Source organism: Bombyx mori, chromosome 27 (assembly GCF_030269925.1).
Source record: "Bombyx mori chromosome 27, ASM3026992v2".
Classification (NCBI taxonomy): Eukaryota; Metazoa; Arthropoda; class Insecta; order Lepidoptera; family Bombycidae; genus Bombyx; species Bombyx mori.
The window spans coordinates 10,120,264-10,181,211 of NC_085133.1; the positions used below are offsets into that span (position 1 = coordinate 10,120,264).

The 60,948-nt window shown below is 39.9% G+C and overlaps 3 protein-coding genes and 1 non-coding gene across 10 annotated transcripts in view; 1 reads left to right on the top strand and 3 right to left on the bottom strand.

Annotated features, from left to right (window-relative positions):
• Nucleotides 1–6,045, bottom strand: part of LOC101744319 (plasma membrane calcium-transporting ATPase 2) — a 194,151-nt gene extending 188,106 nt beyond the window's left edge. For 3 of the 7 annotated variants that reach the window (XM_062676659.1, XM_062676654.1, XM_062676644.1), the window contains exon 1: nucleotides 5,569–5,782. The gene's annotated coding sequence lies outside the window, so the exon portion shown is untranslated. Of the gene's footprint in view, nucleotides 1–5,568; nucleotides 5,783–5,878 lie in introns of those variants that run through there. The other 4 variants (XM_062676646.1, XM_062676649.1, XM_062676648.1 and 1 more) reach the window with 4 other exon arrangements.
• Nucleotides 6,046–12,890: 6,845 nt separating this feature from the next.
• On the bottom strand, nucleotides 12,891–34,183 carry LOC101744198 (solute carrier family 41 member 1). The gene is made up of 11 exons (XM_038020967.2): nucleotides 34,016–34,183; nucleotides 33,326–33,453; nucleotides 27,447–27,551; nucleotides 26,997–27,063; nucleotides 23,465–23,577; nucleotides 22,778–22,922; nucleotides 18,333–18,479; nucleotides 16,650–16,797; nucleotides 15,465–15,670; nucleotides 14,974–15,122; nucleotides 12,891–13,853 (listed from the first exon to the last, which is right to left on the bottom strand). Exons 1-11 carry the CDS (start codon nucleotides 34,017–34,019, stop codon nucleotides 13,668–13,670), a joined length of 1,398 nt encoding a protein of 465 aa, XP_037876895.2. The 5' UTR covers nucleotides 34,020–34,183; the 3' UTR covers nucleotides 12,891–13,667.
• Nucleotides 34,184–47,082: 12,899 nt separating this feature from the next.
• On the top strand, nucleotides 47,083–47,155 carry Mir2774a-2 (microRNA mir-2774a-2). Its single transcript, NR_107359.1, has one exon. It is a non-coding gene; the product is annotated as a microRNA mir-2774a-2 (primary transcript).
• Nucleotides 47,156–53,901: 6,746 nt separating this feature from the next.
• Nucleotides 53,902–57,536, bottom strand: LOC119630671 (52 kDa repressor of the inhibitor of the protein kinase). Its single transcript, XM_038020765.2, has 2 exons — nucleotides 55,197–57,536; nucleotides 53,902–55,005 (listed from the first exon to the last, which is right to left on the bottom strand). The coding sequence occupies exons 1-2, from the start codon at nucleotides 56,992–56,994 to the stop codon at nucleotides 54,320–54,322; spliced, it is 2,484 nt and encodes an 827-aa protein (XP_037876693.2). The 5' UTR covers nucleotides 56,995–57,536; the 3' UTR covers nucleotides 53,902–54,319.
• Nucleotides 57,537–60,948: the final 3,412 nt, after the last annotated feature.

Genomic DNA, 60,948 nt, shown 5'->3' on the forward strand with positions numbered 1-60,948 from the left:
ACAGATAGAATACGGAATGAATATATTAGAGGAAGTCTGAAAGTGGCACCTGTGACAGAGAAGCTGAGGAGTGCGCGTTTGGGATGGTATGGACATGTGATGAGACGAAATGAAAATGAGGTTGGTAAGAGAGTGTTAACTATGAATGTGGAAGGATATAAAGGAAAAGGTAGACCTAAGAAGAAATGGATGGATTGCGTGAAAGACGATATGTGTAAGAGGGGAGTGAGCGAAGAAATGGTATATGATAGAGGAGTATGGAAGGAGAAAACATGATGCGCCGACCCCAGGTGACTGGGAGAAGGACAGGATAATGATGAATGATGATTTATCTTCTAGTTTTCAACTTAAGCTTGCAAATTTGCAAAATTGTTTTTTTTTGCCCTTGTAGGACGAGCATGCGGCCCACCTGATGATAAGTCTTTACCGTCGCCCGTGCACTTCAACAATGCCAGGGGCAGAGCCAAGCCGCTGCCTACCGTTAAGTAGCCTCGTTTGAAGAAGGACCAATGTCCTGAAATTTCTGAGGTGTATTATTTTATGTCGAAATTAAGTACCGTTGTTACTGGCTCTTCGAGAAAGGTTCTCGTTGTAGTGTTATCAAAGGGCGAAAGGTAAAGCCTGAGTTTGTTTTAACAAAATATCAAGATTGTTTTTCACATAAAATGCTTATATTACATATTGACGGCGAAATTGTGCTTCGCTGTCACAATAAGAAATACTTTTATGGCTTGATCTACCGTTAAATATTTTCGTTTAGATTCATACTAAATATTTTGAATACTTCACACTTTTCGTCGGTACGGACAACAGCTATCAATAAAATTAGATACAATTTATTTGCGATACGCGAAAACCGAAGTAAATAGTTACTTACAATTTCATAAAACATTAAAAAATTGTATTATAATAACTAATTTTCCACGGAAAGCGTATATTCGTGCTATCATACATCAAAATTTAATATAATTACGCGAATAATTCTTACAAAAATACACAGAGCTATTATTTTTAATGTGAAATCGTTAATAGAATTCAACACGCGAAACTAAATTGAAACAATGTAATACTAGCGCCATCTCTTGTTGATTTTCACGAACTATTGTAAAATTTTAAATTTGTCACATGTGTCGCTTTCATACATGAAAATCAACCTTGTTTTATTTAGTATTAAGTCTATTTGAGGTTTGTCTGTTATTAATGTATATGTGACTGTGATTATGTATATATGTATATATATTTAAACTTTTTTGTGTATGTATTCGTAACTTAATATAAATTTCATTGCACCTACCACTATTTACTCTTCACTACCTTTGGTTAACTGGTAGAGAATGCCTTATGCATTAAGTCCGCCAATGTAAATTTTACATGAAGTGTATTAAATAAATAGACCTCAATTTCAGTTTATGAGGCGCTGTCGCTTAATTTTCGATTTCATTAAATTTCAAAGTTTCTCCTTTAACACCGAGGTCACATACGAATAGCTTTAAGCTTTCGTTGATGGATTAGACACGAATAATATCTATATATTAATACGTCAAGCAAAAACTTTGTATCCCTTTTTACGAAATTTGCGGGGACGGAGGAGTATGAAATTTTCCACACTTATAGAGAGTATAGAGAAGAAGTGCACAATGCTAATTTTTTTTTTTTAAATAATGCATAACAGCCTGGCCACGGGACATTCGCCGATGCGAATATTCGCGCGGTGCGAACGGCGAAGCGTCTAGCGACTAAAACAAGCGCATAGAAATGTACCTAACAAGCCACGCGCACCGGCGACCGGCGAAGCGACCGGCGAAATGTACCGAGCGAATCGCGCGATGCGGCGGGCGAGCAAAACAAATGCATGAATACGGACGGCGCGAGCCACGGAGTCGAGCGGTAGTCGCGGCGAATAGTACAGTGATTAAATGAGTTTAGTTGTTTTCGCCGCGAAAAATTAACGCCGAAATTTTTATATTTTTTATTTATTTTTTATTTTATATTTTTAAAGTCGTCGTGGCCTAACGGACGTCCGGTGCAATCGTGTTGAGCGATGCACCGGTGTTCGAATATCAGGCGGGTACCAATTTTTGTAATGAAATACGTACTCAACAACACTCAACGTTCACGATTGATTTCCACGGTGAAGGAATAACATCGTGTGATAAAAATGAAATCTTCAAAATAATAATTTGCGTAATTACGGGTGGTAGGACCTCTTGTGAGTCTACACGGGTGGGTACTACCACCCTGCCTATTTCTGCCGTGAAGTAGTAATGCGTTTCGGTTTGAAGGGTGAGGCAGCCATTATAACTATACTTGAGACCTTAGAACTTATATCTCAAGGTGGGTGGCGCATTTACGTTGTGGATGTCTATGGGCTCCAGTAACCACTTAACACAAGGTGGGCTGTGAGCTCGTCCACCCATCTAAGCAATAAAAAAAATAAAATAGCTGAAATACTAGCTAGACCAGCTATTTGGAAGTCTAGCCACCCAAAGTATTTCTCGTACTTCTTGTGGAATTCTCCATCTATAGGTATACTCCGATTCTTATTCAAATCATGTACTTCACAATCTTTTCCAAATAATAGGTCCTGAACCAAAAAACTATTAATTTGTAAGCAATATCGAGATAATTTCGATATAGACATTTCGCTGTCGGACTTCCTTACTAGTCGCGGCGGCGAACGTGAGTACCCGTGGCCTGCAAACGGTGCTGCGCGAATGGTCGCCTCGCCCACCGCTTCGCTGTTCGCACCGCCGATCCCCGTGGCCAGGCCGTAAAAGATACATTAAGTCAATAAAGAAAACATTACACACACTACATACCATGTATTTGACGCACACACGCATACATACTATTTATTGTCAAACTTTTTAGTTCTTGACGTCTGTTGTCTAATTGAGATTAAATATTGTTTGTCTTTATTAATATTTTTCATAGTGTATGTAGCCTTGGCGAAATTTATGATTAAAGAAGTATAAAATACAATCATAATAGTGTACAAACTTACAATTCCAATTAATTATAGTCGAATTTCGACTACTGCGGGACCTCTAGTAGTATTTAAACTTTGAGTTTTGAAAACTTTTTAATTTAGTTACACTGATAAGAATGGTCAGGCGGTATAATGATTTGGCTAAATGTCACGGTAACCTTGATATCTTTGAACCTAGACTCAGGGGATTTGTCAGATGTGCGAAGGATATCCTATTTAACAATGGCTAGTTATCAATATTTGTAATTTCAATTGTGTTTTCAATAGCCAAAGCTATGCACATTAATATGGTTTTGCTGAGTGCACATACTATTTAGATTGCAATACAGATTAGATCTAGGTACTACTTGTACGATTTAGCTAATATGTACTGTAATGATTGTAATTTCAAGAACAATTGTTCAATATTTTGTATTGATGATCACTTTGTGGATGCAACTTAATAAATAAAAAAAATTGTTTTGTGCATCAATAAAGTATAAAAAAAACATCTTTGACCGTCCATCAATGAGTCTGTTTGAATTGTATAACAGTAAGAAGACATAGGGCATTAGTAACAAAATAAATTTATTAATAAATTTAAACCTTATCTTTGGTGTATAGTATAAGGGGTTATTGGAGCCCATAAATAAACCCACAAGCCCATAACGTGAATTCGGCCACACACCTTCGGGGTTGAGTCCTACCTGTCAATTTTAAAGAGTTGTCCCATTGAACCATAAAAATAGTAGAAATGGTTTGGTGGGAGCTTATGCAATACGTCCTACCGCAATTAATTACGGATGTTAAAGTATTTGCGGATTTGATTTTTACTACACGATGACGGTCCTTCATCGTAGATTTTGTGAATGTTAAAGATGTATGGAATAATTAGGTACCTATTTGTACAACGCGAAAAACGACATGGTCGCCCGATATGAGTACAACGGAGGTTTACACAAAAAAATCTATCACTATATATATGAAATATTAATAATTTGGCTATTGATTTACTAAATAAGATTCAACATCTATACTAATATATAAATCTACAGTGGTTTTTACGGATTTTTTTCTTATAACTACTGAACCATGCATCCGATTGACTTGAAACTTGGTATCCATGTAGAAAATGCATGTACTTAATGGATGGAATATTGATATTAGTATTGGACTCCCTAATAATAATGACAATAAGCAATAATGTTAATTTTAAATGCCAAGCGAAGCGGGCGAGTACGGCTAGTAATTAATATTTTTCTTGTCAATCTAATCACGAGGCGTGATGTCACATGCAGCCGTCAAGTATCTATGGTAAACGTTTAGCCCCAAATGACGTCACGCGTAATGAGGTTGCGGTCGGCCGTGCTTCAAAAACTTTGCGTGGCCATTATAAAAAAAAATACTCGCCGTTCTGTATTGTCGAAATATGCGAGTTGAATGCAATCGTGTTCCAGTAGTAAATATTTTTAATCACGTTATCGACTTTGAAACAGTTAGTACATACGGGCGGGCAAAATTACATAAAGCAATAATGTACACTAGGGGTCCCGCAGTAGTCGAAATTCGACTATAATTAATTGGAATTGTAAGTTTGTATAATCGCAAATTTTTGACAATAAATAGTATGCATGCGTGTGTGCGTCAAATACATGGTATGTAGTGTGTGTAATGATTTCTTTATTGATTTAATGTATCTTTTATGCATTATTTAAAAAAAAAATTAGCATTGTGCACTTCTTGTCTATATTCTCTATAAGTGTGGAAAATTTCATACTCCTCCGTCTGCGCAATTTTCGTAAAAAGGGATAAAAAGTTTTTGCTTCACGTATTAATATATAGATAAATGAAAGAATTAAAATATGAAAATCGACTTTAGTGATACGTAGTCGAAAATTGTTTATTTAAGCCTGAAAATTCACTATATTTAGTTAGTTATATCGTGTTCTTGTAGGATCGCTCGGGTTGCTACCGCTATCCTGCCTATTTCTTCCGCAAGGCAGTCGTACGTGACGGGTTTGAATGGGCTTAAGAAATGCCTTTCTGACCTCATGTCTCAAGGCGGGGGTGGTTATTCTAATTGTTATTTCTGTAAGCCCCTATTTAAAGAAAAAAAAAACTGAATTGGTCATTTATCTTTGATTAATAAACGGTAAAAATTATTTAAGTAATTTGTAATAACCGTGAAATGGAGATTTAAAATAAATAAGTAAAAATGTTACACATGAAATGTACTAGCGTTTAATGATATTGTATATTAAAATGAATTTAAAATCTAATTTAAAATGAATCTTACATCACGAACCGTTCTAGTACATATTTTAAAAATTATTTTAATGTAAGAGAAAAGTTTACGAAAAATTATATTATACTTATTGCGAACGAGGTTTTTTACAGTTCTCTCAATTTTCTGTATACAGCATAATTTAAGTACAGTAAATTATATCACATTCCCTTTTTATTTTTGATTAAAATTCCGTGTTATTTCTGCATTGTATAATAGACGAATGAGATTAGAGTGTGTGTGCGGTGTGTCGGACCTCGTGCTGAGCGGAAAGCTCGATTTATATTTATCTTACACTCGTTCTTCACATACGTACTTACTGACCGCAGCCCGGATGGTTCCAAGATAATATTTATGAACAAAAGACACACATCGCTACATCAGTATCGATCCCACATCGTACGCAATCTATACAATGTATACGGACACTCGAGAATCGCATTTTCTCATTTAAAACAACAACGGGCGACTCTTACATAATTCCCGTCCGCCATTACCGCGGGCGGCGCGAGCGAAATTCGCCCTTAATAACAACGAACGTTGAGTAGGTTTTTTTCATTTTCCTTGCGCGTACCGCTCTATTTCGGAGCTGCGCCGGCGGTTACAACCTTGAATTCGGAACGCACCTTTAATTTTAGCCGGTTAACCTAGATACCGGCTCCGTTCAATGTGCGGTGGATCGATATTCGCATGCGCGCTGTCTCGGGCTGTTTTAAAATAGTACGGGTGTGGTGGGTACCTGGCGCGGTCTGGCGGGGAAGGTATGCCGTGGACCGGTGCTCGCGGCCGACTGGCGCGGCGGGCGGGCGGACGCGGGGCGCACGCGCGCTGCCGCCGCCGACGTAACGATCGCCACAACGCGCGGAGCCTCCGGGACGCCACCACCTGATCCTCGCCTACACTACAGCCTCCGCAGCCCTGTGTGCTTAGTGCGAGTTTTTTAACGTTCTGGATACCGTAAAAGTTTAGTCAAATTTGTATGGAGCTGGAACAGTGCCCCTAGCGGCAAACATAGCCAAAAGTACTCCATACAAATTTGACTAAACTTTTACGTTATCGAGAGCGTTTAAAAACTCGCACTAAGTACACTGCACTGGGCCTTACGTAATACCCTAGCTTCTCTCTGCCATCGGCTATGTGTGATGTGACATTGGAATTTACAGAAAGAAGTGTGCTTAGTGAGAGTTTTTTAACGTTCTCGATAGCGTAAAAGTTAGCCCAATTTTGTATGCAGTTGGAACAGCGCCCCTAGCGGCAAACGCAGGCAAACGATACGATTCCATACAAATACGAGTTAACTTTTACGCTATCGAGAACGTTAAAAAACTCGCACTAAGCACACTGATTTCGTTAGTCTGTCCACGAAAATGATTCACGGCTCGTGTTAAATCTGTATTCCTACAATAAATAACCTTTTTGATGTTGGAAACTGGAGTAATTTATCACGCAGTGTGGTGGGACGGTGGCGCCCCGCGCGCTGGAAAGCGACACTCGGCAAAAGCTCCGAGTACAATGCACGGAAAGCTCTCGTTGTTCGTTCAAGAGCTATTGTTTGCTTTGTATTTCATGTGACATTTGACATTATGTACCTATTGTGTCTTCATATAAATGCAATTTAGAAAACGTATTACTTTATAGTTTATTTAATGTTTATTTTTCAATGAACAAAACAGACGGACTATATTTTTATTCAAGACTTTACTAAAACTTACGCTGCACGAGCGTACAAAAGAAAAGTAAAGTTTTGTAAGTTATTATAATTATTATAATGCGGTAAATGAATAAAAGCATCTCTCAAGCATCATCGGGAAAATTATTTGGTATCTAGTTAAGCTCCTACTAGCGACATCTAGTGTTCATTTTCCTTAATTAAATCAAAGATTTCGTTGTCCGTAGCGACCTTGACCTGATGGGTAGAGCGGGAATCCATCAAGCATTTCGGTACGAGGATATTGTTCACATTGGGACGTTAGTTTTTGAGTAAAATCACTTCAATTTTCATTTACAGTTTTTGTTTGTTGAGATAAGTGGATGGCCTGGATTACCGTAGACCAGTGATTCTCAACCACTGTTCCGCGGCACTTTTGTGTGCCGCCAAATTTCAAAAGTGTGCCGCCAAATTTTGCGAATATATAATAATGTTAATATTATTAAATTATATCATTTTAAAAGAAAAATATTTTAAACATGAATATATATTAAATCCACAAAAAAAAATTATAGTATAATTTAGTTTATTTCGTATATCAAAATTTTTTGATAAACTATTTATGCAGTGTGTTGGAATAAGTAAATAATTTTTATCTTTTTTTTTGTGTGCCGCCAAATTTTGAAATCGTTAAATATGTGCCGCAACAAAAAAAGGTTGAGAATCACTGCCGTAGACATTATCAACGTATATGTCACCCACCTCGTGACATGAGTTCAACTCTCAGTTTTGAGTACAACGGCTGCCCCACCTATCAAACCGAAAGCACTGCTTCACGGTAGAAATAGGCAGTGTGGTGATACCTACCAGAGCGGACTCATAAGAGGTCCTACCGCCAGTAATTACGCATTTACAATTTTGCGGGCTTATTAAACGATGTTATTCCGTCATATGTGATTCTGAGAATACTAGGTACGAATTTCATTGGAAATTTTGTACGTGTCTGCGAGATTCGAATACCGGTACAGTTGCAGCGCTCGATATGAATGCAACGGACTTCTTGTCGCCTGATGCATTATATAATAACTAGTGGTCCCCCCGTAGTCGAAATTCTACTACAATTAATTAAACTAGAGGTCCCGCAGTAGTCAAAATTCGGCTATAATTGGAATTGTAAGTTTGTACACTATTATGATTGTATTTTATACTTCTATAATCACAAATTTCGCCAAGACTTACACTATAAGAAATATTAACAAAGACAAACAATATTGAATCTATTCTCAATTTGACAACAGACGCCAAGAACAAAAGTTTGACAATAAATAGTATGCATGCGTGTGTGCGTCAAATACAAGGTATGTAGTGTGTGTAATGTTTTCTTTATTGATTTAATGTATCTTTTATGCATTACTTTAAAAAAATATTAGCATTGTGCACTTCTTCTCTATATTTTCTATAAGTGTGGAAAATTTCATACTCCTCCGTCCGCGCAATTTTCGTAAAAAGGGATACAAAGTTTTTGCTTCACGTATTAATATATAGTCAGGTCATAAGTATTGTCACACAGTAAAAACTTTTCTTTTAGAATGCTGGCCACAAAAAAGTTTATTGAATTTGAATTTCGAATTGTTCATGAAAATAAAAATGTATACTTTTAGAATTTTACTCATTTTTAAATATGGAGTGGACGCTTAAAGAAGACCGTGTTGCAGTTATTGCGTTGCATCATTGCGGTTACGCGCCAATTCAAATTTTTAACATACTGAAAATTTTTAATATAACCAAAAGATTTCTTTGTCGTACCATCAAATGATACAATGAAGACTCTAGTGTAGATGACAGGTCAAGAAGTGGTCGCCCTCGGTCTGTTAGGACTCCAGCAGTGATAAAAGCTGTGATGGCGCGAATTCAAAGAAATCCCAAACGTAAGCAGAAACTGTTGGCCCTTCAGATGGGGTTAAGCAGAACCACGGTGAAAAGGGTGTTAAATGAAGACTTAGGGCTTCGGGCATATCGAAGAAAAACAGGACATCGTTTGAATGCTCGTCTAATGGACCTGAGACTGAAGAGATGCCGCGCTTTGTTGAAGCGGTACGCGGGAAAAAAATATAGGGAAATTCTTTTTTCGGATGAAAAAATTTTTACTGTAGAAGAGAGCTACAACAAACAAAATGATAAGGTGTACGCACACAGTAGTGAAGAAGCGAGCAACCGTATTCCGCGTGTCCAACGAGGTCATTTTCCATCCTCGCTCATGGTATGGTTGGGAGTTTCTTATTGGGGCTTAACAGAGGTACATTTTTGTGAGAAAGGTGTAAAAACGAATGCAGTAATGTATCAAAGTACAGTCCTGACGAACCTTGTGGAACCTGTTTCTCATACCATGTTCAATAACAGGCACTGGGTATTCCAACAAGATTCGGCGCCAGCTCATAGAGCGAAGAGCACACAAGACTGGCTGGCGGCGCGTGAAATCGACTTCATCCGGCACGAAGACTGGCCCTCCTCCAGTCCAGATTTGAATCCCTTAGATTACAAGATATGGCAACACTTGGAGGAAAAGGCGTGCTCAAAGCCTCATCCCAATTTGGAGTCACTCAAGACATCCTTGATTAAGGCAGCCGCCGATATTGACATGGACCTCGTTCGTGCTGCGATAGACGACTGGCCGCGCAGATTGAAGGCCTGTATTCAAAATCACGGAGGTCATTTTGAATAAACTTTAGTGTCATAAGAATCTATGTTTTGTTAAGTTCATTTTGGTATATGAATGGTTACATAATGAATAAACTTGTTTCAATTATTTTACATTAAACATGTGACAGAATTTATGACCTGACTAGGTAGATTAACTGAATTTATAAGTTTGAACATTATTATGGTTCAATTGTCAAAGACTTATTACCTCGATAATAACAGATTTCGCCAAGACTACACTATAGACAAATAATATTAATCTATTTTCAATTGGACCACAGACTTTTTTATTGCTTACATGGGTGGACGAACTCACGGCCCACCTGGTGGTAAGTGGTTACCGGAGCCCATAAACATCTACAACGTAAATGCCGCCACCCACCTTGAGATATGAGTTCTAAGATCTCAGTATAGTTACAACGGCTGCTCCACCCTTCAAACTGAAACGCATTACTGCTTCACGGCAGAAATAGGCAGAGTGGTGGTACGCACCCGCGCGGACTCATAAGATATCCTACCACTAGTAATTACGCAAATTATAATTTTGCGGGTTTCATTTTTATTACACGATGTAATTCCTTCACCGTGGAAATCAATCGTGAACATTTGTTGAGTACGTATTTTATTAGGATAATTGGTACCCGCCTGCGGGATTCGAACACCGGTGCATCGCTCAACATGAATGCACCGGACGTCTTATCCGTTAGGCCACGACGACTTCAAAGTGCGTTTCCATAGATCTTTTTTGCCACGTACTTTACATCCGGCTTTTGGAATGAGCTCCCCTCCACGGTGTTTTCCGAGCGCTATGACATGTCCTTCTTCAAACGAGGCTTGTGGAGAGTACTTAACGGTAGGCAGCGGCTTAGCTCTGTCCCTGGCATTGCTAAAGTCCATGGGTGACGGTAACCACTTACTATCAGGTGGGTCATATGCTTGTCGACTTACAAGAGCAATAAAAAAAGAAAATCAATGATGCCCACATTTAATTTTGTAAATACTTACCTTCTTCGAGATATGAATTAAAACGGAATCTGGTTACAATAAAAAAAAAGGTTCATTGCTAATATTTTATTACACAAATATACAATTAGATTTTCGACATCACATTCTTAGGAATACGTTCATAGCAATAAATTTAAAACTAAAATGATTTCATATACAACTTAATACACAAATAAAAGTAATTGCTCTACTAAAAGTATTCACACTTCAGCATGGCGGCAGTAAAGCGGTTTCAGTTACAAGATAATAGAATTCAATAAAGCAATTACCTAACAAATTTTATTGGATTACATATTATTTCAATATTTGCGATACAAGATGTGATTTTTATTAATGCACAACAGCATGTCATCTAGATACACAAAAATATTTCGTTTATAATTTTCTAAATGTACCTAAAAATATTGGCTTACTTATAATGTTACAGTTTCGAAGGCTTAACCAGTGCTAATATTTTAATTGACTGTACATTAATCGTAAGGAAGAATTCAGTATTCGTTTCTAATTGTGAATTGGCCAGCGAAATTGTGTAGAAACCGAACGCTAAATCATGGGGCGCATACCTAAATACAATTTCTTATATTTTTATTTTATAATGTCTTTATATGTTTTTACTGCTATTATTTAACTACATTGTACAGCACTAGATTTATGAAACATAATTGAAGTTACATTATAAAACCTTAAGAAAAGAATAAAAACAGAAAATTGCAAAAATCAATAAAAACACTGCTTTGAAACAATGTTTCTCAAAGTAACTATATATTTGGCACACTACGAAAACTAGGAAATACTATAAAGTCGACAACCACGACCGGCGTGGAATGGATCCAATAAAAAAAAACCCCCAACTAAAATGAATTCTGTATTCGTTCTGTTTGTTAATCTAATGTAAATTTGTCGAATAAATCAGAAAGATAATAATAACAGGATTTATGAAGTTTAATATATAAAAAAAACAATGATATCGGAAGAAAGCGTAATGTTCCTTTTCATATATTTCAAGTCAACAGCATTATTACATACTACATAACAACACGTTATTTATAAATCTCATTTTTTCATATCACATCATTCATACATTCTATGCCTTAATCGCTAAACTATAGGGTCACTTTTGATTTGTGACTGAGAACTTTATCGTTACACGGGATCTTTGTTTATTATAATTCGATAATAAATAAATAAAAACAGTAAATTCTAGAAAACCGCCAACTTTGGAATGTAGATTAAATATCATTTACAGGAACTTGGATTTTGTAAATACCGATAGTGCTTTGGATTGTTGATCATTGAAATTGACAGCTAAATATCACCTAGAATATTTGTTTTCTATTAAAAATTCCTAAAGTTCTCATGAAATGCTTTGTTTTAATACTCATTTGATATTTTAGAATAAATAAGTAGGCCTAATTCTATATTATACTATACTATGTATTATTTATATGTTGTACTTTTCATGCTTCATAACTACTTTTATTATTATTGCTAGTAGTAGTATTAAAGTATTGCTATAGCTAGCTTCTGCTAGCAGACCAGTTAAGTTTTTAACGCAATGTTGCAAGAATGTCAATTGTTCCAGAAAAATCCAGACAACAACCGCTTAACTATGGGAGACATATGACAAAGCCTCTGAATGCTAAAGCTGTCAGCATTAAAGATTGCCAATAAGAATTCCGGATTTGACAATTTTGAAAATTTTAAATTGGCAGTTCAGCATGTCGCTCGCTATGTAAGGTTTACCATAAATATTCCTAAAACGATTTGTCCAAAAGAATTCATTCAGCTGTAAAACTATACAAACTAAATTCTATGATGTTGTGCCATATTGTAAGGTCAATGAAGTAGTTAGCTTGGATTCCAAATTTTGGTCAACCTATTTTTTTAACTCGTAAGACAGCTAATATGCTTGCCGCAAAAGTTATAGGAACTAATAATGCCTTGAAAGGCTAACTTCCAGAGGGAACGAGTCTTGGAACTCAATAAGAATTTGATTTTTAACAAAGATAGTTTTTATAAGCAGAGGAATAATTGGATTATTCATCTAACCGTAGGGATTTAATCACGAAAAGCAATTTTGGACAAGAATTGGATTGGAAAAGCTTCACTTGGACGAGAAAGACAATTACAACGTGGCGTCAGTACAAAATTGCACATCGGAACATCTTGTATGAACTATGGAACTATGTTTTTTTTAGTCTATTTGAAGCATCGGTTCTATTAATATTCAAACTGTAAATAAACTCGTTAAAATCGTGTGTTATGTGGAAAAAAATACGAAATCATAAAAAGTACTGTTGATTTAATAATATTAGACTTAAACATTACAATGTCTGTTGGTATACAATTATCGGAAACATTAACTAAAACATTGACATAACTTAAAAATTATTTATTTACAACTATACTAATTTTCATAATTGATCAATGGATTTTAAAATTAATCTATTTGTCAGTTGTCTTTCCGCAGTAAAGCTAATTAAACCTAATTTCGGTTCCCAAATTGCATTAAGCTTCGTTCGCCAGCCATCCTCAGTACGTTGCGCGACCTAAAGTGTCCCTTGAACTTGGAGTCAAATTAAAGCTTAATTTTTTTATTTTAAATCAACTAGATGAACACCTGACGATCTTTAAAAGCGCCTCTGGCGGCGAGGCTCAGTACAAATACATCCAACACGACAAATCACATTCCCAGTACATATCACAGCTCACATCGTCAATGTTGTGTCTTTTTGAGAACAATTCAACGTTTTACGCTCCTTCGAAAGGAACCATTAAAAAAATTATTCAAATACTGTAAGTTTTCCAATAGAATTGGCACCATGATTAATACAACTTATGTCATTATTAAGCTAAGGAAGGGTTTTTTTGGATACAGTTGATACTATATTGGGACAAATAAAATAATTTAGACAGATAAACGCGTGGGAAGATGTCCTTTAGTATCGGGTAAGGGTTCCGTTCAAGGCTACAGATAGCTTGACCCGATTCTCGATCAGGCCTTACGTCTAAGACCTAGAGTCCTAGTTCGGAGAAGGAGATACGTATTCATTTATTGGTTTTCACTGGACATTATTGCCGTATTCCAGTCCGAAGAGGGACAGGATGACGAAGGCGAGTCCCAGGAACACGGAGCCGAGGAGGTCTCCGAGCGCCGTGAGGTAGGGGATGGCGGCATTGTCGGGGTCCTTCTTCCTCTTCCACATGAAGTGGATCACGATGTAGGCCAGGTAAAGGAGCAGCATCACCTGCAATAGCACAACCACATGCCTTAGTTGGTTAGCCCCAATACACATTTCCTTTTTAAAAACGCCGCGATAAAATCGTCACTAAGACGTTTATTATAACTAGTGGTCGCCCGGTAGTCGATTTAAATTATAAGTTTGTACACCATTATGATCCTATCAAAGACTATTTCTTAACATATTTCGCCAAGACTACACTTTAGGTAAATATTAATAAAGACAAAAAACAATATTTAATCTATTCTCAATTTGACCACAGACTATAAGCAATAAGAAAAGTTTGACAAAAAACAAATAGTATGCATGCGTGTATGTGTCAAATACATGGTATTGTGGGTAATGTTTTTATTTATTGATTTAATGTACCTATTTTTTATGCATAATTAAAAAAAATATTAACATTCTGCATTCCGTCTCTATATTCTCTATAAGTGTGGGAAATTTCATACTTCTCTGACCGCACAATTTGCGTAAAAAGGGGTACAAAGTTTTTGCTTCACTTATTAATATATAGATTAGTGTTCAATAGCTAACTGATATTTTTGGTAGTAGTGGATCAATTGTGTGGCTTATTATTAGGAATTTCAAGAACATGTTTCATAAGAAATACATGAGGACCATTTTAAAAAATATTTATACTTTTTTTACTAGTGACTTAGCGCATTGGGTTATGTAGCCTATGCTCCTTTTTCCGTCCAGCGTCCTAGTTCGTAAGGAGAATCTCATATTTCAATATATGATTAGTTTTTGCTTCACGTATTAATATATAGACTAGATGATGACCGAGCTTTGCGCTTTTTTATTTTATTTTTTATAACGCCATCTTGTTGTGTCTTTAAAGCAGTAAAATAGTATTATTATTCGCCAACAGATGTCGGGAAGAGTCACAAAGTTGATTATCGATAAAGTTGATTATTGAAAACACGAATAAAACAACATTTTCTGAAAATAAATCGTTAGCTAGATCGATTTATCGTCCACGAAATCCCCTGTATAATAAATTTTATGAAAATCGTTGGAGCCGTTTCCGAGATTCAGATTATATATATATATATATATATACAAGAATTGCTCGTTTAAAGGTATAAGATAAAGTACAAGAGCTTGACCCTGGCGAGTGTACCTGCAGCAGGGCGCACGTGAGGTACGTGATGCCGAACGCGAACTGGATGGTGACCGTCCCCTGGTACACGAAGTCCGCGACCACCATGAAGATTATCTGCCCGAAGACGGCCAGGATCAGCAGCATGCGAGCCACCTTCGCCGCGGTCGCTGGAAACAATGGACTCGTGAAGATAGCAGATAACAGATTACTAGTGGTAGGACCTCTTGTGAGTCCGCGCGGTTAGGTACCACCGCCCTGCCTAGTTCTGCCGTGAAGCAGTAATGCGTTTCGGTTTGAAGGGTGGGGCAGCCGTTGTAACTATACTTGAGACCTTAGAACTTATATCTTAAGGTGGGTGGCGGCATTTACGTTGTAAATGTCTATAACCATTCAACACCAGGTGGGCTGTGAGCTCGTCCAACCATCTAAGCAATAAAAACAAAAATTGCCTTGTGTTATAGCTTACGGAATGTTATTAGTGCGCACGCGTTGTTAGTAGAAAAACTTACTTCCAAAGAACAAGGTCTTCCAAGGCCACTCAATGATCTTAGTGTTCTCCGGCAGGATCCCGGGGATGGCGGTCTGGTGGAGGTGCGTGGCCAGCCGGGACGACTGTACGCACACCAGGTTCCCCCCGATCCCGTTCACGATCGGCTGGAACACTTCGTACCCTCGGAAGTAATCGACGGCCTGGTCCAGGACTATACCGCCGATACTGAAAACGAAGATGAGTCAAGGATAATAATATAAATATATATGGCAGTGGGCAGGTCACATAGCGCGAAGATCGGACGGCCGATAGGGCAGAAAGATCCTCGAGTAGAGACCACGTACTGGCAAACGCAGTGTGGGACGGCCACCTACCAGATGGACCGACGACCTGGTGAAAATAGCTGGGTCACGTTGGATGCACGTGGCAATGGACCGGCCGCAATCGACACAGTTGGAGAGGCCTATGTTCAGCAGTGGACAGTAGACAGGCTGAGATGATGATGATATGTCGGAGACGGTCATTAGTTTGGTAGCATCAGTTTGGTAGCTAAACGAAACGCAGCACGATTCCCGAGAGATGACGGCACGATTGCGGTATCGTCGGAACTCGCCTAACTTCGTGCTACGACAGAACCTAGCCGATATAGGCGCGTAGACGCCATCACACTTACCAACCAGTCTTCTTGAAGAGCGGTGCCACCATCCTAAAAACTGTCATTCATTTTCGTTTTTCTAACGTCAAGAAAAGATTTCTAAATTGTTCTAAGACAACAAACATGATTGGTGTACTGAATATTTCTCTTAGCTCGATCACCCTATTCGCCCCTACGATGTCTGGCGATGGTGTTAATAATTGTTTTTTTGTTTTTTTCTTTCCCTACCTAAGCTGATAGCCTTGAGAGGCTATGTCAGCGTAACCCTAACTTTAGTAGGTGAGCTCACGGGGCTCAAACCTGACGATGTTGCTAACACGAACCCTAGCAAGAGCCGTGCTTCGCAGAATCTACCACCGGATCGGAAACGCGACCCACTGAGAAGATCCGGCGAGAAACTCAGTGGGCTGTGTCTGAGAGTTAATTTACTCGTCGAGCCCTTCGACGCAGATGGACCGTGAGCTCTTCCACCAATCTAAGCTATAAAAAATAACTTACAGATTTTATGAGAAACTTAAAATAATGAATTAGAAAGAGTGGGAAGCGTACCCGCTTATGAACAGGGCGGAGATGACGGGGGTCCAGCCGCTGGTGAGGACGGTCTTGGTGTACTTGTTCCTCCAAACGATGAACACCCACAGCGGGAGGAGGCTGTAGTACACGCAGATCAACGCGATGGGCTGCCACAGAGACACCTCTGGAAACAAAAATCAAAATCAGCGTCCTGAGTATTTTTTTTTTATTGCTTAGATTGGTGGACGAGCTCACAGCCCACCTGGTGTTAATCTACTGGAGTCCATAGATATTTAGTTCTAAGGTCGGTACAGTTACAACGGGTGCCCTCCCCTTCAAACCGAAACGAATTACTGCTTTACGACAGAAATAGGCAGGGTGGTGGTACCTACCCGCGCGGACTCACAAGAGGCCCTACCACCAGTAAGAAAAGAGTAACTCCTGAAGCTTTCATCCAGTTCTTCGATAATTTCGTCAGCTTGGAGCACGAGAACTAGCTTTCCAGTTCCAATCATTAGGAGAAAAGAGCTTGCAATAACGGTGCTTTTGTTTATTCTTTAACTTATACATAATATGTGCGTATTGTGTTGCTTTTGTTTTTAACTTAAATTTCTAAATTTCTCTTTTTTTATCCTATGTTCACTCATTACTTATATGTGATTTTGATGGAGAGAACATGTTTGGTTATTGTTTTAGCTTAATTTTTTAAATAGTTATATGCTTATGTTGTACTGTTGGTTTCCCAAATAAATAAACTTTAAACACGCATTGTTCGAAGGGATTGCTATCGGCCCTCTGACGTCGGTCTCATAGTGACGTGTTCCTCAGAGCCACCAACATCATTGAAAAATATATTTGGTTTTTCGTATTTGGATGTATTATTTTATGATTGTATGTATGTGTTTTTTTTCTTCTAATATTTTATGGTTAGTAAAAATCAACTTATTTTACATTTATATGCTTAAAAACATTTATATGTTTAGATCTAAAAGAGGAGCTATAAATTAAACATTGTAATACCATTTGTATAATACGTTGACAACTTCATAAAATAATCTTGTTATGTATGCAGGAGAGATCAGTGATTATCTTAAGTACAATTAATTGATTAATTTCCTTTGATTACCAAATACCTATTTTAAAGGATTACGTATTTATTTTACGCCTGTCGATATCACTGTCGCCACTTGATATCAATATTTTCCTCAGTCGAGATGAGGAATAAACTGATTGACTCAAGGGTTTGAAGGAAATTTATGTTCTTACGATACTTTTTCGCCATCTACAAAACAGCTGATTAGCTTATTTGTTGGTGATATTTTATTTAAATTGATTTCATATTTATTTTTCAATACTTTCCCGAAGTTCCAAAGCAGAGCTTTCAACCGATTTCGAGAAAACCTCGAGGTGCTCATTATCATATTCTCGACTGAGTGGAGGTCGAAGCAGTTCTTTCTTTCAACTTCGCCAGTTTTTTCAAAAATGTTTCCTTCTTTCCTGGCAATATGTCCCGAGGGTTCGTTTGAAGCAGTTGCTAGAAAGCCTTGTTTGAGTCTATTCGCTAGACCTAAGAAAAACCTTCGAAGAGTTAGACTGAAGACATGGTAGGCTTGGCTCTGCCCTGGCATTGCTGACGTCCATGGGCGACGGTAACCACTTATCGCCAGGTGGGCCGTACGCTCGTCTGCCTGCGAAGGCAATAACAAAAAAGACACTCACGGATCTGCTCGTACATGTACTGGGCGGTGACGGCTAGCACAGTGTTGCTGACGATGTCTCCGATGGAGGCCGCCAGCGGAGTCGCCACGTTGTCCGGGTTCACCTTGAACCTGTGCGACGCGTATATCACCATTACCATCACGAAATCTGCGAAAAGATTTACATATTTTAAGGTGTCATTATCGAGATGAAAACAACGAAAGAGATGGTGATGGTGGTGATGGATGGTGGTGAAGTGTCCGAGCATTTGGACGCGAGACCGAGCTGTTATACGGGATTCTTACTGGTGGTAGGACCTCTTGTGAGTCCGCGCGGGTAGGTACCACCGCCCTGCCTATTTCTGCCGTGAAGCGGTAATGCGTTTCGGTTTGAAGGGTGGGGCAGCCGCTGCAACTATACTTGAGACCTTAGAGCTTATATCTCAAGGTGGGTGGCGTATTTACGTTGTAGATATCTATGGGCTCCAGTAACCACTTAGCACCAGGTGGGCTGTGAGCTCGTCCACCCATCTAAGTATTAAAAAAAAAATCACCTCTACTAACTAATACAACCTTTTCTAAAGTCAACACTCTCCTCAACTAGCGTCTACCTAATCGACTACGAACTCTTCGTGTATAACTACAATAAACAATAAAGAAAGACACACAACACGACCGACTACTCTGTGTGCTTAGTGTCGAGTTTGCCTCCGTTTGCCGCTAGGGGCGCTGTTCCAACTCCATACAAATTTGAGTTAACTTTTACGCTATCGACAACGTTAAAAAACTCGCACTAAGCACACTGAACTAGTTATTGCCCAAACGATCTGTGAGTCAATTTCAAAACTTTACTTTTCAAACTGTAATAAAATACGTGATAATATTACGGACGTTAGTTACATTACGCGTGTCGTAATTATTATTGAAGCACGCACATTTATTAGAAATTAATTCTAAAAGTATATTATACACATTATCTAGATCACGATATTGAAATATTCTAATGTTTTAGTTAATAATTGATACATTTGTAAGAGCTGTGATGATGAGCATTTATCTTTTTGACGTTTGAATCTTAATGACCGTGTCAGTGTCTCAAACTCAAAATGGTTGAATTCAAGAAACGCCAAAAAACAGAAATAGAAAAACTCAAATCTATTGGAGATATAATCTGGCGAAAGTTGACATCAGGTTATAAGATCAAGTTACTTATTCTACAATTATAATTGACGGCCGTCTGGTGTAGTGGTAAGTGACATGGTCACTACACAAGGTGGTCGCGGGTTCGAATCCCGCCAAGCGAAGATATTTGTATGATAAATATAAAATGCCTTTTCCAGGGTTATGGACGTATATTAAATATACTAATATGTATGTGTATAATAAAAATCTTACATTTATTTCCGTTATCTGGTACCTGTAACACAAGATCTTTACGAGCTTAGTACAGGACCAGTTAACGTGGCGTGATTGTTAGTAAATATTTATTTATTTATTTTTAAAAAAAAGTCACTATTGTATGATATGATAAGAGAACGTTATTGTTATGCCGGTACGAGTAACGCCATCTGTCATCAAAATAGCAGAAACGGAAACTGTAACTAACTAGTAATATCGGGAACGTCCGGGTCATCGTTCTCGTCGAACCCGTCGCTTGCGACGAAGGGCTCGACGAGTATATTAACCCTCAGACAGAGCCCACTGAGTTTCTCGCCGGATCTTCTCAGTGGCTCGCGTTTCCGATCCGGTGGAAGATTCTGCGAAGCACGGCTCTTGCTAGGATTCGTGTTAGCAACGTAGTCAGGTTTGAGCCCCGTGAGCTCACCTACTAGTTAAGGTTACGCTGATATGAGTCTACTATTATCAAAGCCGGCAATGTGACTTTTGGACAATTATGGGTAAATCAGAAAATAGAATTATTGACTTTGTATTCCATTGGCAGTCACAAAACTCTTCTGAACGACATCTTAGATAAATAACAGGTTAAGTATTAACCTTTATTTAATGCAGGTTTTGAACCGTATTCTTTGAAGGAGACGATTATATTCAAATCAATCTGTGTTGACATATCAATAACATTTTTTTGTCCAAATGCACAGATTGCCACCTTTGATAATAGACGACTCATATAGCCTCTCAAGGCTATCAGCTTAGGTAGGAAAAAAAAAGGGAACGTTCGAGAAGTGTAACGCCATCTATTGTCAAACAGCAAAAACGAATATAGAAACGGCTGGTACTATCGGAGATGTTCTCGGAAATTGAGGTAATGCGTCTTGCTACATATTATAAAAGCGCTGCAGAGATGACATTAAGGCTGTCAGTAGCCAGTTCTACTCGGAACGAAACGGCGAATGTAACGCCTGATGTGAAACGCGAGTGAATTGTGATATTGACGCCCAACTTATGTGTGATAACAATTTTATTGATCTTCAATTTATACTTCGATGAAAGTTCTTATTTAATCTGAGCCTCATTTCTTTACATTAACATTATTGTCAATTATAGTCGACTATTATTTTTTTTATGATTGATAGTTTACTGGTGGCCCGAAGGCCTTTCCAGTTTCACCAGGACAGGTGGGCGAGCAAAGGCTCAGCCAAGAGGGGCGGGATTTGCTAACAACTGCCCGAGCGCCTCCGAAGGAGACCTAACAACTCAAGAGCAATTGCTTCGCAAATGAATCTACTACCGGATCGGAATCGCGACCCGCTGAGAAGATCCGGCGAGAAACTCAGCGAGCTGATTCATGGGTTAGGTTGCACGGCGAACTCTTTGTCGAGTTCGACGAGTACGGTTACCGAGGTTCCTAAGCCTGCTCCTAGTGTTAGAGCTGAAGGCGTCTAATGCAAAGGTTATTAGATCTGATTGATCCGTAAGGACGTGTCTAGGGCGTCGACGGTGACTGGCTCCTGCGTGATCAGGATTCGGGGAGTAGTCAGCGGCGGCAACGATAATAGCGGCGGCAACGATAACTATAGTCGACTAGCGACCCGCCCTCGCTTTGCTTCGGAAACGGTAATTTATTATTGATTTCTCCACTATTTGATGGATGTTATTATACACATAAACCTTTCTCTTCAATCACTCTATCTATTAAAAAAAACCGCATCAAAATCCGTTGCGTAGTTTTAAAGATTTAAGCATACATAGGGACAGATATAGGGACAGAGAAAGCGACTTTGTTTTATACTATGTAGTGAAGCCACTCCAAGCTTTCTTAAAGTTCTTGTTTTCAAACTATTGATGTTTTTTTCAAATGTACTGTAATGTAATGTACTGTAAAAACGGAGACCTTAGAACTAATGTCTCGAGGTGGGTGGCGACATTTACGTTGTAGACGTCTATGGGCTCCGATTACCACTTAATACTTCAGTTCTAAGGTCTCAGTGTAGTTACAACGGCTGCCCCAGCCTTCAAACCGAAACGGATTACTGCTTCACGGCAGAAATAGGCAGGGTGGTGGTACCTACTCGTGCGGACTCACAAGACGTCCTACCACCAGTTAAAGTTAAATTATTAAATATTTGAAGATTAAAGAAATAGGCAGGGTGGTGGTATACCTTACCACCACCCTGCCTATTTCTGCCGTGAAGCAGTGTTGCGTTTCGGTTTGAAGGATGGGGCAGCCGTTGTAACTATACTGAGACATTAGAATTTAAATCTAAATAAAAAAAATAAAAAAATCGTTTCGCAATATCTGTTTATTGAGCGTAACAGATTTAGTTAAATTTATGTTTACATGATATTATTTTAACAACCTATATCTATCTTAGTTTTTCTAGTTGTGTTTGTATTCTGTGATACAAACAATTATATTATTTTGTGTGCAATATAGATTTTCGGCAGTTCGATCGTAAATTAATATTTTTATATAATCTATTAATTACATTTGTAGATGTCTATGGACTCCGGTAACCACTTAACACAAGGTGGGCCGTGAGCTCGTTTACCAATCTAAGCAAATTTTTTTTTTATTTTTTTTTTTTTGCTTAGATTGGTGGACGAGCTCACAGCCCACCTGGTGTTAAGTGGTTACTGGAGCCCATAGACATCCACAACGTAAATGCGCCACCCACCCTGAGATACAAGTTCTAAGGTCTCAAGTATAGTTACAACGGCTGCCCCACCCTTCAAACCGAAACGCATTACTGCTTCACGGCAGAAATAAGCAGGGTGGTGGTACCCACCCGCGCGGACTCACAAGAGGTCCTACCACCAGTAAATAAAAAAGCTCTCTTATCACTTTAGGTAAGCATACTAATAGTATTCAGCGGAGGCAGCGGAATGTAACTCATTTCCATGAGCCACGATGATCACTCATCATCAGGTTCAGGCTTTATCATCGTTCATTCATCATTCAGGCTGCAGGTTCGTCGAATCCAAGGTAGCTTAGTGGAAATACCCTACAGCCTCTCCTTTTAAAAAAAAGCATTCTCCCTTATAGCATTGCCCATGCGATCAACTTACCCAACACAAAGCAAGTGGTGGTAGCAGTGAAGACGGCGCACGCGACCAGCAGGAGGACATAGGGCCCGAAGATGGCGCGGTCCGTGATCGTGTTCACCACGATGGCGAATATGGAGACCACAGTCGCAGCCACTATAGCTTGAACCTGATGGAACATATACAAGCTTATCATTTTATACCTCGCCAGAGCTCACAGACACAGGAACTTTTTTACTGGTGGTAAAACCTCTTGTGAGCCCGCACGGGTAAGTACCACCACCCTGCCTATTTCTGCCGTGAAGCAGTAATGCGTTTCGGTTTGAAGGTTGGTGCAGCAGTTTTGACTATACTGAGACCTTAGAACTTATATCTCAAGGTGGTTGGCGCATTTACGATGTAGATGTCTATGGGCTCGAGTAACCATTTAACACCAGGTGGGCTGTGAGCTCGTCCACCCATCTAAGCAATAAATAAATAAAAGAAGTAAATGGAGACCAATCATATCTGTTCACGGTCTTCATTAGTGAGGAAACGAAAAAGAATATAAAGCGGCTCTCCCAACTTCTGTGTCAAAACGGAGACTGCTTCGCAAAGTAAATAAGCAGAGTGGCTGTACCTATCATTGCAATGCTCCTATCACCAGTAGTTACTCCAACTTTCTAAAGATCCCTTTTCGGATATCTGGTAACTATGAACATCGGAACTGACCTGAACCAATGATATGTTTCCAACGACCATCGAGATGACCTCCTTCGTGGAGTCCATGTTGCCCAAATTCGCCTGCGTTGACAGTCGAGATGCGAGACACATGTCCAGGTTACCTTTGGAAGAAAAAAAAAGGAATTAGGCCTTATATGTAGACAATCTCATGGGCCAAACTGTACGAAGGGTCACTGGCCCATGGAAATTATTAATGATGTACTCCTCCAAACAAAAGCCAAGTCTTAAGTGCGTTACATTAACGATTAATGTTTCATTTAGATTAGATTAACAATTTGTTTTGCATTAATAACAAACCATACTCAAAGACCAGTGAAAATGCTTTAATGTTAGGGGGAAGGTAATAGTTCAAATGGCTAGGGATGCACACCAAGATATGCTTTTCGTTTCTCTCATCTCTTTCATCTTTCATCGTTCATCTCTCAAGCGCTAGCAGGTGGCACTGTATTGTCGTAAAATGAAACCCACTGCCAAAACTCAAGATACTGTTATATCATTGCCAAGAAACGTGAAAAAAAAAATATATATTTTTAAGAAATACATGGCAGGTAGCACAGTATTCGAATATCGAAGTTTTTCCCTACCTATTGGCCTATTAGGTAGGGCTAGTTCAGCTACGCTGTGGCTCATAAGCCTCAAACTGAGGGAGTGTTCTAAAACTGGCCTTAGCAAGAGCATTGCTTCGCAGAATCTACCACCGGATCAGAATCGCGATTTACTCAGAGGATCTAGCGAGAAACTCAGTGGGTTTAAACATCGATAAACTTCTTTAGTCCACAGAGCATATAGTATTTACATGCCATATCATACTTAAGAACCTTGTTTTGTCGTCCGTTCTGTGCATTCAAAACATCGGAAATTATAAAAAGAAAATAATAAAACCTGAGATTAAACTGAAAGAGTAGTATTAATCACATGTAAGACTCGGGAAAACTTTAGAAAATACTAAACAGGCTTTTATCATAGCTCATATCACGCAAAGTCTTCCTAAAAGACACGTCTGAAGGTAAATATCCGCGTCTTCCATCGCTTATCAAAACAATAACATTAATACTATCATGTTTGATCTTGACTTTATGTTATTTAGTTTACGATTTCCAACAGAAATGAAATATCTTACGATTTGATGGTCACGGCCGATGATAATTACCCGAGTTTATAGATATCACAGGGCAAAAACCGCCACTCATCTTGAGACATGAGGTTCGAGCCTCAATTGTATTGGAGCGATTACTCCGCTTGTCGAAAGGGTAATATGTGATTGTTTCGCGGTTGTAGTAAGGGGTAAAGTGATACCTTCATATGTGGGCTTAAATCATAGTCTCCCACCAATATTTTGGTAAGATAATAAGGGGCTACTATTGAACCACAACGTAAAAATTCAATTCGTTGTATAAAAAGGCCAGAGTACCAAACCTGCACCTTCCTAAAACAAAAATCGGTTGTCTGTAAAGTCGGTTTACTGACGATAGTTGAACGTGACAACGTCATAAGAAAATACTGATGGAATGGTTTCATTTTTCAAAACAAAATTTTAATTTTATTTGTTTGATAGATATTTTGTATGGACAATTGACACCACATTCACTTTTCACTGAACTTCATACTTGACGAGAACATGTAAATGTATTATTGTATAGCAGCTGTCGACGTGGATGCATCGCTCACTCAAGTAGGAGAGAGACAGATGTCGAACGCTGCCGAACGCGGAGGCCGATTGTGCCTCTTTGTCGTTCGTTGCGCGCACTCGCTTGCACTTCAAGCCTTAAATGGAACGCCTCAATGAGTCATGTTTTTTCGCGCGTGCAGCCGGCTCCAGCGAATTATAAGACGTTGTGTCACGTCAAAAATTCAACCAAATTATATAAAACCTATTTTGCAATCTGATTCTAGCATTTGCATTCCAATTCCAAATACTCATCTAAATAAAGGACCCATAATAATTAAGCAAAATTAATCACGACTAATAACTGCATAATGATAAACAAAATAGAATTACAACAATAAAATAAATCCTCATTTATCAGCGAGGGTCAAAATAAAGATGACAGAGTCAAACGACAATGGCAGATAATTATCCTACATTTTAAATAATTGTGTGACAATCTCTAGAGCTATTGAAGTTAATGACATGTGTTTTGTGAGCTAACGATCGTGTGCGGATGTTGACAATTTGACGAAGGTTCAGGGAACAGTGGCTTCTTTACCCAGTAGCTTGGTCTATGTCATGAACCTTGGTTTCGCGAGGAACTGTTATCATTTCCCCATCATACAAATAAGTTTCACCTAATAACCTAATACCTTGCACCGTAATTTGAATCTTTCGATACGAGTTTTATATCATGCTTCTTTTAACCAAGGCGTCATGCTCTCATATAAGTCCAAAGGCAATTACCATTAATACCAAATTACCAAAAAGGCAATTATCATTAATAGGCATCGTAACATGAATCCTATCCAGAGACATCACGTGATATAACTATTTAACTTTATTTCGAGCTGTTTATGACAGTTTCCAGCAGTTATAAAGTAGTTTCGTAGTCCATATACCACCGCCCTGCTTATTTCTGTCGTGAAGCAGTAATGCCTTTCGGTTTGAAGGGCAGGGCAGCCGTTGTAACTACACTTGAGATCTTAGAACTTATATCTCAAGGTGGGTGGCGCATTTACGTTGTAGATGTCTATGGGCTCCAGTAACCACCTAACACCAGGTGGGCTGTGAGCTCGTCCACTCATCTAAGCAATAAATAAAACCGTGGAAACTGGTAAATGAATGTTGAAAATCGCAGTGTGCGTCGCAAACCGTTCTCGGGTGAATCCACTGGTCACCTTCCGATTTGCAGGGGAGAGTCGAGGTAGTGTTATTTTACTCTGATACAAGCAAGTTGGTTAAACAAAGACTTTAATTTCTTGACGGCAAGCACTATAATCTGTATCAGATATAACTTGTTTAGTTGCTGCCAGAACCAAGATAACCGAGAAAGCCAGTTGGAATGGCCGATGTCCATTAGCAACGGCGGCTAATTGCGATAAGGCGGCCTAATAGCTCCTTTGTTGGTAGCGCACGAAAAAATGTTTCAATTGACCGTCATCATGGACCCAATATTCATAATGTCGCATATTGTACTAGCGTCTAGATCAGTGATTCTCAACCTTTTTTTTGTTGCGGCACATATTTAACGATTTCAAAATTTGGCGGCACACAAAAAAAAAAGATAAAAATTATTTACTTACTACAGCACACTGCATATATAGTTTATCAAAAAATTTTAATATACGAAATAAACTAAAATATACCATAATTTTTTTTTTTTTTGCATTTAAATATATATTCATCTTTAAAATATTTTTCTTTTAAAATGATATAATTTAACGATATTAACATTATTATACCTATATATTCGCAAAATTTGGCGGCACACTTTTGAAATTTGGCGGCACACAAAAGTGCCGCGGAACAGTGGTTGAGAATCACTGGTCTAGATAATAATAAAATAGCTTAAAAAATTCTTGAACTCACCCTTTAGTCCTGACAGTGAGGGCACAAGAACGAAAATGGCCGATATGTTTATAAAAACATCCCAATCCTGGAAAATACATACTTTTTATCACACCGGTACTGTAAAGTGACCTAATCAAGAATTTTTCTTTTGGACATTTTAATTGCGCTTTCGTTTATTCCGTTGGGTGATTATTCTTTATCTAGTATTAAGTGATTACCGTGGGCATTAGATATGACAATGGAAATCCCGCTGCTTTCACGACATGAGATGCAAGTCCCATTAGTATACGACTGCCCTAATTTTTAGACCGGAATAAAAATGGCTTTGCGGTAGAAATAATAAGGTAATAAGGGGTTACTGTTACTTGTGGGGATCAGCAATGCCAGAGGGATAGTTTAGACCTTGCCTGTTGTAAATATACGATCTGTCTTAGCTGAACTTATTTTAAATGTGTTGGAGGAACTTACCCTAACTTTGCCGAGCACCAAACCAGCTCCGATGGTACCGCAGCCAGCTATAAAGAAGGGTACAGCTACCTGCATCAATGTGGTCCACAATTTTTCTTCTTTTTCCTGTAAATAAAACAAGGATTAGAAAGATTCTAATGAAAGCATCGGGCGTCTTAGTTGGCGATAAACGGGGTGATTTTTATTATCTTTTTGGCAGTTGATAATCTAAATTTTAGTGCGAATGTTTATATTAATAAAATGTAAACCAAAAAGTCATGAAAGATGAAGTTAAGAAACACCAAAAAAGAAACAGAAAATACTCCCTACAACACGTTGCAGTCGATATACCAATGACGATAAAGCCCAAGTAGGGTTGACGATAGGTAGGCGGCCGTTCGTAAAACATGCCAAAGCTCTATGCAGCTTAATAATATTATAAGCTGCGTCGACTTCGCATAATGTGGGATAAAGACTTGGTGTTTTATTCGACGAGGAATCTGAAACATCCTTCCAGTACCGGGGTATAGGGAGGAGCAAATTTTTAACGTACAATTGTATTTTACCAGTAACCACTTACCACCAGGTGGGTTGTGAGCTTGTCCATCGGTGTATGCAATAAAAAAAATAAAAAAAATCTATAATTATACCTCGCTATTGTATGGTATCAACATAAAATGCTTCGTAACTACACGCAGCATTTTTTTTAATCGTGATAAAATTAATTGCAATTTATATCAAAGTAATTGAGTAATGGTATAAGACCCGAAATTTAATTAATTTAATTTAATAATTTTGTAGTTGACAAAATTATCGATTTAATAATTTAAGAACTGTCATTTTTATCAGGACATCATTTGCATGTAGTGTGTACATTCAAGGATATTTTCTGATTAACAAGCGAATCGTAGTACTTAATTTAGTTAACGCAAATAAGACTGTCTCATCTCTTTTATGGAAATATACCAAAGATCACAGCGAAGTATAGATGCGGGGAAAGAAGAATTTCCCATATTTTTTATTTTTTATTGCGTAGATGGGTGGACGAGCTCACAGCCCACCTGGTGTTAAGTGGTTACTGGAGCCCATAGACATCCACAACGTAAATGCGCCACCCACCTTGAGATACAAGTTCTAAGGTCTCAAGTATAGTTACGACGGCTGCCCCACCCTTCAAACCGAAACGCATTACTGCTTCACGACAGAAATAGGCAGGGTGGTGGTACCCACCCGCGCGGACTCACAAGAAGTCCTACCACCAGTAATTACGCAAATTATAATTTTGCGGGTTTCATTTTTATTACACGATGTTATTCCTTCACCGTGGAAGTCAATCGTGAACATTTCTTGAGTACGTGTTTCATTAGAAAAATTGGTACCCGCCTGCGGGATTCGAACACCGGTGCATCGCTTCAACACGAATGCACCGGACGTCTTATCCGTTAGGCCACGACGACTTCAAGAGTCTAGCATCTGCCTTGTCTATTGTCTCTCCTTTCTTGACTTGTTCAACATTTAGATCTACATAACGACATATTATGTTACCTACATATACACCATTATTTTTTAACTAGCACAAAAATTTGAAGGACTTATTAGGGAAGACATTATTATCATATATGTGACGGAAGAGTCTCATAATACCTTTAAATAGCAAAATTATTATCATTTGTTTATTGTAAAAATCTCACTGAAATCATGGACATATTATTTTACAATCCCTCCATTATAGTTCATTGAACTTCATTGATGGTATTCCATCTTACTCATTCGCATTCGTACTGTCGCACTTGTGACGTAGGTAGCCTTAGACAATAAAACTAAACAAAAGAACATGTGATGTAGTTGGTACTTTATTTAATTTTCTAAATTCTAACCTCTTCTTCATATTCATCCGGGCTTAGGACCGAAAAAATTACCTTTTTACAATTAATTAAATACTTATGTGATTAGAAAACAATAAACAAATATCAAAATAAAATAAGGTATTCTGTACTAAAAGAAAAAAAATTTTTTTTGGCATATTTGTGAAGTTAGAATCAGGTGCTATTTACAATAATTATTTACATAGGTATTATTTACTAAACTTACAAGTATTTCAATTGTCCTTCGAAATGTCCACCACCATTGTCAATACACAGACGGGCTCGTTTCATTAAATTGTTTTTAACGACAGAAGTACGCTTCTCTGTCTTTTCACTTCGTGAATAGCGTCCAATATGCGCTGTTTTAATCATTCGAGCCTAATTGGCTCGCTTCTGTACACACGTCTCTTAATTTCACTCCACAAAAAGAAGTTCATGGGCGTTAATTCTTGAGATTTCCTGTAGTGATATGGATGTAATCCAGCCTTATTAACAATCTTCCAGGCACAGGACTGGCTGATGTTAAGCCGTCGATCAGCGTCATTTGTACTCCGCCGGGGATCCTCTTCAAAATACGCTAGTACATCGTCGTACGGATTTTGTGACAACGCCGGTCTTCCTCGTTCTTGACTATGTGACGGTGCGTGGAGTGAACCGTGATCAAGTAAACGCTGGTAAGCATTTACCACGGTTCGCACATTTGGCTGTCGAGCGTTTGGGTGTCTTCCCTGTACATACGTACAGCTGCACTCGCGTTTTCTCCACTCAAAAAGTACGCACGAAGCATAGCTACATACTCCCGTGATGTGAAGTCATCGCGTCAGGGAAAACTTAAACAAACAACTGTTGCAACGAAAAAAAGCATGCGCACACTTCCTCTAACAATTTAGCACTGTTTTTTGTCGTCGTTGCGGGCTTCGGCGGTGATTCGGCTAAATTCTGTTTTTACTCGGGGTGGTTGGGTCAGCTTTGGGGTCAGCCACCCTGATAATCCTTCAACAATCATTTTCAAACCGATAGAATCAAACGAATTACAACCTATGCATTTTAATAAGGCACCTGTTCTGAATCTTAATACGATATGAATCTTAATACGGATAATTGATTAATTACAATGATAACGACTAGAATGAATTATCGTCCCAATGATCGTTATCGTGATACTCATTTCGCAGCTTATTGCTATCACCAATTAAAATTCTGTAATAACTTGGTCTGTCTGTTCGTTGCTTAATTAGTTGTGCTAAAAACTGTATGTTTGCGTGTCAATTGTGTGCAACTTAAGACCATGTACACTAGATACGTCAGAGGTTAGAATTTGCATGTCTCTCTCTTCCTAGCTATTTTTCTTACACGGTGGTAGGGTCAGCTTTCCTTATACTACTACTCCACTTCGTCTGTCTTCGACATCCTCGTCAGCAACGTTGGATGACCTTGTGTCCTTCAGCACTACATCTTTCCCCCTCGTCTTGGATCTACCTCTAGGTCTCCAACCGTGGAGGTTGAGTGGTAGGGCCAAATTTCTGGTCACGCCGCACATCCACTTTAGCATCTTCATTTCAGCAACTTGAATGGTATTCATGCCCCTTTGGGTTGTCGCCCATACATAAGAACTGGCCTTATTACGGTCTTAAAGATCCCTTGAGTTTGAATTTAAGATCCCTTGCCGTTTGTGAGCTGTGTAGCAGCTTGAGTAGGGTTCAGTAGCTGTTGATAATATAGATGCCAGGCTGATAGGACATCCTTATCCTTGTACAGTTGCTCATCACTTGTTTCTTTAACAGTCCTACATCTAGCGGGATCCTTGTGCTGCGATAGCACTGTTTAGCGAGCTTATATATACATTTTTGACTTTCATTTGTTTCCAGTTGCTCGTAAATGGTCTTTAGGGAATCTGCGCGCTCCATTTTTGCTATTTTCTTAATCTCCTTCTTTATTCTTGGTTCCTTGGTTACAATTGGCATATCAATTGAAATATTATATTTTTATATTTATTTATTGCTTAGATGGGTGGACGACCTCACAGCCTACCCGGTGTTCCCTGACCCCCGAATTCTTCGTTCACACCGCAAATAGTAAAGCTGTAAAGGAGTCGGCCGGCAACATCTTCCGGGAATTATCTAAGCCAGTGAACACATCAATCAAGCTCTTAGACCTTGTCTGGTAACGAATTTGAATTTCAAGTATGCATGTGTCAAAACAAATATGATTACATGATAAGTAGCCGTTTTTTTTTTTGAAATTTCCAAAACCTTAAATTGAAATCGTTAGATCGGAATTTTTACTTATCAAAAACACACGCAATATTTCAAGTGTCTTTTATGTTTTGATGTTGTGATAAGTGCGGGATATTATGTATTTATTGGTTTGGTTACGACTATTTCATACAACCAAAATGCATCATATAGGTATACACCTATAAATGATATATTGTATTATTGTACAACAGTTAGTCTGGCTAATGCTTCAAATCATATATTAATATAGCATAACAGCTAATAGTATTGAAATAATTTAATGTTTATTGCATAATTTATAATATTGTGTACAAACTCAGCACATTTGTCTTGTTTAGTCGTGGCATATGGCTTATGTTACAAGCCAGTTTTAATAAACTATTGCATAGCTTTTATCGCGGGCTTTGAGCGCGGCGACCGAATCAAGAAATTCCATAACGAAAATAAAACCTAACACCCCACACTCCGCCTACCATGTAGCTCGCGTTCAGCACATTCACACGTTGCGCTTGTGTAGTGTTAGTGATTTGTGAATAAGTGCGTGGCGTGACGTCGCACTGCACGCGCATAATGAAAAGTCTGCCCATCTCTCTCTCGCGCGGTCTAGCTTATGAGTGTGAAGGGGACAGTTATTCTTTTGCTTTTGTTAATGTTTATAAATATAGCGTAGTCTTATTTTATTATTGTTTTTTATAATTATTATTTATTTTTATTATTTAATTATTATTGTCTAATTATAATTGCATAAGTTGATCAAAAATGCTATGCAATAGCATTACCGCGGCAGTCCCCAAGTGCCACACGTGTTTTTTTTTTTTGGGTTTTTTTTTGTATCTTTTTAGTTTGTAATGTGTATTGTAGTATGCCTTATAAATAAACTAGCAATACCCGTCCGCTTCTCTGGGCATTTAAAATTAACATTATTATCTCTCACCCCCACAAAGATTCTCATCATTAACGCCCCAGCAATTGGTGTAGGGAGTCCAGCACTCATATAAATACTAGCCTATCCATTAAGTACATGTATTTTCTACATGGATACCAGGTTTCAAGTCAATCGGATGGTTCAGTAGTTATAACGGAACATCCGTAAAAACTACTGTAGATTTATATATTATTATAGATAAATAAAAAATACGTCGTCCATTGCGGCTTGGGTCGCTAGCTGATGCCCGTAAGCCACGATGACCTCTGTCGGTCAGCTCACGTTTGCGTAATTAGAAAACTGCAGTATTGAGTAAATACATAAGAATTGAGTATATACAGTGCAAGAGATACATAGCACAAATTGAGATTTTTCTGCAGCGAAGTATTGGATGGATATTTAAATCGTTAATTAATGAACGAATAACATAACCTTTTTTAAAAGTAACGGAATAGAATATTAATAATCAGTGGACGAACGGTCAACGACCCAACTTATCTACGGCGCTAATGTGCGGTTATTCACCCCGGAGTTTTGCACGCGTTACAATGCGGGCTCACAAAATCTTAACAAGAGACCGCAGTGTACGGTATTTATTCTTAACACTGCACGAATAGATTTATAAAATTTAACCATTTTCATTTACAATAGAGAAAGAGAATAAAGAATAGTGTTCTGTCTAATTCGGTAAGTCTCGAGCAAAGATACTCACTCGGTCCATAGTAGATCTTTTACGTGTATGAATCAATCTAGATCCATTATCTTGGTAGTAGTCCACGAACCTGACTATTGTATGTACTCACGAGAAAATTCTTTGAAGTTCTTAGCTGTGTAATGTTTATTATCACGTTTTCTTGAAACTTGGTCACTCACCCCGGAAAGCGGTTGTTTCTCAGCGTCGGTATCCGGGATCTTTTTCTCTGGGTCCCCGGGACTCTTCAATTCCCCGCAGCTGTTTATCGACGCCATGCTGTAGTGGTTATCAGGGATACCTGTCTCATCTGTAACAAAGTTGACAGTCTATTAAAGATGATGAAATGGTTTGGATTTTTGTTATTGCTAACTTTCGCACGTAGAGAGGCAAAAATATCTAAGATATAGAGAAGGATCACCGGTCCGCTGATGTTAGCTGCTTATCGGAGTCCATAGACCACAACATGAATTGGAATAAGATTGAAGCCTTAATTGTAGTGACACAATAGCCTTCGAATCTAAAACGCATTGCTTTATGGCCAAAATAGAGAAAATCGTTCCAACCACGCGACAAAGCATGCGAAAAGTCTTTACTATCAGGATTGAACTTCTGAGATGGTTGGTGACTTAGCACTTCAAAGAATGTTCTTATATAATGACTTCAAGATTATCCTTCAACTAAATCAGATCGATTCCCCTTTGCTAATTTGTTTTTTGATTATTTTTTTCTGTCCTTATTTGATATCGTATATCATGGCGAACGAAATGATTATATTATTGGAAGGATTATGCGTGGATTGTAAATCCCCCCTTTTCGAAATTGTGATATTTCGCCTTCTAAAAAGTGTAAAGCAGAAATATGTATTTTACCCATTTTACCGGTGGTAGTCTCGTAAGTCCGCGCGGGTAGGTACCACCACCCTGCCAATTTCTGCCGTGAAGCAGGAATGCGGTTCGGTTTGCAGCTTCTTTACTATACTGAGACCTTAGAACTCATATCTCTCAAGGTGGGCGGCAGCATTTACGTTGTATGTAGATCTCTAAAAAAAAATATATGAACGAATACGATTTCCGAAAAACCGGTCATTCGCGAAATTTCTCATAAACTCTCTCTCTCAGACCACAACGGACATGTGGTCTGAGCAGACATGGGCATTTTGCGGGTTTCATTAACCTGTGTCGTATAATTTTATTGGATACTAGCGACACGCTCCGGCGCCGCTCGGGTCTTTAACAAAAAAATCAACGATATTTGACGTTGTTTTATTTTTTTAAATAAAAGAGCACTTATTGCGGCATAACTACAACAGTTAGACATAATATGCTGTCGCGACACTTATGTACGTGTTCTACAAAGTCGTAATATATTATTTTATTCCACCGTCAATAGTTTTCGCAGGGCACGCGATGTAAAGAATATTTTAGGTAATTTTTTTACACTTTGAGTTGCATTATTGGAGTTTTAGTAAATATCCTAAAAATTTTTCAAAAAAGATTATAGCCTATGTCACTCGGGGGTAGTGTAGCTTCCAAACAGTGAAAGAATTTTTCAAATCGGTTCAGTAGTTTCGGAGCCTATTCAATACAAACAAACAAACAAATCTTTCCTCTTTATAATATTACTATAGATATAGAAGTATAGAATTGAGTCGGTTTTATGTGAGACATATCGATGTAGTCACGGGCGCGACAGAAGTCAACTTGCAACATTTCAAAGCATATTTATTACGTGAACAAGATGTCGTGGGAAAAGAGTTATTTTGTCAAAGTGGTATTACTTCAAATATACGGTTTATTAATCGCTTAGTATCTGTGATATAGGGAAATGGAACAAATCCCAAACAGGTCACTTAAGTCTCAGTAAGTTTCCCGCCACTTTATGCATTGTGTAAAAGTGTAATTAAGTTTCGTTAAAAGTTTCAATTACGAATTAGTTAAATTACGTTGCTGATGTCCATGGGCTCCGCTAATCATTTAACGTCAAGTGGGCCGTGAGCTCGTCCAATCATCTAAGCTATAAAATAAAAAAACGTATTGCTTCGCGCTAAAGACACATAGTGGTACCCACTTCTCTAGCGGGCTAACAACACACTGCATGCAAATTCCGCAAACAAAATTTTTTACGGGCTTTATTTGATCAAAAATAATATCTGTATTTCGACACCTCCTACGTACAATATCGTAACTCTATTTTATCAACTTTACAGTATCGCAATTCAAAGTTCTGCAAGCAGATTTTTGATGATAGTGAAGTCAAATCAGCTCATTTAAGAATCAAAATTGGCATACAGATATATTTTTAGGAACGGAATATTACTTCTAAAAAGGTTTTTTGAATTTTTTGCTAGAATTCCTTAAAAGTCACATGCGGTTTTCTACTACGGAAAATATCAATGGTATTTCGTTGTATGTAGTATTTACTATACTTTACGTTGATATATATGTAGGATTAAGTAGGGTATGTTACACGTACGATAACTTACATTGGACCTACTCATATAATAATGTGTCTTGGGTTACAGTTACCATAATATACAATGGAAGAAAGACATTCATAGCATAAGTGCTATTAAGGGGAATAATTAAAATAAAATAATTATCTTCCATTATACTGAAATATAATGTATTTCGTAATCAAAACAGTCCAAATAAACATTCCCTCTAAGAAAATAATCTTAAAATATTAATCAATGGTATTGTTGTTTATTTTAATAGTATGCAGTATTAAGAACATGAAATAAAATCTTTATATTATTATAAAGATTGTATTTATTGTTTTATTAATTTACGGATTGCCTAAATCAATTTGCTTTATCCAAAATAAATAGTATTTTGTTTAAAAAATACTCGAATTATTTAAAAAATGCAATGAAATACTTATATTTATCATTCATTTCATTTTATGACCATTCCTTCGCGGTTGAAGCTGTCCGTTTATGGAATGCGTTACCCTTAAGCGTTAAACAATCGTCCTCGCCGGAAATTTTCAAGTCCAGATTGAAATCGCACTACTTTGCTCCTATGATATAACTGTATAAGTTCCTACTTCTTTTGTATTTTATCTTGTATATTTTTAGTATTTATTTGTATTTAATCGTATGTAAGTTTATCTTATATGGTATTTATTTTTCACATGTGTTTTTAAGTATATATTTTTATGTAAGTTTATTAAGATATAGCACCGTCCAGTTAACTTATTCCTCTCCCTGCAAGGTTGCCTGGAAGAGATCGCTTTCAGCGATAAGGCCGCCGATTTATATACCGACTTTTGTTTTATTACTTTACTGTGTACATATTAAGGTGTTATATAAATAAAGAGTTATTATTATTATTATTATATCTGAAATTTAAAATCAACTAAATAAAATCTCTCTCAAATTTAAAATATAATACATATTATGAATTCTCTATTCATCCCTGCACTCCTTATCAACTAAATAAAAATATCTTTTACTAACAAGAAAAAAATATTTATTCATTACTTGAATATTCGTAAAAAATTCTATCAGTATTGTGCAGTCTCTAAAATCACACAGATTAAAATTTTCAGTACAACAAAATAAAAAGAAATTAATGAAAACTGTCGTTACCAGTATCTGGTAGGCTTTGGACAAAATCATAATGAGCGCTGGGTATGATTTGAGATTTGCACATGCTCATAAATCACCTTTTTTCACCTGAGGTATCATCAGCAGCCTATTGGCATACAGTACATCAATATTGATTACACAGTGTCTCCTGGTAGACGCTTTTATACATAAAGTATGGTAATCTTCGGCAGCGAAATCATATTTATATAATAATTTATATAAATATGATTTAGCTTCAGGTTTTAAACACCTCTCTTATTTTATTCCATTGAACTTTTTCTCCATAAGTACTTTTAACCCCATTGCCCTTTAATTACGTTTTGTAATTAAAAAAATCGGTGTGTTGTAATTCTTGTACAATTTAAGGCTTTCCTTTTTGCTTAGCCCAGCGTACTAAACAAAAACACTCACATGGCGTATAAGCAAGTTTATTCTTGGCACATTTTTCTATTAAGGTGTGAACGCTATCGCCCTCATTTTGGTTATGACCAAATCCTAAAAAACAATGATGTATTGTCACTTTAAAAATAAAAGCGGCAACCGAAGCTTGCTTGTACCTTGATCCTTACGTTTGGAGATGTACTTATATAAGCAACTAGCCACTTCGTTTGCCTCGCGATTCCCTTGGACTTCATGCCACATAAAACAAGTACATTCCTGTTTAGCCACATTAAAAACAGTAAAATTAAACATTTAAAGCTTTCTTTTATAATAAAGGATACTTATATTACCATTTGGAGCAGTAAGAACTTTTGAAAGTCGAAAGTGCCGACTAATAGTTTACCATCTGATACTTTAGCTAGTTCTTTATCGGTCGACTTTTTTTGGCGAGCTATCTCTTTATTTTTAATACGTGGTGTTTCAGATAGTGCCAGACTAGATATTATATTCTTATAGATATGACACTTGTCACATTGGTACTTCTTTGGCATATAAAAACTAATCTTAAAGTATGCATTAACGATGTCGGGATATTGCCGTTCAGAACTAGCTTTTGAAGAGTATGTTAGTGTATTAAATCACTCATTATACAACTCAAACAAGCGATGGAAATTTAGATCTCCGTCTAGGTAAATTTTACTACTTCCTTGGCGAGAGTAATGAGACTCTACAGGCTGAGGAGATTTTATGTGATCGCATATACTTCTAATAACATCCCTAGTTGTTACTTTGCGATGATTAGTATGACGCCCTCGCAGATCCGCTTCTATCAAACCACTTACCTTACCTTTTTCCTAAAGACTTATAGACAAATTGTTTACTTAATGGAAATGTGTTTAGAAACATCTTCTTGTACACAGTTAAATAGTTTTCCTGGTCGTCTAAAACAGCCTTTGGGAATCTATAAATCAAAATAAACCTACGCCTAGATTCCATATCAGTGAAAATCCTTAGTTTTTTGTTTGACAACCAAGTTTTCAATAAAAGCTGCTGCTGCTAAACTGCCTTCCACGGTTTCCTAAATCTTAAAATCTATTGAAAATCAATATTCTTTCATCATCACTCATTTTCGTTGAACATTTTAGTCTGCAGTACATATGACACATAGGACCCAAAATAGGACAAATCCATCAATTGGTTTATCTCATCAATATCTGCCTCAAAAAGGGGGAGGTAACTCTGTAAAAGAAAAACAAAAATATCTTTTTATTAAGATTTTTTGAAAAGAATACTATAGTAAGTTATACTTCATATCGAAGTACAATATCTTAAGTGTGACATAGGATAAAAAAAGTATAGGAAATTCCAATGTAAAATATCGTAAGAGCAGATACGGGACTCGTTTATATTTTTTTCAACAGTAAAGTATTGTAAGTATTTACTTACGATATTTGAGAAGGATCTAACTTCAACGTATAGTATACTATATATATACTTACGATATTTTACTGTGGGTATTATACTAATTCATATTATTATATTTTAAATAAATCATAAAATCATTATTAATATTGTAAAACATATAAATTACCTTGTACCCTCGTAGCACCCTCCACAAAAGGGTTGGATGTACACACATCATCACTATAAGTTGAATTATTAGCGTTTACCGGTTATGGCCAATCAGACGTATCACATTGTTTTACCAGTTTCATTACTGCTTCAATCATTCGTTTTGACTTAGATGACATAGTTGATAGTTAATCTTATACTTACTGTCCATTAAATAATATAAATTAGTACATTTTAAAAAAATGTGATATTAGCCCCCCTCGTGCTCCTCTCCAGCGTATACAATCGGTACTACTACTTACCATTCCTACGCGCGGCTAAACGATCCCTCGCCTCCCGCGTACAGCATATTAACTGCACTATACGATATATTACTACTAGAGCAAGAGCCCGCGACAGCCAGACCTTCGTTATTTTATAAAAGCTGAAAGTTTCTCTGTGTATGTCTCCAACACAGGTTTTTTTTTTTTTTTTTTATTTTTTTTTTTTTTTTTATGATTGAAAGTTTACTGGTGGCCCGAAGGCCTTTCCAGTTTCACCAGGACAGGTGGGCGAGCAAAGGCTCAGCCAAGAGGGGTGGGATTTGCTAACAACTGCCCGAGCGCCTCCGCAGGAGACCTAACAACTCAAGAGCAATTGTTTCGCGAATGAATCTACTACCGGATCGGAATCGCGACCCGCTGAGAAGATCCGGCGAGAAACTCAGCGGGCGTATGCATGGGTTAGGTTGCACGTCGACCTCTTTGTCGAGTTCGACGAGTACGGTTACCGGGGTCCCTAAGCCTGCCCCTAGTATTAGAGCTGAAGGCATCTAATGCAAAGGTTATTGGATCTGATGGATCCGTAAGGACGTGTCTAGGGCGTCGACGGTGACTGGCTCCTGCATGATCAGGATTCGGGGAGTAGTCAGCGGCGGCAACGATAAGGCGATTATCATGACGCATAGCCTTATCGAAGTATCGTTCCGACGCTGACTTCATGTATTTCCGAATTGATTCGAGGCCCAGGTCGTCGTGTAGGTCAACGTTCCTCACGAACCACGGAGCCCCGACAGCTAACCTGCAAAAGCGGGATTGTAGGGATTGGAGGGTGTCTATGTGTGTGCGGGCCGCGTGAGCGAACACCACACTCGCGTAAGTCATGACGGGCCTTATGCAAGTTTTGTAAAGTGTCACCTTGTTCCGAAGGGACATTTTACTCCGCTTACAGATCATGGGGTAGAGTCTACCGAGAATAAACGCGGCACGGTCACGGACTGATTTTATATGCGGGCGGAATGTCATCGAGGCATCCAGGGTAACGCCCAGGTACTTGACCTTCCTGACCCAGGGTATGGATTGTCTAAAGAGAGTAATCGGGGGTGTGAGATTCCTCCTCCTAATCCGGGAGGAAATCCGTGTGGAGCTTCCCCTCTGAAATAGCACCGCAGTACTTTTCGCTGGGTTGATGTCTATGCGCCATTTTCGGAACCACTGTCCTAGGGCTGGGGCTGCGCTCTGAAGCTTCTTCGCGATTAGGGACTTATTTCTACTAGAATAGTAAACAGTCGTGTCGTCGGCGAATAAAGCTAAATGGGTCGGCGGCGACCGGGGAATATCGTTGACGAATAAGCTAAATAGGAGGGGTGAGAGGACAGAGCCTTGCGGGACTCCAGCTGTGAGAGGTCGTGGGGAGGAGCGGGTTCCCTCGACTCGATATCGAAAAGAGCGGTTCGACAAGAAGTCCCGTATGATGAGCACGAGACTATCCGGCACGCCCATGTTGAATAGTTTGAAAATCAAACCATTGTGCCAGACTTTGTCGAACGCTTTTGCGACGTCGAAGAAGAGAGCTCCCGTGTATAACGGTTTTGGTCGATTAAGCCCCACAAGAATGTGCTCCGTGAGGCGGTGCACCTGTTGAACGCATGAGTGATTTGTACGGAATCCGAATTGTTCATCGATAAGAATGCCCTTGGATGAGACGAAGTCTCTGAGGCGTTTGTAGAGCAGACGCTCATACAGTTTGCCTAGAGACATGAGGAGGCTAATCGGGCGGTAGCTCGTCGGATGATTTTTTGGTTTACCGGGTTTATGTATGCCGATAACGTCCGCTTCTTTCCACACCGCGGGAAAGATACAGTTCGCCATAGCGGCATTGAAAATAGATGCCAACATCACGATGAGTTGGACGGGTAGAAGTTTAATAACGCGGTTGGATATACCGTCGGAACCGGGAGCCTTGCGAGGACGTAGGTCTTTGATCAAGTCTTTAACTTCCATCGGGGTGACGGGTGGTAACGCATCAGAGGGTGGCAAGGAGGCTCTGCGTTCTACCTCACTGTCTACTAATTCTACATGAACAGGGTCCACGGATTGAGTGCTGGGCATGCACTGGGTTTGCAATGTATCGGCCAGCAGCTCTGCTTTTTCGTCATCATCGAACGCCGCGAGTCGGCCTGAGGGGCCTACGAGGGGGGGCATAGTTACTACCGTATCCGATTTGAGAGTACGAGCTAAGCGGTAGTAAGACCTTTGAGAGGGCGCGAGTCCTTCTAAGAAATCAGACCATCTGGCATCTCGGACTTCGGTGATGCGAGACTTTACGTCGCGTTGTAGGGCACGCATTCGAATACGATTTTCCGCGGTAGGATACCTATCGTACGCACGGATCGAGGCGTTCTTAGCTCTAAGGAGTTCCCTAATATCGTCGGGCAATTTGAAGCGGTGAAGGAAGTCCTCCGCTACAACTTGCTTCGATGACCTATCTAATGTCGAGGTGATGTGTGACGTTACGATGTCTATGGCTTCAGCGGTATCCTGAGGAGACGGGATAGAGTCCGGACTAAACGGAAGCGATGGTGGATCAGATTCAGCCAGGCTGATGCCCAGCGTATGCCAATCCACCACAGTCCTCGTGACGGGAACGGAATCGGGAGCGCGACCGAGCTTCATAACGACGGGACGGTGGTCTGAATCTAACTCTGAAACTACTTCGATCGAGTGTAAGCGCAGAGTTACGTTTTTTAATAACGCTATGTCGAGTATATCCGGGCGATGCGCGATATTTAGCGGGTAGTGAGTCGGGGTTAGCGGAGCGACGATATCGAAGGCGAGATCATCGACTAACGCGTCAAGCCGCCTGCCATTCGGGGTTGTGGTGTGTGAGTTCCACCTGATGTGTTTACAATTTAGGTCGCCCGCCAGAATGACAGAGCTCCCCATACCGAGCAGCGCCTCGATATCACTGCTTAGAACGATCTTATCCGGTGGAAGATAAACGGACGCGATAACGATCGGCGCGTGTCCCGTCAGTGAGATTCGGCACACTGATGCTTCGATATTAGCGAGCGCGGGAGGATCGAGCGGGACGCAATGCAGGGCTCTTCTATAGTAAATGACGGTACCACCACCACGGGCAGAGAGCCTGTCGTTCCTGACCATGTTATAGTTCGCGATTTTAGGGTCACGGCGCGCGGGCTTAAGTAGGGTCTCCTGCACTAAAAAGATATCAATTTGGTGGTCACGCAAAAAGTCAGAAACCTGATCACGTTGATTTGCGAGACCGTAAGCGTTAAAAAATCCTATCGTTACGGATAGGGGCTTTATTCTACTTATATACGCCATTGATTACCGGCAGAGTGAGGGGAGGACGTACGTATTTAATGACGCGTATACGTCGGCGTATTCTTGCACAACGGCGATAAAGTGTTGTGCAGTGGAGGCAGCGCGAATGGCGTCGCCCAAAGCGTTAACGCGCTCAAAGTCGATCGACTGAAAGAAGTCGATCGCTAAAGCGAGATTGTCGGACGCGGTCGGAGGGCAAGTCGCGGGAGAGGGACGAGTCGCGGGGGCGGGACGAATCGCGGAGGAGGGAGTTGTAGCCGTGTTCGTGTACGGCAGCGGTTTTGCCCAGGCCGAGACACTGGGCACCGCCGCCGGAACGAACGCTGGCTTAGCCTGCGACGCAGAGGGTGCCGAGGCTTTGATGTCTGGGCCGGAAGCTCGGAGGCGGTTTTGGCGGGCGACGCGGCGATTTATTTTAGGGGCTCGGGGGCAACCACGGTAATTCGCGGGGTGACCCTGTGTTCGACACAGGACGCAGCTAGGCGGTTCCGTCGCGGTTTTTTGGTCGCGAGCGCAGAGGGCCGTGGCGTGATCGCCCAAACACTTAACACATCGGGGGCGCGCGTGACAGTTACGGGAAGAGTGCCCGTACAATTGACAGTTATGGCACTGGCTAGGAGTGCCTTTTTTATGGGGGGCTTCGACAGCGATACCAGAGAGCCTACAGACGGTCTGTGTGTTAAAGATTTTCTTACCCTCGGGGGTAGGCTGGAGAGCGACTAGAACCATATTATATGGCTCCCTACCGCGACCGGTGTGCATACGGTGCACAGAATTCACTGGTAGGCCTTGTTCTAACAGGTCGGCTTTTACGAGCTCTACATCTAACTCTTTAGGGATTCCGCGTATTACAACGCGGAGTTCGCGCTCCTCCTGGAGCGTATACGTATGGAAACTTATACGCTCCTTACGGAGGTAAGAAGAGAGGGCCCTATGGTCGTCGGGTGTTTGAACCTTAATTTGAATGCCGTTCGCGAGGTTACGGGCATTCGTGAAATTTATATTTTTGGCCTTAAGGGCCAGGCAAACTCGATCCCAAGCTGCCTTCTCCTGAAGGATAACCGGGGGAGGGGTCTGGGTTTTATTTTGTGCCACCGGACGCGGCGACGGAGTGGCACGGGCTGGGGGCGCAACGGGAGTCTGAGGGCGGGGGCGCGACGCGTTCACGGCTTTGCTAATTTTAGCGGCCGCGGGAGCTCGAGACTCCGCGGCACGCTTCTTACCCTTCTGTACCAGGGTGAATCCATCCGTCGATGAGGCGGGGGCGAGGTCGACCTCCATGTCCGAGTCAGAGTCGGAGCACGAGGAGGCGGGTGCAGGCGACCTACGAGCAAGTGTAGGTGTTTTAGAGGGCGCGACGGAGGCCGCGGATGATCGCTCAGCTGAAACGATGGTCACGGCGGACGACGCAGCAGCTTTTCTCGCCAGTATAGGCGACACGGGAGCGGCAGGCACGACAGAGGCTGCGGTGCTCAATGCAGAAGCTCTGCACGCAGGTACAGGCGACGCAGGAGCAGCGAGCGCGGCGGAGTCCTCGAGAGGGCTCGCAGTGTGATTGGCCTTGAAGGCCAAAAACTCCGAGGCGTGCTGTGGGTGGCGAAGTCGGAGGAATTCCGCGAATACAGCGTCCATGATCGCTGAGTACCCAGGTGGGGCGGCCCCGGGTCTTGAAAACACTCGCCTTGCGGCGAGGCCCCAACTTCTCGGACCTGAGCGGTTCTATTGAACACAGGTGGCAATGCGGCGCGATTACTACAGGACAAAGAAAAAGCACAACAAAACAAAAATTACGAAAAGAAACAAAACAAATAAATACTTGCAGGAAACCACTTTGTCGGCAGATGTACCACGAACACAGAAACAACAAAAGGAAACAAAACAAATAAAAACTTCCAGAAAGAGCACTTAGTCGGCAGATGTACCACAAACACAGGCCGCGCGAACAATGGCCGGGCTAACAAAAGCCGGGCGAACAAAGACCGGGCGATCGAGTGGACGATGAGCACGTCCGCACGTGACGGGTGCCTCTATCGGAATGTCCAACACAGGTAAGAACGACTCGCGATTATAGAGTTTCGACTGTGGTTACTTGGGCAGGTAACAGGCAGTAAAGGTATATAAAATAGTACCTTAAATTCGTTAAAGTATAAAGGTTTTTTTTTTTAATATTTACTCCAGAATATCTTTAGAAATCATGATATCCGTTGCCGGACACTTTTTCCAGTTGTTACCCCCTGCCAGACACCCCTAAACTTTAATAAATTTTAATTATACTTTCGTTATACTATAAAAGCTAAATTTTATATATGTTACTTAGGGACTTATAAAAATATGTTACCCCAATAGCCGGACAGTTTTAATGGTTCTTACATCTTGCCAGACAGACACATTGAGAGCCCGCTGTAGGTGCGAGCGCGAGGTAGCAACTGTTCAAGCGGGTGTGAGCGAGATAGAGTGCTTAGTCTATTGTGATCTTTTAAGATATCCAATAAAAAAATTATTTTATTACGTTCATAGCAATATTATAGAAAATAAAAAATGTTATTTTAATATTATAAAGTACAAACAAAATATTACATGTCAAAGAAAAATATTTAATCGTACTTATAATTTTCCTCATTGTCGTCGATATTGAACTGATGAATAAGGCGATATCAAAATCGCCTTATTCATCAGTTTCTGTAAAAAATTAAGAAAAATTATACAATTTGAATAATAAAAAAAATATGTACAATAATTTGTCATAATAATTACATACCTGATTGAGTTTTGAGCGAATCTCTAACATAACTCGGTAGTAGATCTTGGTGTTTGTCATCTTTCAATACCCTGCCATCATTATCCGGTTCCATATGAGGTTGGATTTTTTAGATGAGCATTATTCCAAATGGTATATACAGAATTTGATCGCAAAAATTGCTGCAATAGCTCGCTTTTACAAGGTGGTAGATTGCTAACGTCAAAATTTCGCAATTTCTTTCGGTCAAAAGCTTCGTTTACATTAGAGACTGTATAGGAGTCGATGAATAATTGAAGTCGAGCAGCATCAATATCAATTACATTACGGACATTGTAAGCATTGCATATAGACCTCTATTATAGATGTTTTGTTGTTGATCTAAATTTTCAATTGATTCGCTGTTACGGAAATTTTTGAAAGCTTCCTGGTACTCTGGATATTTTTTAAATGTTTTGTATGGTTTTAATTTTCCTTTCCTGAAGAACGCAGGATAAATCCTTTTTTTTTTATGATTGAAAGATTACTGGTGGCCCGGAGGCCTTTCCAGCTTCACCAGGACAGGTGGGCGAGCAAAGGCTCAGCCAGAAGGGGTGGAATTTGCTAACAACTGCCCGAGCGCCTCCGAAGGAGACCTAACAACTCAAGAGCAATTGCTTCGCGAATGAATCTACTACCGGATCGGAATCGCGACCCAATGAGAACCCGGCGAGAAACTCAGCGGGCTGATGCATGGGTTAGGTTGCACGGCGAACTCTTTGTCGAGTTCGACGAGTACGGTTACCGAGGTCCCTAAGCCTGCTCCTAGTGTTAGAGCTGAAGGCGTCTAATGCAAAGGTTATTGGATCTGATGGATCCGTAAGGACGTGTCTAGGGCGTCGACGGTGACTGACTCCTGCATGATCAGGATTCGGGGAGTAGTCAGCGGCGGCTACGATAAGGCGATTATCATGACGCATAGCCTTATCGAAGTAACGTTCCGACACTGACTTCATGTGTTTGCGGATCGATTCGAGGCCCGATATTTATCGGCGATGCGCGATATTTAGCGGGTAGTGAGTCGGGGTTAGCGGAGCGATGATATCGAAGGCGAGATCATCGACTAACGCGTCGAGCCGCCTGCCATTAGGGGTTGTGGTGTGTGAGTTCCACCTGATGTGTTTACAATTTAGGTCGCCCGCCAGAATGACAGAGCTTCCCATGCCGAGTAGCGCCTCGAAGTCACTGCTTAGAACGGATAAATCCTATAAACGACAGCTGATGTGCAGTAAAAGATCACAATAGACTAAGCACTCTATCTCGCTCACACCCGCTTGAACAGTTGCTACCTCGCGCTCGCACCTACAGCGGGCTCTCAATGTGTCTGTCTGGCAAGATGTAAGAACCATTAAAACTGTCCGGCTATTGGGGTAACATATTTTTATAAGTCCCTAAGTAACATATATAAAATTTAGCTTTTATAGTATAACGAAAGTATAATTAAAATTTATTAAAGTTTAGGGGTGTCTGGCAGGGGGTAACAACTGGAAAAAGTTTCCGGCAACGGATATCGTGATTTCTAAAGATATTCTGGAGTAAATATTAAAAAAAAAACCTTTATACTTTAACGAATTTAAGGTACTATTTTATATACCTTTACTGCCTGTTACCTGCCCAAGTAACCACAATCGAAACTCTATAATCGCGGGTCGTTCTTACCTGTGTTGGAGACATACACAGAGAAACTTTCAGCTTTTATAAAATAACGAAGGTCTGGCTGTCGCGGGCTCTTGCTCTATATTTGAAAATCTGAAAATGTCATTTTCGTAAATTTGTTGGTTACGATAATATACGTAGGAGGTGTCGATTTATGTAGCATCAAATTAATTAATTTTCAGCATTATTTTATTCGTAAAAATAATTGGCTTGTGGTGGGTCGCCATCATAGAACACAAGATGTTTGACAGATGTCTGAATCTCACTTGCGACATTTTGAAGCTTGCTTAGGTAATTTTTTTTTTTTCATTGTAGGTTTTAGGTTTAATTGCCCTTTTAGGTTTAAAAATGTTCCGAACAACAACATTCGGACCGTCGGTCTACCGAGCAATATCACCCGCTCGGTGGAAGATCGTCCCTTTGTCATTATTCTCGCGTCCTTATGTAGAATTATAATTATTACGGTCATGTGTTCCGCGCGTCTTTTAATGATCGTAGTATGAAACACAATAATATCCTTCAATGGTCAGACAATGACGGACAAAATATTTTATTCCGACTTAATTTTAATTCGCATACGTATTTTCTAATTTAAAAAAAATGAAACTATCAGCCAAATAAGCTTAAAATTGCCTTTTAAATAGATGATTTTTTATAATAAATTTTCTACATATTAACAAAAACGCAAACAGAATGATACAAGAGTCAGATTAATTGTTACGAGTCTCTAAGTAAGACGGCCCGTGGTCCATCAATCGTCCGAACTGAGATTTTAATTGTTAACAAAACAAAGAAAATTTATTACAATTTCTCACGGATAATTGTACAGTTTACATGCTACTTGGAACTACTAAAAATCATGTATATGAACAATGCACTCACCGAAATGCTACAGTACGATGACTATTTTTTCTTCAATAATTAATTGTAATATAGCACCATCTAAATATAGAGGTTGTTATCAAATCATGTAGGCTTTGCTTGAATAATCACTCCGATTATCGCAAAGTATCAGATTCGTAGTTAGGTTTATCGAATTAATTAAAAACCAAAAGAAAATTTGGAGTTTATATAAATAAATATGATTGGAAGCAACAACGACTTCTTTATCTACGATTTAAAATGAAAATCGCTGCTTTAATGTTTGAATTTTTGTTTTCTTTTGTAAAACAACACCTGAAGCTTTACTTTTTTCATTAAAATTGTTTAAGCTCACCCCTTCAATAATTCGATAAGTCACTTTTTAAAGTTTTTTATTACCTAGATGGGTGGACGAGCTCACAGCCCAACTTGTGATAAATGGTTACTGGAGCCCATACATCTATAACGGAAATGCGCCACCGACTTTGAGATATAAGTTCTAAGGTCTCAGTATAGTTACAACGGCTGCCCCACCTTTCAAACCGAAATGAATTACTGCTTCACGGCTGAAATAGACGGGGTGGTGGTACCTACCCGCGCGGACTCACAAGAGGTCCTACCGTCAGTAACTAAAGCCCGTAGATTTAAAATTTACGTAATTGCTATCGCCTATCATTGCCTTGAGTTTGGACTGCTTTGCGACATAAATAGGTAGACGGTACCACCATCACCGTGCTGATTTGAAGTCGGACCAAGGGCGGATCCAGCTTTGGTGCCAGGAGGGGGTCACATAGTCATGGTCAAGTCAAGAACTTATAATTTAATTTTGATAACAATAGATACAAGTAAAAAGTAGGTACTTTAAAATGTACGTAAGTACTGTACTTAAAAATATTTATTCTTTATTGTACATGACGGCGTTAACGATATTTATGTTATATAGCACGTGCAATAGGAGTGACTCACACAAACCAGGTGCGCCGGCCGTGTCGTTCCACTCGTAAACAACAGCTGCAACAGAGGTGACTCATAAGCCAGCTGCGCCGGCTAGTATAAAAAGGCGGAACGTGCCTTGAAATGAACATTCGTTGGACTGCGCTTGCCTGGTGCACTTACTATATCTTTGTTACGTTGTGTGATTCAGTGACTGTTGTACGTACTGGTTAAAGTTGGACAAGTGTTAAAGTGAATTGTTAAGATAACATATTGTTGATTAAATCAGGAATCAAAAAGTGACATCGTTTTACTTGGTGTTCAACAAGATAATATCTACCCTCAAGCTTACATCAGAAGTGAGATCAGGACTCTACTCTCACTGGCGTGACGTGTTTGAACATGTTCGAAGTACAGCAAAAAAAACATGATGCAGATCAGAATACTAGTAGTGGTACGCCACAAGAGCGTGAATGCAGCATACGTAAGTCGTGTAATAAAGTCTCTGTTACCTCGATGGAAGATCTGAGCCACGAAGAAATCGTCACATCTTACGTTCTGGCTCATGTTGCCCAGTTTGACTGTCGACTTCATCACATGGCATTTACTAACGGAAATACAACACGTAACAAGCTATTGCAAGAAATTAAGGCAAGTGCAAATCTCAAGTGAAACTTCGATCGCAATAATGGATCTGTCATGACGAGTGGGTAGTTCCGACACGAATCGTTTTTAAGCCAATGACTACTGTTAGAGTTACATGGCACTAGTACAGTAAACCAGGACATGAGACTGTGAATTGTCGCTGAAATTTTAGAATCTACTCGATTCAATACCAATAACACTACACGTTCGATGACTTCGGGCTCCAGCAAGCAAGCAAACAAGAAAGCAAGCAAGTTTCCGTGGGGAAGAAAAATTGACACATCTGAAGTCGTCGTGACCTGTAAGATAAGACGTCCGGTGCGTTCGTGTCTGGCGATGCGGCGGTGTTCGGGTTCCGCTGGCGGATGCAGGTTTTTCTGGTGAAGTGCGTGCTTGTGCGTGCTTGACAAGTGTTCGCGGTTGGCTTCCTCAGTGTGGGAGTAACATCGTGTAAGAGAGGTGGAACCCGTAAAATTGTAGTTTGCGTGGTGGCTGGTAAGATTTGTTGCGATAAGAAGTTTGCATGGTGGTAAAATGTCTTGTGAGTCTGCACAGGTAGCCGGAGGTGAGACTTCCGCGGTCGCGGCCCACCCAGTCCGCGAGAACCGGGCAGATCGCCTCGACGGTACGGAGGCCGGCCGACGGGTCCGCCAAACGACGAGACCTCGCCTCCAGCACGGACTGCCGATATTGGAGCCCCCGCGCTCCGGATGCACTTGCGCTAGGGCGCGCCGCCTCGTAGGAGACTGTGAGGCTCGAGCTGCTACTTGCCTCACAAAAATACAGCCTGCAAAACCTGAACAACCTCCTCATCCGTGGGCGCCCGGCTCTCGCCTGCAAGTCGGCTGTTACGTGTGCGGTGATGCGAGCCATGTAGCTTCTGGGTGTTCCATGCGCTACAAGAAGAAAAACGACACTGCTCCAGGTGCTGTGGCAGGTTCAACCAGAGACGTCAACGTGTGTTCCAGAGCTTCAGTGTGTTACAGATAAGTGGTTTTGGCTTCCCCTTTATGTTCCATTCAGGGTCAGAATGTAGTCTTATAAAACAAAGTCATAGTAATTTATTCAATGGTAAGCGGTTTCATGAACAAGGCACTCTTTGATCTGAAAGTAACTTAGACCAATCATGATGGCAAGAGCACTTAGGGGATATTCAACTCGCCCTTAATAGTGCACGTTGTCGAGTAACAGGGTTTACTCCAATAGAATAGACGTTTGCCGTTCAGGGTAGTTCACTTGAAATATCTAAAATTTCAACAGAGTGATAATCCCTCTAGATTAGATCTTGATTTAGCACGGTCGAAGACCGGCGAAAACATAAAAAAAGGGCACAAACAGAAGCTTGGTTTAGTCGAGGCAAAGCTAAAGTCAAACTCTTTTCCGCTGGGGATTTTGTTTTCGTAAGTTGACCGAAAATGTAAAGGTCCCTTCAACATTACTGCAGTTTTGGAAAACGATAGGTATAAATTGAGACATGTAAATAGTTCTAATAGAGTGTACAAATTTCCCCATGAAAACTTACGTGAAATACCTCGAGGCCCGTCAGGCCTACTAGAAATTTCTGAAAATTATAGTGACGATGACGTGACGGCGTACACAGATGGGTTAATTAATCTTGTTCATGAAACTGATCTTAATGATGACGACTCTATCACTGACAATAGAAGCGACATTTTTGTCCGCAAATAGCGATACAGCAAACATAGTCTGTGGGTAGTGATACAATGTCTGTAAGCTCAGGCACCTCAGGTGCAGGTGTTGGAAATGTAGAAAACGATGGTCGGTCTCGCACTATTTCTGAAGAAATTCCGTATAAATGTTCTGGTTTAAGAAATGTTTTAACAAACGCTACCGTACACGCAGATTAAAAAAAAAATTGTATGTGGCTAGAGAGATGTTAATCCGGACTAGCAAAAAAAAAAGAGAAAAAAAAGTGTGAAGTCATTGAAGGGTCTGTCCGGTCCAATGGCTTAGCTATAGGGATTTTCATCCAGATTAGCCACAACAATTAGCTACAGGGATTGCGATTCGGTCTAGCATTATCCGGTCCAGTTCGAAAAAAGTTAAAAGGGACATACTTACATACCTGAAGAGTTTCAAATGAACTGGCCCAGGTATGTAAGCAGTCTGAAGGTTATTTATAACCAGTATAGGATTTTCTGAAGAATTATGCGAACCGAACCGTAAGATTGTTAATATCATAGACCACGTTTTATGTTGTATCCGTTAATGTCAGGATGAACGAACACGTTTGTTGTTCACAGACATACCATAAGAATGCGCGCACGAGGACGAGCGCACGTCAGTATGGCCGTGACGGCGTTAACGATATTTATGTTATATAGCACGTGCAATAGGAGTGACTCACACAAACCAGGTGCGCCGGCCGTGTCGTTCCACTCGTAAACAACAGCTGCAACAGAGGTGACTCATAAGCCAGCTGCGCCGGCTAGTATAAAAAGGCGGAACGTGCCTTGAAATGAACATTCGTTGGACTGCGCTTGCCTGGTGCACTTACTATATCTTTGTTACGTTGTGTGATTCAGTGACTGTTGTACGTACTGGTTAAAGTTGGACAAGTGTTAAAGTGAATTGTTAAGATAACATATTGTTGATTAAATCAGGAATCAAAAAGTGACATCGTTTTACTTGGTGTTCAACAAGATAATATCTACCCTCAAGCTTACATACACTTGAAAAACTTAACACATAATAACTTGTACATATACACGTACATATTGTCATCTTCTCTTGAAGACATCCAGAGAAGCACTATCACGCCCGGAATGAGGCAGCTTGTTTATATTCCATAACCGTGGTGAATGGTTTGTCATAACAGCTAGAGGTATGTCGAGGGGTATGACGCAAAACTCCGCAAAAGTGGTACGACAAGGGTTTCCAACAAACAAAATAGAAACAGACAAAATACATATATTTAAAGAACAAAATCAATTTTTCTTTTACTTCTTCTCCCGAAACGCGTTATTACGTCATTTACGTCAATGGGTACGTTTTTATGTACGTGGAGAAGTGCCAGTCCGGTTAGACGATCTTCAACCATTGAAGATCTTAGTCACGATTTAAGTCTTCGCAACGTAGAGAAAGACCTTTCTGCTGTCGCTACACTGACAGGTAGTGTAGCCATAATACATAAAAAAATTCTTATATTAGGATACATATCGACCGGAGCAGTACGGCTTCAGAGAGGGCCGCTCGACTATCGACGCGATTCTGCGCGTGAGGGCCCTCTCCGACGAAGCCGTATCCCGGGGCGGGGTGGCGATGGCGTTATCCTTAGATGTAAGGAACGCCTTCAACACCCTGCCCTGGTCGGTGATCGCGGGGGCGCTGGAGTATCACGGCGTCCCCGCATACCTCCGCCGACTGATCGGCTCCTACCTCGAGGGCAGGTCGATCCAGTGCATCGGACACGGTGGGGCGATGTACCGCTTCCCCGTCGAGCGCGGTGTTCCGCAGGGGTCCGTCCTGGGCCCCCTGCTGTGGAACATCGGCTACGACTGGGTCCTGCGGGGCGTCATTCGGGGACCCCTCCCCGGGCTCAGCGTAATTTGTTACGCTGACGACACGTTGGTCGTGGCTCCGGGGAGGGACTACCGGGAGTCTGCCCGTCTGGCGTGCGCAGGCGTGGCACACGTCGTCACTAGGATCCGACGGTTGGGGCTCGAGGTGGCGCTCGACAAAACCCAGGCCCTGCTCTTTCACGGGCCGGGACGAGCGCCGCCTGTGGGTGCCCACCTCGTGATCGGAGGCGTCCGCGTCGGGGTCGGGGTGACCGGTCTTCGGTACCTCGGCCTCGAACTGGACGGTCGGTGGAACTTCCGCGCTCACTTTGAGAAGTTGGGCCCTCGGCTGATGGCAACGGCCGGCTCTTTGAGCCGGCTCCTTCCAAACGTCGGGGGTCCCGATCAGGTGGCGCGCCGCCTCTACATGGGGGTGGTGCGGTCGATAGCACTATACGGCGCTCCCGTATGGTGCCACGCCCTGACCCGCGAGAACGTCGCCGCGCTGCGACGTCCACAGCGCGCGATCGCGGTCAGGGCGATCCGAGGATACCGCACCGTCTCCTTCGAGGCGGCGTGCTTGCTCGCCGGGGCGCCACCCTGGGACCTGGAGGCGGAGGCGCTCGCTGCCGATTACCGGTGGCGTAGCGACCTCCGCTCTAGGGGGGAAGGGCGCCCCGGCGAAGGAGTAGTTCGAGCGCGGAGGCTCCAATCTCGGCGGTCCGTGCTGGAGGCGTGGTCTCGCCGCTTGGCGGACCCGTCGGCCGGCCTCCGTACCGTCGAGGCGGTCCGTCCGGTCCTCGCGGACTGGGTGGGCCGCGACCGCGGATGCCTCACCTTCCGGCTGACGCAAATGTTGACCGGCCATGGTTGTTTTGGCCGGTACTTGCACAAGATAGCCGGAAGGGAACCGACGGCGCAGTGCCATCACTGCGCGGACCGCGACGAGGATGACACAGCGGAACACACGCTGGCGCGTTGCTCTGGATTCGACGAGCAACGCGCCGCCCTCGTCGCGGTCATAGGTGAGGACCTCTCGCTGCCGCGCGTCGTGGCTACGATGCTCGGCAGCGACGCGTCCTGGAAGGCGATGCTCGACTTCTGCGAGTCCACCATCTCGCAGAAGGAGGCGGCGGAGCGAGAGAGGGAGAGCTCTTCCCTTTCCGCACCGATCCGTCGCCGTCGAGCCGGGGGCCGGAGGCGGGAATACGCCCGTACGTCCCGGCCCCTGTAGGTGGCGGCCTCCCCCCGGTGAAGGTCAAGGGGCGACCTGAGGGGGTGAGGCCGCGCGGCGCGCTACCAGCACTCTAGCGCGCTGCCGTGGAGTGAATAGAGCGACCGGTCGACGGTGTATCGCGTCCCGACCCGGCAGGCTGGTTCTGGTCCAGCGGGGTATTCCGGGACACCAGCGGCACCGTCTGGGCGGCCCGACGGGCTGCCGTACCGAGACGGCCGACGTTTCAGAGCCTTCGATTCGCCTCGAAGGCTCCGTCGGCTGGGCGTCCTTGGGGTGAGCCGCGCCGTCTGGTTGTAGTGTTGACCGCGGTAGCCCCCCTACCTCATCCGGGTTCTGACCTCGGAGGGGATCGGACGTCGGGTGTAAGAGTGCAGAGGAGTCGTTTAGTGGGTGGGCTCTAAAATCCTTGGGCCCGCGGTCTGCTCACAACACCATGCAGATCGTTGCGTCTCACATACCCCGCGCGCCCCATTTGCGCGGGGACCTCGTAGGAGGTTCGGCCCTCTACCCGAAGGAACAAAAAAAAAAAAGGATACATATCGATGTCACAATTTAAAATAAGATCAGAAATCGACTGCGGTATGTCCTGGCTCCGCTGCCACTTCATCATCCAAAGCCGATATTCATTTACAATGACAGAAACTGGAGTGTTATCTAGTAATAATGTATAGTCGGTAGCTAGTTGTTTCACAGTTTCAATGTCTTCATTACTATATTCGCCTTTTGGCATGAAAACGCATAGCTGAAACAAATTGAGTACATCAGGAGACAGGCGGTCCTGGAGATCACTTATTATTGAATCTAGAAGAGGGATGTATATAGCTCTGCGGAAATACTCTTCAGTAGATTGAGCAGGTTGATTATTGGCCCTATGTATTTGTTTTGATACTATTCTGGGGCATTTAATTTCTATATCTAGCTGCTCAGCTACTTCTTTAGCCTCTTCAAAAAGCTGATGAAAGATTACGTCCACATTTTCTCTTTTATTTTGTAACACACTTAAAGTATCATTAATAGCGTTCGTAGCTTTTTTTAAATCAATTGAGTTCGATTGCAATATTCTGCTTAAAGATACAGTAGTACCTGAGAAATAAAAAGTAAGTTACTATGACTGTAGTGCATAAACTAAGAATTTATAACTTAATATAAACGGCATGTACTCGTAACATAAAATTTTAACAAAACAACAACATAATTTTAAAGTAGGTTTAGTATACTCGTATAAGTTAATTTGCCAACCAATGAGAAATAAAATAATTTAGGAAAGTACCCACATAATACATCACTTAAACAGATGGAGCATATAATAAAGTCAGAACTGCGCAATGTTTGCAGCAAGCAATGCGCATCATTAGCAGTTTTATTGTCTTGCCAGGCAGAAATCTTCTCCAGAGCGCTACAAATTTTGATTAAGTTGTCTCCTTGAAATTGAAGATGCCCATCATGCCTCTCTACCCAACGTGTCTCACAAATACCTTGCATGGCAGCTCCGAGTTCTATTTTAAAAATTTCATGCCTCTTAGCGGATGCATTGGCAAATGCCACAACTTTTCTCATTGTGCCAGATGTATTGCGACAGGAAACTACTTTGGATGATCTTGCCAATGAGTTATTGAGCACATGGTTGTTGCACGGGCAACGTTTAGCATGAATGGCTATTTTCATCAATTCTTGCACTGCACCTTTTGTATCTGATGCCATAACCGAGCAACTGTCAGTTCCAATACCCACACACCAAGATAAATCTAAGTTAAATTTGGTACACAGATATTGAACGATTTTCGCCAATGCTACACCTGTCAATCGAGGCTCTATATCTTTCTTGTTCTCTTCACGTCTGAGAGCATCGTAGGTATCACAAAAAGTCACAAAATGTTCCTTAATAATACCATCATGCAAATATCGGAATGATAGGCTCAGCTGTGAAATATGTGATATATCTGTTGTTTCATCGAACAAAATTGAAAAATATTTAGCTTCCCGCACATTCTGTAAAATGTTTTCCTGGATGATTTCTGCGCAAACATCTATCAACTCATTTTGTACAGTCTTGCTGATGTACGTGGCGTTGGATTTTGAAGATTCTAAATGTTGCTGCAATGTAATATCGCCGAAGTCAATACGGAATTTTAAAAGGGCTCTAAAATTCCCTTCATCGGCTACTACGCTGTCGTCGCTGTCATAGTTCAGCAATTTACCATCGTCGCGATGGCCACGTAATGATATATTTTGATGGCCACAAAATATTATAGTTTTTACTATTGGTCGCAAACGTTCTCTATTTACATTTATTTGTTTCAGTCTTTGACTATTTACTTGGTTCATTACGTTAATTTCCGGTTTATGAAAACTCAATAAAAAGTTCTTCCCTGCTTCGACAGCTAATTCGTGGTATTTGTTTCGCTGGTGTGTTAGCAGAACACCATTTTCACCTAGCAAATTGTCGAAAGCTTTTAATGGTTCTTTTACGAGTCGACGTAAAGGTGTTTTTGTCTGTATACCACCTCCAAGAGCTACGACAAACAAAACACAGTACTTGCAGTAAAGACCCTGGTCTTTATGCGACAAAACAAGCCAGTGAAACTTGTCAAGGTGAGACTTCTGAGCATATTTTTTTGTTTGTTTTCCTTTTTTATTAACAACACAATGCGGGAAAGTATAATTAGAATTAGGAGGCTGCCAATGCTTTTCAAGCAACATAGCTTTGGTTGAATCATCTATATAACAAGCAATATCTGAAGCAAACTTTGGTTGAGAAAGTGAAGTCTTTATATGATGAGAATCAGAAGTCGATGTACATATTGTAGGCTGAATATCGTTAGTAACAGGAAAGCATGTTTTTTCTTCACCTATGGTTAATGTAAGCAATGTAGCTGTAGAAGCAGAAGCATCGGCAATACAATTATTTTCTTCTATAGTTGTTGTAGGTGAATTTTTCGAGTGAGCAATCTCAAGCCTTGGTTTCTTTGGGAAAAATGAATCTATTTTTTTTAATGAACGTTTCAATCCACTAGTACCATCTCCTTTTCCCTTAGAATCACCCTGTAAGCAAAACCATGCAAATTTCACCATGCAAATTTCACACCCCACAACAGACAACAGACTGTTGAAAATACATATTAAATATATGTACAGAAAAACACCCACATTCGCTATAGTACAGGCTGGTGGCGCATTACCTCACAAACAAAGCAAAACTACGCAAATTTCACACCCCACATCAGACAACAAACTTTTGTAAACATATAAGCTACATAAATAAATAAATATAAATAAATATTTACTAACAATCACGCCACGTTAACTGGTCCCGTGATAAGATCGTAAAGAACTTGTGTTACAAGTACCAGATAACGGATATAAATGTAAGATTTTTATTATACACATACATATATTTAATATACATCCATAACCCTGGAAAAGACATTTATATTTATCATACAAATATTTTCCCTTGGCGGGATTCGAACCCGCATATAAAACATAATAATATAGGTAGTTTCACAGTCCACTGCATTTTCCATAAAGACCTTACTTAAGTTTAGGCCCCTACACGATTTTTTATTACCTCGGTAGGTACTTACGTCAAATAGGTAATACTTACTTACTTTAGGTAAGTATAGTGTTAAACAAGCAAAATAATTTCAGGTTCTCTAAATTTTATAGTTTTTAAAAATCTGTAATATACATATAATGTATTATTTTATTTGTATCAAAATACAGTTTAGCTTTGTAAAACTATAGCAATTGAGTTGCTCTTATAAAGAGAAACAACATTTAAAGCTATTGCTTCACCATTATTTTTATATCTTTTTATATTTTAATATTGCAAAAATGCTCTTTATATGTCTAATGTTCTAATGTTTCAATAATCGAAATTCTATTTATGTCATCTATAGAAGAATGATATAAATAACATATTAACCTCTTTTAGGATTAATCGTATAGAGGTTACATCTCCCCCCCTTAAAATTGTAAAGTCCTATTTAATATACTACTCCATTACTGGAATAAGTTTGGTAATATGAAAGAGATTTGACTCAGACTTTTTATGACCTGTGTTTACTTTATAAATTGTGTTGGATATTTTTTCTACAATTTGATAAGGTCCTATTTTCAAGTCATCTAGTTTTTTTCGGTTTAATCGGTTTCCGTTTTCAACAAATACCAAATCACCAACTTTTAGTTCACAATGTTTTCTATTTTTATCAAACCTTTGTTTATTATAATTATGAGATTTTATACTATTTTCTAAAGCAATTTTTCTATCTCGCAATATATAACTATCTGTTATATTCTGTTTCAGTTCATCTGGTAGAATATCAACGTTTTTTCCCTGAAGTAAATATTTTGGAGAGAACCCTGTTACACTATGTTCAGTTTCGTTATATCTTTCCGTGCATTCGTGAGCAATAGTTGTCCAAGCAATTTTGTCCCTTCTTTCATTAACCTTGCAACGAATTTTGTTAACTAACGTTTGGTTTAACCTTTCGTTTAATCCATTTGAAAATGGCGCATTTACTGCAGTAAAAACTATAGGTATACCTTCTTTTTCTAAAAAAAATTTGAAGTCTTTGGAGTTAATGCCTGGATATTGATCTGATAGAATCAAGTCAATTTTATAATCAGGTGTTACTTTTTGGACAAGTTTTATAAAATCATGCGCACTCTGTGTTTTGGATGTTAGAATATAGGCGTAACGAGTAAAGTGGTCTACAAGCAGATGTATATATGTTTTGGTTGAACGAGAACCCCCAAATCCCCCTATAGTGTCTATAGACACTATTTCGAATGGATAGGTAGCCGGACCTAAGTGAGACATTAGTCCAAACTTGTGTTGTCCTCTAGATTTATTTTTTATACAGACAGCACAATTTTCACAAACTTTTTTAATAATATCCAATAAATTTTTTGCTTGATAAAAGGGTTTAATCTTATTTTCCATTTGTCGTCTTCCTATGTGACAGTAGTAGTGATGTACATGTGTTATAATTTTTTTACTAAACTCCTCAGTTAGTACAATCTTTTCATTTTTTCCTATCTTTCTATAATATATGTTATGTTTTAAAATATGTTTATTTATATTTTGTTTTATATCTTCATTTTTATCTTGATCATTCCGTATGTCTTCTAATCTAACAAAATTCACTACTTTTAAACTACTATCTTGATTTTCATACGATTCTAACACAGGGTTTCTACTTAAAGTATCTGCCTCTATATTATATTTGCCCGGAGAATATATTATTTTAAAATTGAATTGCGACAAATAATACGTTAAATCTCCCAGTTCTTCGTCCGTTCTGGCTTTTATATTCATTTTTTCTAAAGGTTTGTGATCTGAAAAAACTGTGAATGTTTTTCCTATAAGCCAATGTTGCCAGTATTTTACCGCCTCTTTTATTCCCAAACACTCAAGATAAATGGCTTTTTTCTTTTTTTGCGAGTCATTTAATTTTTTTGAAAAATATGCACAAGGTTTTTCATCACCGTTGGGTTGAATTTGTTTTAAAATCGCACCAATACCTTGTATGCTAGCGTCCGTATAAATATGTATTGGCAAGTCTGGATCAAAGATGGCTAGAATGGGTTTAGAGCAAAGTAGTTTCTTTATAGTGTCAAAGGATTCTTGACATTTATCGGACCAAACGAATTTCTCGCCTTTTCTTAATAAATTATGTAAAGGATCCAGTATAATAGAAATGTTTGCCACATATTTTCCATAGAAATTAATTTTTCCTAAAAATTGTCGGACGTTTTTTTGTGTTTTTGGGATTGGAAATTCTTTTATGGCAATCAAATTATCTTTTAATGGAGTGACAGTATTGTTTTTTATTATGTGCCCTAGATATTTTACAGAGTCCTGTGCAAAGCTACATTTCGTGAATTTTAATTTAAAACCTTCTTTTAAAATTGCTTCCAATAACTGAGATATGTGGTCAATGTGTTTTTCGAATGTTTCTGAAAAAATTAAAATATCATCGATGTAATTTACAGTAAAATCGGACAGTTTATGCTTTCTTATAATGCTACTTAAAATTCGTTGAAAAATAGCGGGAGAAGTTTTTAAACCAAAAGGCAAGCATGTCCATTGATAATGTGCCTCTTGGGTCACAAATGCAGTTTTATGTCTATCTTCAATTTTAAGAGGTATGGACCAGAACGCTGAATTTATGTCAAATGTTGAATAAAATTTGCATTTACTTGTTTTTACCATTAAATCTTCGATAAGTGGGAATGGTTGCGATTGGGGAACTATAATTTTATTTAATTCACGAAAATCTATACAAAGCCTTGATCTCCTTCCTTCTTCTTTTTTAAATGCTAATGTTATCGGAGCGGCAAACGGGCTATATGATTCCTCAATTAAATTATGTTTTAGTAAGTTCGATACTTGGTGTTCAATTTCTTTCATATCTTCGATAGAGCACCTATACGGTCTTTTGCTACAGTATTTATCTACCAACAAATCAATATGGGCTTCATAACCTTTTACAGTACCTATATCATATTTGTCTTTCGCGAAGACTGAATTATATTTGCATATCAATTTATCAATAACAGTTTTTTTTTTATCATCTAAATTATTTACTGAAATCTCAAAATTATTGATTAGCATATTTTCATTAAAATTTATTTTATACTCATTATTGATTTTTTCTTGTTTATTTCCTATGTCACTACCTGAACTGCCAGGAATTTCTTTAGTGCTTATAGGTTGTTTTTCTTTATTTTTTATGTAGTCTTTATTATTATTGTTGAGGACATTTTGTGTGATATTTAAATTCTCATTTTGAGTTAAATGAAAATTTTGTATACAGTCTAATCCAACTAGGAAATCATAGTCGAAGTTGTCGTCGTCTATAACAAAAATATTGACATGTTTTTCAATTTCGAAAATTTTTATTTTTAAATTAACTATTCCTATAGATTTTTTTACGCCATTAATTGTTTTTAAACCTGCAGTGTTATCATAAGTAGGTATTTTTTTTAAAGATAACAACCTTGAATTTATTATGGACACAT

Bases quoted from the DNA above. Each gene is read 5' to 3' on its own strand.
- LOC119630671 (XM_038020765.2), bottom strand. From the start codon at position 56,994: ATGGTGAAATTTGCATGGTTTTGCTTACAGGGTGATTCTAAGGGAAAA. The intron at 55,006-55,196 runs GTGGGTACTTTC...TTTATTTCTCAG, and splicing joins CTGTTTAAGTGATGTATTAT to GTACTACTGTATCTTTAAGC.
- LOC101744198 (XM_038020967.2), bottom strand. The intron at 27,552-33,325 runs GTGAGTGACCAA...TTTTATTTACAG, and splicing joins AGAAACAACCGCTTTCCGGG to GAAAAAGAAGAAAAATTGTG. The intron at 15,671-16,649 runs GTACGCTTCCCA...CTTCGTTTTCAG, and splicing joins TCCGCCCTGTTCATAAGCGG to TATCGGCGGTATAGTCCTGG.